Below are 72,089 nucleotides of genomic sequence, written 5' to 3'. Positions count from 1 at the left end.
TATAGATGAGGAAGCAATGACGAGCGAAGCCAGACATAGTATGTACGAGCAGTGGAACTCCGAGCGAGTATACGAGGATTATAGGCGACGCCAACATGATAGCTGGTTAGTTCATCAGCACCAAATCATGAGCCAGCTATCATATCAGGTACCAAATAATTACGTGCCTACTCGTCCTGCTCATTTTCCGCCACACAACCCCGACATCTGACCCCCCTTTAACCGGTATGACTATAATCAAGCCTATCAGAACACCTATAACCAACAATGGAACCCACCTGACGAGATGAACTGGAACCCCTATCCAGACTAATTTAGTTCCATTGGTTATTTTTATGTTTTTATCTTTTTAATTATTCATGTTTAAACTTATGTTATTGGATATATTTATGTAATTTTTATCATTTTTATTATTATTGTGTACTGATATTTCACATTTAGGATTTGAAAGTGGGATATTAAGTCCCATTTCAAATTGCCATGCATGTTTATATTTGTATGTATGTATATTTTCAATTGTATAAAACAGGGTAAAACAGCAAATTTTCAAAGACTGGCATTAAGTTCAGCAAAAGCTAGTTTTGACGACAAAACGAAAAATAAATGTGATGTAACAACAAGACGGAATGAACAAATGATGTGCACCATTTATCATTCAGCAAACAAACGCCAATATGTTTGGAAACTTTGGTAAAATTTAATCATTTTTCTACGCTAATCACCCTCAATAATTTAAATTGTTACTGATTTCTTGCAAATGAGGGCATTGCAAGATCTTAAGTGTGGGAAGGGGTTAAATTCTTTCGGATTTTTAAAATTTTTAACTTATACACTTGGTTACCATTAAAAATACTAGTAACGCAGTAGTTGTATTAGAATCTAGTGCTCTCTGATAATAAAGAACAGCCCTAGTCTTATATACTGACTACCCAATTCTAGTTAAATTTTTCAAAATTTTCAATTAAATGAACTCAAAATCATGTTTATACATATTTATGAACGATAAAACTAGGTGTTAACACCGAAATTATTGTTACCTCGGAAAGGACATAAATTGAGAAACAAACCAAAATGTTAGAATTCATTTAAAATGGAATAGAGGACAGTAAAAAGGCAAATAAAAGAAAATAAAAGACAAGTGTGGGAAAATTTACCAAGTTATTTAAAACATAAGTCACATATTTTTGTAACAAATAATTGAAGATACTTTTGATTTGGACTAAACTAAACAGTTTTACCCAATTTACTGTAAGAAAGATGGATCTACACGATGAATCAATTCCATCATTAAAAGGAAGTAAAGTCTTCCGAAAAAGAAACGCGCTTCTTGATTTAGGTCATGAAGTTGTCGTCCAGACCAGCTGTAGGTTGACGAAAAACCTAGAAAAGTCATCTCTAAAATCAGCAGGAAATCCACGGACCTCAGCATAAAACAGGGTCGCCAAGTGGTCAGACTTATCCTAACCATGAGAGGATTTGTCTTGTAAAATGGGGAGGACGCCGTGAAAATTAGCTGGATAAGACTAATGAATCAGATCCCCAGAAAGGATAATCTCTTTTAAAGATCAAAAATCAGCTTTTATGACTGATATTACTCAATCCTTGAGATTGACCTTAAAGATTGAGAATTACAAACTCATGGAATTCAATGATATCTAAACTCGAGCTTGAACGAGAAAATATTTTGATCAAAATTTCAAACCGATTTGTTTTCTGAAAACCCATTTTTCAATGCGTTCATTACCATTGAACGTAAAATCCTAGGAATTCACCTGGAATTCATTAGGTCACCTGAACCAAATCGGGTGTTAACCGTAAGAACGGTGGTTGCATAGCATGGTCAAAGACATGACCTTGTGCCAGACCGAAAAATTATAAGGGTGAGCTTTACTATTGCTCCTACAAAGGATAGTAATTGCATCCGACACGTTATAGACCATAATTAAAAGCATGTCAGGGGACATTGCCTTAACAGTTGCTTGTTCAACACTTTCCTTTACAACCGGACGGTAGTTTACCGAAAGGTAATATACGGAACAAGTATACTGGACGTGTTGCTTTCCCAATACAAGGTTAGCAAGTGGGTGACACAAAACCGCAAGTTTTGAACTAAAATTTTCAAATCTAAAACCCACCAAACCCACAAAAACAATTTGCAAACACCGGTGAAGGGTTATCCCGGAAAACTTATCTAGGGTAAAAGCTAGATTTAATTTTCAAAAAATCAAATATTTTCATAAAGATCCAATTTTCTTAAAGGATCTAAATTTTATAGTCATGTGGGACTGTAAACCACATCGTTACTACCATTGTTTATACCGCCGTATAGAAATCACTGATGTACAAAGTGTGAAGAATAAAGAAGTGATTCTAGTATATTTCATGACTATATTGCTTGAGGACAAGCAACGCTCAAGTGTGAGAATATTTGATAATGCTAAAAACGAACATATATTTCATCGCATTATCCCTCAAGAAAGACAAGCTTTTAGTTGCAATTGTCCTATTTACAAGTGATATTCGTTTAAATAATAAAAGGTGAAGACAAAAGACAGATTCGACGATATTATAATTTTAATTTTAATTTTAATTTCTAATAATAAGGGTATGTTAGCGAATATTGTAAGGGTGTAAGTCGAAATTCTGTCCGTGTAACGCTACGCTATTTTTAATCATTGTAAGTTATGTTCAACCTTTTTAATTTAATTTCTCGTAGCTAAGTTATTATTATGCTTATTTAATACCGAAGTAATCACGATGTTGGGCTAAATACTAAAATTGAGTAATTGGGCTTTGTACCATAATTGGGGTTTGGACAAAAGAACGACACTTGTGGAAATTAGACTATAGGCTATTAATGAGCTTTATATTTGTTTAACTAAATGATAGTTTGTTAATTTTAATATAAAGATTTACAATTAGACGTACCTATAAATAACCATATACACTCGATCAGACACGATGGGCGGGATATTTATATGTACGAATAATCGTTCATTTAACTGGATACGGGAATGGATTAATAGTCTATGGAATTATTAAAACATGGGTGAAATTATGTACAAGGACACTTGGCATAATTGATAACAAAGTATTAAAACCTTGTTACAGTTTAAGTCCCCAATTAGTTGGAATATTTAACTTCGGATATAAGGATAATTTGACGAGGACACTCGCACTTTAAATTTATGACCGATGGACTGCTATGGACAAAAACCAGACGGACATATTAAATAATCCAGGACAAAGGACAATTAACCCATAGGAATAAACTAAAATCAACACGTCAAACATCATGATTATGGAAGTTTAAATAAGCATAATTCATTTATTTTCAAATTTAATTGCACTTCTAATTATCACATTTTTATTTATTGTCATTGTATTTAATTGCACTTTTAATTATCGCACTTTTTAATTATCGCAAGTTTATTTTATCGCACTTTTATTTATCGCAATTTCATTATCGTTATTTACTTTACGCTTTAAATTAAGTTTTTTATTTATTTAATATTTTACATTAGGTTTTAACTGCGACTAAAGTTTTAGAAATCGACAAACCGGTCATTAAACGGTAAAAACCCCCCTTTATAATAATAATAATATTACTTATATATATTTGTATTTTTATAAATTAAAACTAATATAGCGTTAAGCTTTGTTTAAAAGATTTCCCTGTGGAACGAACTGGACTTACTAGAAACTACACTACTGTACGATTAGGTACACTGCCTATAAGTGTTGTAGCAAGGTTTAGGTATATCTATTCTATAAATAAATAAATATCTTGTGTAAAATTGTATCATATTTAATAGTATTTCCTAGTAAAATATAAGCTATTTCATATACACCTCGCATAACATCACTCATGAATGGGTGATTTAGACTAGTGTCGGGTGTGGTTGACCCTCGTTGGTGGAATTCGGGTTGGTTAATGATTTAAACTAGATTAGGGTTTGTAATTGTTGTTTAATCACTAGTTTAGGTGATTATGGAAGTTGGAAACTAGCTGGAAGTGTTGATTTGACTAATTTTTAAACGGGTCAAAATAAGGGTTTGTAGGTGATTTTGAGAAAGACAAGTGTTTAACACTTATGATTTGGTTTATTTGGTGTATTAGCACCACTTTCACTAGTGTTAGTGATTATTGGTTAGTTTGGGGCACGGTGTGTACTTAGAAGTGCAATTGGGCCAAAATTTGCACTAAGCGTCAATTTGGGTTGGTTTGTAATCCCCCTAATTTTGTTGTTTGTTATGTGATAAATGGAATAGGTACTTTTGAAAGACCCAAATATTTCATTGTACATATGTGTAATTAAGTTATTCAAGTTGTGGGGTTTTCTTTGTATATTTTAAAAAGAGAAAAGAATTCTGCCCAGGCTAGCTGCGCGCCGCGCCATGCCATTTCGGGCTGACAGCTCATCTCTTGCTTTTAAATGAGATATTTTAAGGGCTTTTTGGTAAATTCACATGGGACCCGACTTTATGGCTTGGGATCAGTTGTTGGAGTCTCATTTACTCCATTTCCATCTACCTTATCACTTTCCATTAAATCCTAGAGAGAGAGAGGAAGTTCTAGAGTGAGAGAGCTCCATTAAAGGAAGAAGGAGGTTGAATTGGGTCTTAATGCGAGTTCTAAAGTCATTCATCTTCCCTCTAGCTACGTTTTGGTGGTAGTGGTATGCTCTAATCTTGATTTCTTGATTTTATTTTGATTAAGGGTTAGGGTTTGGGGTAGATGATGAACTTAAAACCCATTTGTGGGTGAATTGGGGGTTTTGGGTGAAATTGGGTTGAGTAGACTCAAGGATGACTAACTAGGGTTTTCAAAGTGTTAAATTGATGTTTATGAACTTAAATTAGTTAGTAAATTGCTAGCACACCTATATATATATATATATGTAAATGGGCGTTGTGTGGGTTAGTGGATGACCCGAAATGGGTGTGTTGACTTTAATTGGTCAAATGGGTCAAAATGGACCTAAGTTAGTTAATGTTTGTGATTAATGCATAAACCTAGTGTTGAAATGTGTTTTAAACCTATCTTGGCTAATGTTAGAGTTTTGGGTGTGAGTTGACCCAATTTTAGGATTAAGTGTCCAAATGGGTCAAAACGACCTAGTGATGGTGAGTGTTGCGAGTTTGACCAACTTGAATGGATGTTGATTATGTGTACATTGTAATAGGTGTGTTACCTTGAAGTTTCAAGCTTGGTTTATCGATTCACCGAAGGCGTAAGGTGAGTGGAATGATTATACATGTGTACATATAATGTATCTATTTGTAGGGCGGGGGATGGGGCCGGGTATACGTGTCTATACCACCAAGAGTTAGTGATATATTTCGTTGTACACTAACGATGAATATTTCGTTGTCCAAATCGCCCAAGAGTTAGTGATATATTTCATTGTACACTAACGATTACTCTGAACGGATATTTCGTTGTCCGTGTCGCCTAGGAGTTAGTGATATATTTCGTTGTACACTAACGATTGTTACAAACAGAGATGGGAAATTCGAAGTACCATTCCCTTGTGTTATTAGTTAACCATAATTACGCGTTGTATTGTAGTACATTTTATTATTCGGGTTATATATATGATATTGTTGTGCTAGCTTATGATCTTGAAGGGTTTAGAGTTATACTTGCGATGGTATGCTATGTAAATTGCTAGCGTGTATGTGGTATTTGTATAAGTGCTTGCAAGTAGGTATATTATATATGTATATGTATAATTATTGCATTCACTAAGCGTTAGCTTACCCTCTTGTTGTTTACCTTTTTAGGATCCGGCTTGGATAAGGGCAAAGGTATTCGCTTGGATTAGTGGCTCGGGGATTTTAGCTTTTGGAAGTTCGATCGAGACTTGGATAGTTTAACCCCAAACACCATGCTCGATGTGTAGTTTGGCATTTAAAATTTTTGTGGTCGAAACTCGCGTTATGTATTAAACTTGTAATTTGGGTCGTGCGGGCCTCGCTTTGTAAAACTAATTTTATTAATGGAACGTGTTAGTTTTACATGTATGAGTATGTGATTGAAAGCGTTTTGTCTAATTATTTCGGGAAAGGGTCAAACATTTTCGTGTAATTGACTTCCGGAGACAGCGGGCTGTCCAGGTGATTCTGCGCGCTAGGCGAATACCTGGCGCGCCGCGCCACCAACTGAACAGCGTAATTTTTTTTATTTCACATTTTACGCAGGTTGTTCGTGGTTTGGTTTGGGTTGTTACAAGTGGTATCAGAGCATGGTCTAAGGGATTTATGTGACTTGAGATAGGCGCCTAGACTTAGACTTTTGTGTTGTTGTATTATATGTGGGACTTGTAGGATTACGGGTCAGTGCGGGTTTTGATTAGTTCTTTTATGCATAGGTGGACTAACTATGCTATATATATTGATGTTACTAATCATGTGTTATTGTTTTGAACATCGAGCGAGATGGTTGTGATACGTTTGAGCGTGGCATGGCATGTGAGCGTAATAGTGAGTTGCGACCACTATCACGGTTGCAAGTCAAGTCAAGCAAGGACATGCGACAAGCATTGAGCTAGGTGTGGGGTGTGTACGGTCATATGCATAGGTATTTATGTGTATTAATTCGTTGGTGATGTCTAATCCATTCTTTAATCTTTAGAATGAAGATGAGAAACGGAACGGATACGAATGGCAACGGTGGTCCTTCTCATGTGGAGGAAACGGATGAGATGACCACTAAAATAGAGGCCGCTCTAGAAAACTATGTTTCGGTTTTCTCTCGAAAGGTTAAGCAAATTCTCGAAGAGTCGGTTTCGGAACAAATTATCGATATGATTCAAGAACGAATGACCAATGCCGTTAAAGAAGAAGTTGAAAGGAGGTTTCCTAGACCTCAAATTATGGGCGAGTTGGAGTTTAGCTATAAGAACTTCTTGGCGACTAAGCCTCCTCACTTTCACGGGGATCCCGACCCCATGAAAAGTGAGGCTTGGATTTCCGATGTTGAAGGTTATTTTCGCACGACCGAGTGCCCTCCCGAGAAAAAGACAAGGCTTGCTACTAGTTTTCTAAGGGGCCATGCTAAAGATTGGCTCGATGGTAAGATTGATATGGTGGGTGATGCGGCTTTCGTAGGGTTATCTTGGGCGGAGTTCAAGAAGGAGTTTTTCCTTGAATATCGTACGCAAGCGGATCTTTCCAAATTGCGCAACGAGTTAAGGAACATGCGTCAAGGGTCTATGGACCTAAACACTCTCAAAACCAATTTTCTCGCCAAGGCGCGTTTTTGCCCCGAGTATGTGGGGAATGATCAATTATTAATAGAAGACTTTCATGCGACCCTTAGAGATGATTTGAAGGGTAAAATTAGTATTGGTCATGTTGAGACTTTTGATAAGCTCTTGGCGGTGGCGAAGGGGTTTGAAGCGCAAGCTCCGAGTCTGGTTAGTTATGCGCCAAGTAAAAGGAAGTTCGAAGCTTCTAATTTTTCGAACAAGAAAAGTAAGGGAGTATCCGAAAGTGTTGGTAGTGTAAAGAAGGGTGCTCCTAGTGTTCACGTGACCACATGTTACAATTGTGGGCAAAAAGGTGACTACTCTCGTGATTGCCCAAAACCGCGTACTAATGTGATCACATGTTTCAATTGTCAACAAGAAGGGCTCCGAAAGTCGGAGTGCCCCGAGCTCCGAAATGATCAAGTTAAGGGAATAGAGAAGGCGGCGGGGTCGGCTAGGGGGCGTAATTATTTGATGACCAACGATGAAGCCAAACAATCCAATGAAGTCGTTTCAGGTACTTTCATGGTTAACTCTAATCCGGCGAGGATTCTATTTGATAGCGGTGCAAATTTATCGTTTGTGTCTCCAAAATTTGTGCCTAAACTTAATAAACCGTTATCTAAGTTAAGTCGTCCGGTAGAAGTCGAAATAGTGGATGGCAAGACAGTGCTAGTTGTTGATGTGTGTAAGGATTGTAATGTTGTGTTTGGTTCCGAGAACTTTAAAATTGATCTCATCCCGATGACTTTGGGTGATTTTGATATCGTGGTTGGTATGGATTGGCTCGATCGTAACAGAGCCGATATTGCGTGCCGTGAAAGGTCTATTCATGTGAAGACCTCAAGTGGGGGAGAGTTAATTATTCATGGTGATAAACGTAGAAGACCTGTACCGGTATGCACTTTTGCACGGGCATGTCGTTTCCTTGTTAGTGGTGGCATGGCTTTCCTTGCCCATGTTGTCGATACTCGTCATGAGCCACCACCTATTCGTGAAATTTCGATGGTAAGTGAATTTCAAGACGTCTTTCCGGATGAGTTACCGGGTGTTCCGGCGGAAAGACAAGTTGAATTTCGCATTGAGTTGGTTCCGGGAGCTACTCCCATTGCTAAAACTCCTTATCGTTTAGCACCGACGGAAATGCAGGAATTGTTAAATCAAACCCAAGAGTTACTTGAGAAGGGTTTTATTCGACCGAGTGCTTCGCCTTAGGGCGCTTCGGTTTTATTCGTGAAAAAGAAAGACGGAAGTATGCGTATGTGCATTGATTATCGGGAGTTGAACAAAGTGACAATCAAGAACCGTTATCCATTGCCTAGTATTGATGATTTATTTGATCAACTCCAAGGTGCGACGTATTTCTCTAAAATTGACCTACGGTCCGGCTATCACCAAATGCGGGTCCGTGAGGAAGATATTGAGAAAATGGCTTTTCGTACGCGTTACAGGCATTTTGAGTTTGTAGTTATGCCTTTTGGTCTTACGAATGCACTGGCGGCATTCATGGATCTTATGAACCGAGTGTGCCAACCTATGTTGGACAAGTCGGTAATTGTGTTCATTGACGGTATTCTTGTCTACTCTAAGGTTATGAAGGAACACGAACATCATTTACACGAGGTGTTGAAGACTTTGAGAAAAGAGAAGTTATATGCTAAGTTCTCGAAATGTGAATTTTGGCTAAGGGAAGTTCAATTCCTTGGCCATATTGTGAACAAGGATGGTATTCAAGTAGATCCGGGGAAGATCGAGACGGTAAAGAGTTGGGGACAACCGACTACGCCTACGGAAATCCGAAGTTTTCTCGGATTGGCCGGTTATTATCGTCGATTTATCCAAGACTTTTCAAAGATTTCTTCTCCATTAACTAAGATGACATGGAAGAATACGAGGTTTAATTGGGAGAACGAGCAAGAAATCGCTTTTTAATTGTTGAAAGAGAAATTGTGTCAAGCGCCGGTCTTAGTGTTGCCGGAAGGTGTAGATGATATGACGGTTTTTTGTGATGCTTCTTTGAATGGGCTCAGGTGTGTTCTAATGCAACGAGGTAAAGTCATTGCTTACGCCTCTCGTCAATTAAAGGAACATGAAAAGAGATACCCGACTCATGATCTTGAATTAGCGGCGGTGGTTCATGCTTTGAAAATTTGGCGCCACTACTTGTATGGTGTCAAGTGTACGATTTATTCGGATCACAAGAGTTTGAAACATCTTTTTGATCAACGGGATTTGAATTATCGTCAACGTAGGTGGATGGACGTGGTGAAAGATTATGATTGTGAAATACTTTACCATCCGGGCAAGGCGAATGTAGTCACGGATGTGTTAAGTCGAAAGAGTCAACATCTGGCGTTACGATTGGGATTGTTACGTATGATTATTACTAACGATTTTCTTGATAAACTTGGTGTGATTCAAATAGAGGCTTACGTTCACAACAAGCATGCGGAACGAATTGTGGGACAATCGGAATTCATTACGATGGGTTCGCGTGGTTTGTTGTCTTTTCAAGAAAGAGTGTGGGTGCCTAAGATGGGTGATTTTCGAAAAGTGCTTCTTGATGAGGCGCACAAGTCTAAGTATTCCATACATCCGGGTGCGACGAAGATGTACCATGATTTGAGGAAAGATTATTGGTGGCTGGGCATGAAACGCAACGTTGTTAAGTATGTTGAGCAATGCGTCACGTGTTTGCAAGTTAAAGCCGAACACCAAAAGCTGTATGGTAATTTGCAACCGTTAGAAATTCTGATGTGGAAGTGGGAGCATATTACCATGGATTTTATTACCAAGTTGCCGAAAACGGCAAGAACCCAATTTGACACTATTTGGGTGATTGTCGATAGATTGATGAAGAGTGCATTGTTTCTTCCGATTAAAGAAGCAATTACATCGGAGGCACTCGCGAAGATGTTCATTAAGGAGGTGATATCGAGACACGGCGTTCCCGCGTCTATTGTTTCGGATCGGGACACGCGTTTTACTTCTCGATTTTGGAAGAAGTTTCATGAAGATATGGGTACGAGGGTGAATATGAGCATGGCGTACCATCCTCAAACGGACGGTCAAACCGAATGTACGAATCAAACGTTGGAAGATATGTTACGTGTGTGTATTATTGATTCCGGTGGTAGTTGGGATGAACATTTGCCTTTGGTGGAATTCTCGTACAATAATAGTTTTCACACTAGTATTGGAATGCCACCATATGAGATGTTATATGGTAGAAGGTGTCGGACCCCGATTTATTGGGGCGAAGTGGGCCAAAGGGAAGTCGGGAGCACCGACTTGGTATTGGAGACAAGTAGTAAAATCGATATGATTCGGGCTCGTTTAAAGGCGGCGCAAGATAGACAAAAATCTTATGTCGATAAACGTAGGCGACCGATCGAGTTTCAAGAAGGTGATATGGTGATGCTTAAGGTTTCGCCATGGAAGGGTATTATTCGATTTCGAAAATGGGGAAAGTTAGCTCCTCGGTTTATTGGGCCATTTAAGGTTTTAGCTCGTGTTGGTGAAGTTGCATATCGATTGGAATTGCCTGAAGAACTTGCGGGGATCCATAACACATTTCATGTTTCCCATCTCTGTAAGTGTCTTGCGGATGATTCCTCATGGATGCCATTAGACGAAATTGAACTAAACAACAAGTTAGAATATGTTGAAGAGCCGATTGCTATACTTGATGAGAAAGTGAAAATATTGCGTAACAAGGACCTTTAAGGTTCAATGGCGTCGTAGTAAGGGTTTCGAGTTTACTTGGGAGCCCGAAGAGTTCGTGTTGGTTTATCTTCCTTCTTGTCATGCGGCTTGGATTGCGAGGACGCAATCCGAATAAGTGGGGGAGAGTTGTAAGACCCAAATATTTCATTGTACATATGTGTAATTAAGTTATTCAAGTTGTGGGGTTTTTTTTGTATATTTTAAAAAGAGAAAAGAATTCTGCCCAGGCTATCTGCGCGCCGTGCCGAATTATGGCGCGCCGCGCCATTTCGGGCTGACAGCTCATCTCTTGCTTTTAAATGAGATATTTTAAGGGCTTTTTGGTAAATTCACATGGGACCCGACTTTAAGGCTTGGGATCAGTTGTTCGAGTCTCATTTACTCCATTTCCATCTACCTTATCACTTTCCATTAAATCCTAGAGAGAGAGAGGAAGTTCTAGAGTGAGAGAGCTCCATTAAAGGAAGAAGGAGGTTGAATCGGGTCTTAGTGAGATTTCTAAAGTCGTTCATCTTCCCTTTAGCTACGTTTTGGTGGTAGTGGTATGCTCTAATCTTGATTTCTTGATTTTATTTTGATTAAGGGTTAGGGTTTGGGGTAGATGATGAACTTAAAACCCATTTGTGGGTGAATTGGGGGTTTTGGGTGAAATTAGGTTGAGTAGACTCAAGGATGACTAACTAGGGTTTTCAAAGTATTAAATTGATGTTTATGAACTTAAATTAGTTAGTAAATTGCTAGCACACCTATATATATATGTAAATGGGCGTTGTGTGGGTTAGTGAATGACCCGAAATGGGTGTGTTGACTTTAATTGGTCAAATGGGTCAAAATGGACCTAAGTTAGTTAATGTTTGTGATTAATGCATAAACCTAGTGTTGAAATGTGTTTTAAACCTATCTTGGCTAATGTTAGAGTTTTGGGTGTGAGTTGACCCAATTTTAGGATTAAGTGTCCAAATGGGTCAAAACGACCTAGTGATGGTGAGTGTTGCGAGTTTGACCAACTTGAATGGATGTTGATTATGTGTACATTGTAATAGGTGTGTTACCTTGAAGTTTCAAGCTTGGTTTATCGATTCACCGAAGGCGTAAGGTGAGTGGAATGATTATACATGTGTACATATAATGTATCTATTTGTAGGGCGGGGGATGGGGCCGGGTATACGTGTCCATACCACCAAGAGTTAGTGATATATTTCATTGTACACTAACGATGGATATTTAGTTGTCCAAATCGCCCAAGAGTTAGTGATATATTTCGTTGTACACTAACGATTACTCTGAACGGATATTTCGTTGTCCGTGTCGCCTAGGGGTTAGTGATATATTTTGTTGTACACTAACGGTTATTACGAACACCGATGGGAAATTCGAAGTACCATTCCCTTGTGTTATTGGTTAATCATAATTACGCGTTGTATTGTAGTACATTTTATTATTCGGGTTATATATATGATATTGCAGTGCTAGCTTGTGATCATGAAGGGTTTAGAGTTATACTTGCAATGGTATGCTATGTAAATTGCTAGCGTGTATGAGGTATTTGTATAAGTGCTTGCAAGTAGGTGTATTATATATGTATATGTATAATTATTGCATTCACTAAGTGTTAGCTTACCCTCTCGTTGTTTACCTTTTTAGGATCCGGCTTGGATAAGGGCAAAGGTATTCGCTTGGATTAGTGGCTCGGGGATTTTAACTTTTGGAAGTTCGACCGAGACTTGGGTAGTTTAACCCCAAACACCATGCTCGATGTGTCGTTTGGCATTTAAACTTTTTGTGTTCGAAACTCGCGTTATGTATTAAACTTGTAATTTGGGTCGTGCGGGCCCCGCTTCGTAAAACTAATTTTATTAATGGAACGTGTTAGTTTTACATGTATGAGTATGTGGTTGAAAGAGTTTTGTCTAATTATGTCGGGAAAGGGTCAAACATTTTCGTGTAATTGACTTCCGGAGACAGCGGGCTGTCCAGGTGATTCTGCGCGCCGTGCTACCAACTGAACAGCATAATTTTTTTTTTTCACATTTTACGCGGGTTGTTCGTGGTTTGGTTTCGGTTGTTACAACTTTCTATTGACGTGTTGCAGATTTGACTTTGCATTCATCAAGGCGTTAAGTTGAATGTAAATATATATTATATGTGTATGTATGCATAAGATGGGTAAGTGATCCTTATTCTTTCGAGTTCACTTTACATGTGTGTGAGATGATGGACTCTATGAGTTTGGGGTCCTTAAGGCACGTTTGTGTGTTTTGGGTTACCACCCTTGGGGTAGTGAATTTCGGATGATATGAATTCACGTTGACGAGTAGGTCAACCCCGTGAAGTTGTTGAGGTGATGTGGGTAGTGATTCACGTGTAGTTCGGCTTCACTAGTGAATCTCGTGTAGTTCGGATTCACGATGTCACGTGTAGTTCGGGCATTCCCATTGTTGTTTTGTTGCGGCCTAGGGTAGTGATTCTAGTGTAGTTCGGCTTCACTAGTGAATCTTGAGCAGTTCTGATTCACAATGTAGCGTGTAGTTCGGGCATCCCTATTGTCGTTGAGGTGAAGGTAGTGAATCGTGTGTAGTTTCGGATTCACTTAGGCACTTGTAGTTCGGCCAACCTGATGTGTTTAAGGTTAAGGGGTTAACCTTGTTGTATCGGTTATTTATTGTATATGCGTATATATACATTTTGTATGTTATAGCTAATCTTGTGGATTTGGCTTGGTGGTACGTTACGTATAGCCTTGCTTAGTTATACTTGGACTGCAGTATGTGTTTACTAATTGTGTTGGTGATACGTATTCATCTTATGCATATGTATGTATATAGCATGTTTATCCTCACTAAGCTTTCATAGCTTACCCTCTCGTTGATATTATTTTTTATAGGTTTGCAAGGTGGCGGCTCGGGTAAGCGAGGGAACTAGTAGACTTTTGTAGGTTGCTTTAGAAGACTTTGCTTTTGGATCGATTTAGGATTGGGTAGTGTTTTCCCAATCACCATGCTCGGTTTTGTTGGAGGTTTAACTAGTCGAGTCGAAACTATCTTTTGATGATGTAAACGGGTTATGTGAATGCCCGTTTGGATATTTAAACTTTTGTATTAAACGTTTAAAAGTTGTCTAAACTTAACATTGTATCAGAAGTGTTTTGGAAACATAATTGGGACCTAAATGTAATAATATTAATGTATTAAAAAGAAAAAAATTTTATGGGCCGAAATACGACCGGTTGGGTCGTTTCAAGTGGTATCAGAGCATGGTCTAAGGGATTTAGGCGACTTGTGATAGGTGCCTAGACTTAGATTTTTGTGTGTGCTTATTTGTTGCGGGACTTGTAGGTGAACGGGTCGGACGAGATTTTGGTTAGTGCCATAGCGTGTAGGTGAACTAACTAGGATTGTAGCTTGTATCGTGATATTATTCTTGCGTGTGTTTATATCGCGTAGAATTTTTGTTTGTGTTGGTTTATATCATCGAGCGAGGCGGTCGTTGTACTAACAAGTTGATACGGCGTGTGCGCATAATAATGACTAGCTACCATTATTACGGGTGCAAATCGTGTTTATCAAGCGAAGTACAACGAGTGTTGAGCAAGATGGGGCGGTGTTGTGTGTGTAGTTTTATAAGTTCATGGTCTAATCGTTTTGCATTCTTTAGAATGACGACGAGAAACGGGATCGAGGCGAGCAATGACGAGTTTAACGCTAGAGTTACGACTGCCGTTGCAGAGCAGTTGGGAGCGTTACGAGAAGAAATGGACATGAAGTATTCTGAATTTCAAAGTAGTGGTGAAATTGAGCGTTGCCATAAGATCTTCATGAGGACTAAACCTCCGATGTATGACGGGAAACCGGATCCTTTGGTAAGCACAACATGGATCTCGGATGTCGAAGGGTGTTTTCGTACTATTGAATGCCCTCCTGAGAAGAGGACGAGACTCGCTACTAGCTTGTTGCGGGGTTGGGTGAAGGATTGGTTGGATGGTAAAATTGATATTGTTGGTGGTGAATCGTTCATGAGGTTATCGTGGGACGATTTTAAGAAGAAGTTCTTCGAGGAGTTCCGAACGCAAGCCGATTTGGCGGAGTTGCGTGACGAGTTGCGAAATTTGCAACAGGGTTCTATGGATTTGAATAATCTCAAGACGACCTTTATGGCGAAGGCTCGTTTTTACCTAGAGTATAACGAAAGAGATAGTATGTTGATGGGAGATTTCTATCGAACTTTGAATGATGACTTGCGGAACAAAATTAGCCTTAGTCAAGTGAACTCGTTATCAAAGTTATTCGCCGTGGCTAGGGGTTTCAAATTGCATTCGCGATCAATGGTTAGTGAACCTTCAAGTAAGAGAAGGGTTGATTCTTATGGTGCTCCAAGTAAGAAGACTAAGGGCGCAAGTGCGAGCACAAGTAGTATGAGGAAAGGGGCATCGGGTTCTTGTATGTCTAGATGTTTTAATTGTGGTGAAAGGGGACACAAGTTCTGGGAGTGTCTGGTATCGAGGAGTGGCGACGTTGTGTGTTTCTATTGCCGGGAAGAAGGACATCACAAGGCGGAGTGTCCTGAGCTAGCGGTGGTGGGCATCGCGAGAAGACGTTCAGGTAATTTTAGTGTAATATTTGTATGTTATTCGTTTGTAATAACATGCGGTGTGTATGTAAGCCTTAACTAAACCTTATTCTCCATTGGAGATAATTCGTGGCGAGCGATCAATTTACGTTTGCTGTTTCAAGTTGCACTCGGTAGAATGTGCGGTTAATGTGTCGTGCCTTGACTCTATTGTGTGAGTCTTTTGGTTGTTTATGCATTCGAGGGTACTAGGGTCGTTAAGCTCGTTTGAGTGAGACCCGTAGGACATTGGAGGCGATAGTGTCCTGGTGAGTGGAACGATTATGCGTATATGTATAAGATTTAATTGTTCGCGGTGGTATGGTTAATGTAACGACCCGACTTTTTCGACTTATATTTTTGTGCTCTATACTTTCACGAAACTGCGTATTTGTGCGTACTGAGCTAGTTTATGCTCTGGGATATTTATTCATGATTAATTACTTTCGTTAATGTCTTAAAACCTGCTATTAAGTGTTTAATCACTTAACTTGATCCTCGAATGCTTTCGTGACCGTTAGTGTCACTGGATGTTTAGAACGAGCTATGTACTCTATACACGATTAATTTTGGTCATAATTGGAATATTATGACTACGTAAAACTAATTGTTATTTTCTAATGACAATTACTTGACTTATTGGTTCCTTAATTACGCTTAGTAATTTACTAATGCACACTAGTTAGTCTTAATGGACTTTCTACCTTATTGGACTTAAGCCCACCCTACTCTAGCTAATGGACTCTTAAATTAGCCCAACTTCAATAAGTTTATGACCCATTAAAATGTAAGACAAAAACTCATTAATATGAGCCAACATACTAGCATTTTTGTTAACCATTACTACACATGTTGCATGGAATCCCAACAACAAGCACCACCTTTAGACCACCACCATGCAAAAAGCAAAAAGTTGTCCCCCTTGTCCCCCATGATACCTACGCCATCTAGCACCCTCCACCACTATAAATATAAAGCCTCATTCACCCATTTCACACTTGATCTCATTCTCATTTTACACACACTTGCTCTCTAATTTTCTCTCTAGTCTTTCTCACACTAAAAATTGTATGTTTTAAATTTTCTCCTTCTTCTTCTTCTCTTCATCATCATGACATCATCATCTTCTTAAGATCAAGCTTTTTAGATTTTTGAACTTGTTATATCTTGTAGATTCAAACTTTGATTTGAATCCTTCAAGAACATGAAAGATTCAAGCTTTCTAGCTTTGAATCTTCATTACTTTGTTGGATCTAAGTTTTGAAGCTTAAGATCACTTTATTTTGTTAAAAGATCAAAACTTGTGTTTATGATCTTCATGTAACTTGTAGATCTAACTTTTTGCTTTAAGGATCTTCAAGAACATTAAAGATCCAAGATTTCTAGCTTAGGGTTTCAATATTTTGTTTAAGATCTAAGCTTTTTAGCTTATGGTCTCATTACTTTTACTAGATCTTAACTTTCTAGCTTATGGTCTCATTAATCTTGTAAAGATCCAAGCTTTCTAGCTTAGGGTTTCTTAACACTTGAGATCTAAGTTATTATTGTAGATCTCACTTACTTGGAACCTTTTTATGATTTTTGTGGTGATAAAGATCAAGTCTTCATCATCTCATATGATGAAGATGCATAAACTTGTATCAAAAGTACAAAGGTTGAAGCTTTATTGTGTTTATACAATAAAGAGACAACCTTGATGTTCAAAACTTGTAAAAAGTTAGCTTTTACTCTTAGTTGTGTGTTGATGGTTGAAACATAGTCAAAGTGATGCTAAAACATCAAAGAGTTGTACACTTGAAGCTTACACGCATCAAGGATAAGAACCGTGATGAGCATCAAGCACCAAGAAACCCATTTTCGAGGTCTATCAGACACCTGGGACTTCTGGAAAGTTAATTTTCAGATATTTCGGTTCGAGTAGATGACTTTTCGGTTAAGACTCGCCTAAATCCGATATACGGTTTAGGATTTATAGCCTTCCGAAAATCACTACGCCTTCGTAACGACGTGCTGAAATTTCTAACCTATTCGCGCTTGAATCGTCGCCACGGTCAAACGACATCGATTTAAGATCTGAAAATTCGATAGCGGTAAGAGGACTCACAAACGGAGCCTTGGCCACTGGCCGCGCGTCATATCAGTTTGTATAGAGGTCGTAGCGGCTGTCCGAAGTCAGCCTTTGTTTCGATCTCTATTCTTGTTGAAAACTTACTTTATCTTTTACGAATGATGATGATTATGATGATACTTAAACTTAATTTATTCACTTTTAAACTTTTGGGGACAATTTACTGACCTAGTAACCTTTGACTTAGGTTGAGGACCTCTCGGACCGACTAACTACTTGCATACTTTTCATAGCGACTTTTACCGCACATTCACTATGAGTTATAACTCCCTTTTTACTTATACTATTTTTTGGACTGAGAATACATGCACTTTTTATGTTTTACATACTAGACACGAGTACTTAAACTTTATATATGTGTGGGTGACATAACGGCACAAATATTCCCCTTAGCTCGGTAACGTTTAACTATTGGTTTATGAACCGGTAGACGCGAATCTTAGATATAGATCCATAGGGTTTGACATCCCCACTCGGGCTAGTCGCGCTAGCATTCAACGGGTGTTTAATACTTCGTAAACTTACACACTTGCCAGGTGTACTTTTAAGGGGTGATATTACTTGTTAAGTTACTTACCGGGTGCCCACGGATAAGCATATACTTTATCATACGGATTTGAGATACTGTTTTGAAAATGAAATCTCGTGGTCTACATTACATTACTGATTACAAACAAACTATAGCTCAACAACATTCATGTTGACTTTTAAGCGTGTATTTCTCAGGTGCTTAGACGTTGTTGCTTCTGCTGTTAGACTTACTGTTATAGTCTTGGTGTTATAGACTTGTTGTTACAGACTCGCTGTGTTAGACTTCCGCTGCATTACTTAGAGGTGTCTCAATCATGGAACTTTTACTTTGCATTCACAACTTATGTTACATTTGAACAATGGCTTTGTAATGACCTTTGTGTTACGTACTTATGTTAATGCTTTCTATTCATAGAAGCATATTATCTTGGTAAAACATTTGACGTTGGTAAAGACGTCACCTTTTCATGAATGCAAAACTTGTTTTAAAACAGCATGTAGTATTGTACGGTGTAATGGACCTGTTGTTGATGATCCGTACACGTTAATTTTGTACGGGGCGTCACATTTGGTATCAGAGCATTGGTTGTAGGGAATTAGGTTGCATTAGTGTGTCTTGACCGAGTCTAGTAGGATTCACTAATATGAATAATCTACAACTTGCTCGTTCACTTGTTTCTGCGGAACTGTTGCATGCTACTGCTTACTTTTACTGCTATATGAACTTGCTGCATGCTACTGCTTATTTTACTGCTATGGGAACTTGCTGTATGCTACTGCTTACTTTTACTGCTATGTGAACTTGCTGTATGCTACTGCTTATTCTCGCTACTGCATGCTACTATCAGCTTTTTGCATGATACTTCTGTTTGATACTGTTATTATTGCCATGCTATGTACTGCTGTAGACGATCTAGGCTGCTGTAGTTATTATGCCTGGTTACGTTCTTGCTACATGTCTGCTATCCGCTGTACCGACTTGGAAAATTTATCTTTCCTAGTTCAGATATTTTTCTGAACCCTTTTCCCACTCGTCTAACTAGTAATGTAATCCACCTGTTACTACCGTTCCACCGTTTCAGAGATCGAAACATTACTTCACGTAATCTAGGAAGAGTACCCCTCGGATTACATGCCCACTAAAGTTGATCCTCGGAGGAGGAAATATGTGAGGACTTGTCGGAGTAACCGCACCTCGACCCCCGAGCTCACCATAATTAGCCACGTACAACATATGAACATTATAAGGTTGTTCAGTTTCCGCAAGTTGACCCGTATCCCATACTCTTTCATGATCGTCAGTTATCTCTTTCATCCTTCACCACTGTTCGACGATCTAACGACACTTCTGGACTTAGGTCCCTAACACTCTTAGGCATTGGAGAAGTCGGGAAGGCATCTCCTTTCTCAAGGTCAGAGTGTCTCCTACTGATGCTCAGCCATACCCAAAGACTTAGGAGTCGCCTCAAGACATATCGTATTACTACTTGCTACACGTACAACTCGACACGAGAGCCAGATTGAATTTCTAGAAAGGAACCTAACGACATTACCTGAACCTGAACATTTTGAAGAAAATTTCGGGACATTTAAGCATTGATGCATGACCTACGGAACCTACGCACCCACATCGAGAACTGTGAGATTAATTCTAATGACCCGTCCTAATCCATTGGGACGAATACATTACATTTGGTTACATCGCGAGGTACTTGACCTCTATATGATACATTTTACAAACATTCCATTCATTTTTAAAAGACAAACTTTCATTACATCAAAAGTTGACGGTATGCATACCATTTCATAATATATTCAACTATAATTGACTTAGTAATAATCTTGATGAACTCGACGACTCGAATGCAACGTCTTTTGAAATATGCCATGAATGACTTCAAGTAATATCTCTAAAATGAGCAAATGCACAGCGGAAGAATTTTTTCACATCTGAGAATAAACATGCTTTCAAGTGTCAACCAAAAGGTTGGTGAGTTCATAGGTTTATCTTAAAACAATAAAATTCATCATTTTGATAGACCACAAGATTTAAATGCTGCATGGTACAAATGGGCCCGAATCCTATACCCACCTGTAATGTACATGCGATATCTTTTAAATACAGTACACCTTTCTCGTGTACGAAACTATTTTCACAAATCTTAGTAACCGTACACATATCTCGTGCACAAAAACTAATACACATAACCTGTGTATAAAAAATCATTCTCTCGATACATAACATTCACATAATTTGGTGGCAATTATCATGTCCACATAATTCAATGGTGGCAATTATCATGTCCACATAATTCAATGGTGGCAATTATAATGTCCACATAATTCAATGGTGGTGATATGCCACTAACGGACGGTTTTATTTCTGCGGTGTCGTTAGGTCGCAGGGTGTCCGATTCGGTAGAACACAGTGTCTTCGTTTATTTATATTTTGCGGGGCCTATATTTACTTTTACTTTCTAAGGTGTAGAAGGTGTAAGTTAACCTAGTGTCGAATTTTATGCTGATTAACGAATTGAAGATCAAGTGGATAATTGTCTTTTAGTTAAATTACCTAGATAAAGATAGTAGTTGATTTTAGCTAAAGGTCCTAAATGCAGAAAAGTAAATAAAGTGGAAGGATATCCGGAGTATGCAGATCAGGGAAATGTTGACCAAGATATCAGTATTGGGTTACGGAAAGGTAATTATGCTTATGTTAAGACTATGCTTGGATTGATGTTGATCTGGTTGGATGAGCCAATTACACAAACCTACTTATCTCTGAACTCTCGGAGTTCTCTTTGAGCAGTGAGAAGTATGTCACTTGGTCTTATAACTGAAGTGTAACAATACCTCCGAGGTTATCCTCAGTAAAGTACTAGGTTTATTAGTGAGTTAAGCTCTAATCCTAACCCTCGTTATCAGTTTAGATAACTGAATAACAACGTGCCGTGTTGATTGAACACTGATCACAAATGGAAGGAGTCCGTCGGTTTAAGTTGGCAAAACCTTAAGTGGAAACTAACAACCATTACATCATACTAGTGAGATCACAACAAATTAAACATTATACAACATTACAGTTAATATACTGATAGTAAAGCAGATAGAAACCTAATAAGTACCTAAATAGTTGATATGACTAAGACCTAGAGCAACAATCAGACAAGAACATGCAATAGGCTTGGGTCATACAGTAAAGGCACTAACTAGATCTTAAGAGATCCTAAGAGGTCTCTTCGGAATAGTCAATAAGCATACTATGTAATTCATGTCTCAATTCCTAGGTTCCGTGTCCTAAAACTACATTAAATGCCTCTCGGGAATTCCGGCCATACCGAGTTCATAGAATCTTCAGATACAGTATAACCAGGGGTCTTAATCCTATGAAGTAGCTAATTTCATATAGGTGGACAAGTCCTGATCACAACCTAAGTTGGTCAATCCTTAAGATGCTAGCATACAAATCTGTCAGACTTCCTAGTTCAGCATTATAACAGTAACCGTACTATATTAACATAATTACGCTAACCCAAACTTCTATCATGGCAACATACAGATAAATTAAGCTATCATGGCAATATCAGAATGCATTATTAAACATAAAAGATAAGAATACATGTTTAATACAAAAGACAAGCGTTTCGGATAAAAACCTGAAAAGGCCGAACTAATCTGCCCGGGATCGCAGGGACTCGCCGGGATATCCTCCGAAAAATAAAAGCTAAGCTAACTACTAACTAAAAACTAACTAAAAATTAAAAATATAAATTGAATTGTATGTTGAGTGTGTCTTGGAATGAATGGAGAAAGGCCCTTAAATAGACCAGAATTTGGCCAAATACGCCTGGCAGGCCGTATGGCATGGCGTATTTGGCAGGTCATATGCAAGGTAGGCCGTATGGTGAAGGAACTTGGTGGGGCATATCTGGCAGGGTGTATCCATACAGGCAGGCCGTATGGCAGGGCGTATGGCAAGCCGTATGGTGTGCTGGTCGTGCCTTGATTCACTGGATCGTAACTTGATTTCTTGTCTTTCACCGTTTTCGCTCTAGAATCTTCGTTTTAGCTCTGTTTTACTTGATTCTTTTTGAATCGCCTTTGTAATTACTTAATCTACAAAATCAACCAAAAAAGAGATAATTTTGCCGACAAAGTTTTAATCTTTATTGTTTTAGGGCCTGATTTAGGGGGTAAAAACGTGACTTTTTGCCCGATATCAAATACCCCACACTTAGCTTTGCTTGTCCTCAAGCAAGAAAGCGGGAATATCAGGATCTTTTTACTAGATTCTTCTCTGCCCTACCCGTAGATCTTTTTGTTATGCCTTCATCATAAGTCGGTACATCTTTCAAAAGTATTAGAAAAAGTTTCGAGCTTCGATGATTTGGCCGCTAGATTTCAATTGCGTCCATAGTGAAAAAGGTGTACTTTCCAACTCTTGGATGTAGAGTAAACATGATCAGGCTCCTCAATGACGGATCACTCAAGTGTTTAGGGTGTCCTATTCTAGTTGTATTGTCGCTCAGAAACCAGTCGTGTAACAGTTCTCATCATAGGCTTGGTAAAGCATCGATATCTCCACCGGTTAAGTAAGGACGACACTGATCTTCTTTCTAAGCATTCTTTCTAGAGGAAGATGGGTTATAGGGTTTGGTTGGAAATTTGTGAATTTGGTGAAAGGTATCCAGATCTTTTGATTTGAGAGAATTGATAGACTTTGATTCTTCAGAGTATCCATTTTGGATAGATTATGGCTGAGAATTCCGTAAAGGTTTTCTTCAGAAGAGGCAGATTTTGCTAAGACTTTGTCTAGAATTTTCTTTTGCTCTTCCAGCATTCTTCTTCAGGGCATCTTCTCGGGTTTCTTTTTGCCTTATTAGAGACTTTGCTCTTTCATAAACACATTTTTTTTTAATAATACCCTTTCTTCATAACTTTTGTCTTTTGTTCCTGGTGCCAAGAGAGGAAGTAATAATCTACTAAAAATAGGTCTTTGACCTATTAAAAACAATCAGGGGTTCGGAATCTTTCGACTAGGGCTTTTGAAGCGAATTAGATCGATCTATCTCTTCATTAACCTCTGGATCTTTGGATGAATGGAAAGAGGAATGAATGGTGTATTTTGGGAGTGAATTTGGGGTGAATATTTCTGATTCATCAACTCTTTATGTGAGTTGGTCGGTTTAAAATTGCGTGGAGTGGAAACAGAAACGGATGGCTTGTTGTCTTTTCTATTCAGAATGATTTCGGAAGGAGTATCGCACCTGCACCACGTATGGCGCTTACTAACCATTGGCCTTGAAACGTATGTCTGAACCAAGTTCTAATTTGAACCGCACACCGGCACACTCATCAATTGAAATAACAAAGTACTGTAGATTTGATAGGTCATACAGATACTTTGGGTCCAAGATTCTTCACTTTTTAGAGTAGGGGTCGTGCTTGATCATGCGTAGCCTTTAACATATTTTCCTAAAAGAAATCTTTTGACACAAAACATTAGTTTCAGCTTGATCGTTCCGTTCTAATAAATGTTCCGAAAACTGATTTCTAGCAATTTTATTAGATCTTTTGGGCAAAAACAAAGTAAGAATTTTTCAAAATCACTCAATATCCATTGCTTAATTACTTTTGAACAAAAGAATTTTTCAAAACTTGGCATTTTTGGTTACTTGACTATAAAACTTTGACCTTTAAAAACCTTACCCATTACCCCACACTTAGAAGAACATTGTCCCTAATGTTCTCTAGAAAGAATATTTTGATACTTTATAAATTAAGGACATGACTTCTAAAATTCTAAGTTAGTTGCGGGGGTTACCCCACACTTAGAGATTTTAGTGCGTTATAATTGAAAATAGGTTTGAGGAAGGATTACTTCCCTATGGTCATGTTACTTTCCTAGTGCTGGGCCTTCCTACGTTCAATCTCCTACATACCAGTCTCTTTTAATAATATTTCTGCATGAAGAACAAAAAAAAGAAAGGCAGCATTTTCACTATATATAATTTTTAGTACAATGATTCAAAAAGATAAAAACTAAAACATAAAATAAATATAAAGTAGTCTATAGGATACTATCCTTGTCAGTGCTGTGTCGGCTCTGCAAAGTATCTTAGGACGTCATCATCCTCCAGGATCGGCAAGTGCTCGAAAGGCTGCCCTATATCCATCTCAGGGCCGAGTAGAGAATCTAGACATAAGTCTTTCGGTATTTCCAAGTGGGATAAGTCTGGGAAGAGCTCCTCGTCAGGTATGCTCCCAGTAATCTCAAATGCCTGGGCCGTTGGTAGCTCCACTGAAATAGGAATAGTGACTAGATGATAACCCTCTGGAAACTCAGTAACTGGAACTGGCGGCGTGATAGGGATAGGGATAGCGTGTGTAGGCATAGCAGTGGAGGCAACGGAGTGAACTGAAGCTGGTGTGGAATGCCCGGGCATAGACTGTCGTGTCGGTGGAACACGGCATGCTAGCCTAAATGAAGATGGGCCCAGAGTGCTGCGTGGCATCCCCTCACGCTGGAGGTATGCTCTCAGAGCCTTGTAAAGTCTCCACTGATCTCTGAGTAGTGCCCATGCTACATCAGGGTCACTCAACGTAGCTCCGTAATGGATCACCATCTGTGGCTCATACGTATCTGGAAACTGTGTTTGCTCGGCCGGTCTCCTGGCTAGACTTCTAGATCGTCGGATGGGAGGAGCTGGCGGTGCTGTGCCGATATCTTCCTCAACGCTCTCTAATACTAATCTCCTTGGGCCTAATTGCCCTGTTGATGGCCTGTTCTGATCAGCACTGCTTTCGGATGAGTAAACTATAGGAGTCCTCCTCCTGCGAACGGGAATGTAAGCTGATGCTCCTGAACTTGGCATTGCGCCTAAACACATTCAACAATCTTGTAAGCACTAAGCGCAAGTATGGCGCTTAGTTGTTAGTACAGAAATAATATCTTAAGACAGAAAATAATTGAAATGAAAATAATAAGAAATAAAAAGGATAAGCAAGGGGTGCCTCCCAAGAGCGCTTTATTTATCAAGTCGTTACAGCTCGACTCTTCCTTGTTAGATCTTCAGAATGGATCAAAGGAGAAGAGGTGCTCCTCCTTATCGTGGTCTTCTAAATAGGCTTTCAACCGGTGGCCATTGACCTTGAAATTACCAGCAGGTCCCTCCAATTCCACGGCTCCATGTGGAAAAGCGTGTACAACTTTGTATGGGCCACTCCATCTTGATCTAAATTTTCCCGCGAACTTCTTGAACCGAGAATTGAAGAGAAGAACTTTATCTCCAGGGGCGAACTTTGTAGGGATTAATTTTGCATCATGCGTAAGCTTCGTTCATTCCTTGTAGATGTATGACGTTTCATATGCTTGGTCTCTCAATTCGGTGAGTTCGTTCAATTGCATTTTCCTATGTCTTCTGGTAACTGAGGGATCGAGGTTGCAGGTCTTCAGCGCCCAGAGAGCTTTATATTCGAGTTCTAGCGGAAGGTGACAAGCTTTTCCATAGACCATTCGGTAGGGTGTAGTTCCTAGAGGATTATTGTAAGCAGTCCAGAATGCCCACAGAGCATCATCTAGCTTTTTGGCCCATTTATTTCCATGATGGCCGACAGTGCATTCTAAGAGTCTTTTGAGTGCTCTGTTCGTGACCTCTGCTTGTCCGTTGGTCTGCGGATGATAGGCGGTGGACATCTTGTGGGTAACTCCGTATTGTTGCATCACCTTCATAAACCGAGTCTTACAGAAGTGTGTGCCTCTATCACTTATTATCGCACGGGGAGCTCCAAATCTGCAAAATAGTCTCTTCAGGAAATTTGTGACAACTTTGGCATCATTAGTTGGAAATGCTTGAGCTTCGACCCATCTAGAGACGTAATCTACTACTACGAGGACATATTCTTTCCCGTTAGACTTTGGAAATGGGCCCATGAAGTCTAATCCCCATATATCGAAGATCTCGCAAGCTTGGATATTAGTCAAAGGCATCTCGTTCTTCATAGAGATATTGCCTTGCCTTTGGCATGCGTCGCAACGCTTTACAAGCTCTTGCGCATCTCGAAATATAGATGGCCAGTAGAATCCTGATTCGTAGACTTTCATCGCGGTTAAGTTTGCTCCATGATGACCTCCAGTTGGTCCATGGTGACATTGGTGAAGAATCCCTGCTGCTTGCTTTTCATCTACGCACCTCCTGATTATCTGATCAGGGCAAATTCTAAACAGGTAAGGATCTTCCCAGTAGTAGTACTTAGCGTCCCTGAAGAACTTCCTTCTTCGGGAGGTACTCATACCCTTTTGTATTACTCTGGCAACTAGGTAGTTAGCCATTTCGGCATACCAAGGAGTGTCAGTAAATTGTGATCCTATGTGAGTTTATCCTAAACTCATAAGCTGTTCTTCCGGAAATTTATCTCTGATATCTTGTTCTGCAAGTTTTTCCATCGCTGGGTTCTCCAAACGACTAAATGATCTGCTGCGACGTTCTCTGCTCCTTTCTTGTCCTTAATCTCGATGTCGAATTCTTGAAGGAGTAAGATCCATCGTAGGAGTCTTGATTTTGCGTCTTGCTTTGTGAATAGATATTTGAGGGCTGAATGATCCGTATAGACTGTAGTCTTGGACAGAATAAGATAGGAACGAAATTTGTTGAAGACGAATACTACGGCTAGCAGCTCCTTCTCTGTGGTAGTGTAATTCTCTTGAGCTCCGGTTAAGGTTTTGCTTGCGTAATAGATTGGATGAAAGTGTTTATCTACCCGTTGTCCAAGCACTGATCCAACTGCGAAATCGCTCGAATCACACATGATCTCAAATGGTAGACTCTAGTCAGGAGCTATCACGATCGGTGCATGTGTTAGCTGCTCTTTCAGATAGTTGAATGCTTTTTGACATTCTTCATTGAAGACAAACGGGACTTCCTTTCCTAGGAGATGAGTGAGAGGTCGTGTGACTTTTGAAAAATCCTTAATGAAACGTCGATAGAAACTGGCGTGTCCTAGGAAACTCCTTACCGCTCTTACCGTGGTAGGCTCTGGAAGTTTAGTGATGGTCTCAATCTTAGCCTTATCAACTTCTATTCCTGCTTAAGAGATCTTATGTCCTAAAACTATCCCTTCTTTTACCATGAAGTGACATTTTTCCCAATTTAGAACTAAATTTGACTCTTCACACCGTGTGAGCATCTTGTCAAGGTTTGAAAGGAATGAATCAAAGGTACTACCAAAGACTGAGAAGTCGTCCATGAAGACTTCCATACAACGTTCAATCATGTCGTGGAATATTGCTACAATGCATCGCTGAAATGTAGCTGGTGCATTACATAACCCAAAGGGCATGCGTCGATAGGCAAATGTTCTATAAGGACAGGTAAAGGTTGTTTTCTCTTGGTCCTTTGGATTGAGGGGAATTTGAAAGTAGCCAGAAAAACCGTCTAGGAAACAGTAGTACTCATTTCCTGATAGACGTTCCAACATTTGATCAATGAAAGGTAATGGAAAATGATCCTTCTGTGTTGCATCGTTTAATTTACGATAGTCTATGCAAACCCTCCAACCGGTGACTTTTCGAGTTGGAATGAGCTCATTATTCTCATTTTGAATTACGGTCGTCCCTCCTTTTTTGGGTACCACTTGAACAGGACTGACCCATGGTGAATCAGAGATTGGATAGATCAGACTGGCGTTCAGAAGTTTGATTACTTCTTTCTTGACAACTTCTTGAATCATAGGGTTGACCCTTTTTTGCCTCTGAACTGATGGTTTAAAATCTTCTTCCAAGAAGATCTTGTGGGTGCAATAGTTGGGGCTGATCCCTTTGATGTCGGAGATCTTCCAAGCAATTGCCTTCTTATGTGATTTCAAAACTTGAATCAATTTCGCCTTCTCTTGTGGCGTGAGGTCTTTCGATATGATCACAGGGAGTTGCGATTCTCCTTCTAAGAATGCATACTCCAGATTGTCGGGTAACTTCTTCAATTCCAATTCCGAAGGCTCCTCGATAGATGGCTTCATCCTAGCTATCTCCTTTCGGTCTAACGAGTCGTACTTCTCCTGGAATTCTGATTCTTCAGTAGCGGTCACTGATGCTATCTGTTCTTCATTTTTGGAAATTGTCCTTCTTAATGCTTCTTCTTTAGAAACTTCTTCTTTCGTTTCGAAGGTAGGTTCGGGAAACTCCTCATAGTCTTCCCTTAACTGGGGTTCCTGATATACCGGAATGAAATCTGTTTCTTCATTCGGTCTTCTCCTTAATAGAGGTAAAGGAATGCCTTGTCCTAGCGGTGCTATTTGAATAGTATTACCAAGAAAGTTACTTTCATAGAGGGGAAATATGAATTGACTAAGGTCTATGGTGGAATGGTTATCAAGATTTCCTTCAGGAGGTGTAAAGAACAGATCCTTAGAAATTTGATTTTGACTGCAAATAGCCATAGTCTCTTCCAGGTATTCGTTGACAAGCTCTTGAAAAGAATCAGAGAGATTCACATCTTCTTCCGCAGGATGGTTCATGAGGCGATCAACATTGAATGTGATTTCTTCCCCTCCAACCCTTAACTTTAGAGATTTCTCGTGAACGTCAATTACGGCCTTGGTAGTATTCAAGAATGGTTTGCCAAGAATGAGTGGGACCTTCGTGTCTTCCACAATATCCATAATGACGAAATCAACAGGAAACGCGAACTTATCTACTCTAACTAGGACATCTTCAGCTATTCCCCTAGGAATTTTAACTGATCTGTCCGCGAGTTGGATAGTCATTCTGGTTAGCCTTAAGTCATTTAATCCTAGCTTATTGAATAATGAATAGGGCATTAGGTTTACACTGGCTCCTAAGTCTGCTAACGCATTGCTAATTTGGACATCTTGCAGGTAGCAAGGTACCATAAATCTTCCTGTATTTCCTAACTTAGGGGGAATTTCATGCTGTAACACTAACGAGCATTCTTCACTTAAGGGTAAGCTAACTATCTCTATTAATCTCTCTTTGTTTGAAAGCAGTTCTTTGAAAAATTTAGCGCAGTTTGGCATTTCTACTAAAGCATCTACTAGACGTACATTCAAATGCAAATTCTTAATAATATCCCAATACTTAGCAAATTTTGCTTTTTGTTTTTCCTTCCTAAGCCTACCTGGGTAAGGTATGCGGGCGCGCGGAATAATTTCCGGGGCCTTAGGAGAGATAGGTTCCGGTGGATTGACGACTGGGTCAATTGGCACAGGTTCCTTATCGGAAAAATTTTGTATGGGTATATTAACAGTTGTTTCTTTTCCTCCTCTAGTAATTACTAGGGCTTCAAACTCACTCCACTCTATATCAATTTTAGTGGTTAAACGTTTAATCGTAAGCTGAAAATTTGTGATTAATTCTTCAAAAGTCTTTATCAAAGTGTCGAACTTGTTCTGGCATTCTATGACTTGAAGGTTTATCATATATTGTTTTTTCATAAATTCAGCTAAAACTTCCTTAGAGTGGAGAGTAGGGTTGTGCAATGGAAAAATTATATTATAATCCATGCTATTTTGCTGTTTGTGTGCCCATCTAGGGTAAGGATACCTTAGATTGGTTCTAGTAGCATCGGAGTTCTTAGGAATTTGTAAACTTTGAAGAGTGAGGGTGAGATCTTCTAACCTGGTTTCCAGCATTTTTACCGTATGAGCGTAGACGTCATCCTTCTCAGCAGCTTCATTGTTCTAATCTTCCTGTTGTGCAGCTATCGTGTCCAAGAGATCCCATGCTTCATCTGCTGTTCGAGACATGAAGTTGCCTTGCGAAGCCATGTCTAGGAGAGACTTATCATCCTTGGTCAAACCATTGTAAGGCGTGCAGATTATGTCTGCCCGACTTAACGAATGATTCGGACATCTTTTAAGCATCATCTTTACTCTATTCCATGCTAGACACAATGACTCATTTTCTTTTTGAGAAAAGTTTGTGATGTCATTTCTTAAACAGGTTTGTAGGGAGGGTGGATAAAATTTGTTTAGAAATTTAGTGGCTAAATCCTCCCATGTATGAATTGAATTCAGATTAAGTGCGTCAAACCATGCTGAAGCGTGTTTAGAAAGTGAATATTGAAAAAGATGAAGTTTTAAAATGTTTTTCTCATGTGATTCCTCCTTAAAAGAGTCAACCAGACTGATAAATTTGTTTATATGAAAGTTAGGATCGTAAGTCGGTAATCCTTGAAATTTATAGATCACACTGACTAGTTTAATCATGTGCGAACTGATTTCAGGAGTTTCTGCGGTTCCTAAGGTGATTGGTCATCCTCTTTCCTCTAAGCATGACTTATGCATAGAAGCAAGGGTGTCTTATTGTTCCATTTTTTTTTTATTTTTCTGTTTAAAAAAACTTAAAAGTAACTTTAAAAAAATATTAATTTACTAAAAGGATCGATAATTTAATAAAAATAATTATTCTTGAAATTCGGTCGCTAACCAGATCGGATATCTTAACTGATAGGACTTCTTACAGATTACTTGTATCTAGGTGGCCAGGCCGACTACAGAGAGGCAGGATCCTTTTGGTTCTAATATAATTGGAGACTGTTCGGAAAATCCAATAACCAAGTTCGTGTATAATTGGGTTTCTTAGACACCACCAAACAATACTTTGTCTGTTTAAAATCTTTCTCGATCAAAATATTCGATTCGTTCCCCGGCAGCAGCACCAAGAGAAACAGTTCTGATATGTCACTAACGGACGGTTTTGTTTCTGCGGTGTCGTTAGGTCGCAGGGTGTCCGATTCGGTAACACACGGTGTCTTCATTTATTTTTATTTTGCGGGGCCTAAATTTACTTTTACTTTCTAAGGTGTAGAAGGTGTAAGTTAACCTAGTGTCGAATTTTATGCTGATTAACGAATTGAAGATCAAGTGGATAATTGTCTTTTAGTTAAATTACCTAGATAAAGATAGTAGTTGATTTTAGCTAAAGGTCCTAAATGCAGAAAAGTAAATAAAGTGGAAGGATATCCGGAGTATGCAGATCAGGGAAATGTTGACCAAGATATCAGTATTGGGTTAGGGAAAGGTAATTATGCTTATGTTAAGACTATGCTTGGATTGATGTTGATCTGGTTAGATGAGCCAATTACACAGACCTACTTATCTCTGAACTCTTGGAGTTCTCTTTGAGCAGTGAGAAGTATGTCACTTGGTCTTATAACTGAAGTGTAACAATACCTTGGAGGTTATCCTCAGTAAAGTACTAGGTTTATTAGTGAGTTAAGCTCTAATCCTAACCCTCGTTATTAGTTTAGATAACTGAATAACAACGTGCCGTGTTAATTGAACACTGATCACAAACGGAAGGAGTCCGTCGGTTTAAGTTGGCAAAGCCTTAAGTGGAAACTAACAACCATTACATCATACTAGTGAGATCACAACAAATCAAACATTATACAGCATTACAGTTAATATACTGATAGTAAAGCAGATAGAAACCTAATAAGTACCTAAACAGTTGATATGACTAAGACCTAGAGCAACAATCAGACAAGAACATGCAATTGGCTTGGATCATACAGTAAAGGCACTAACTAGATCTTAACAGCTCCTAAGAGGTCTCTTCGGAACAGTCAATAAGCATACTAGGTCATTCATGTCTCAATTCCTAGGTTCCATGTCCTAAAAGTACATTAAATGCCTCTCAGGAACTCCGTCCATACCGAGTTCATAGAATCTTCAGATATAGTATAACCAGGGGTCTTAATCCTATGAAGTAGCTAATTTCATATAGGTGGACAACTCCTGATCACAACCTAAGTTGGTCAATCCTTAAGATGCTAGCATACAAATATGTCAGACTTCCTAGTTCAGCATTATAACAGTAACCGTACTATATTAACATAAATTACGCTAACCCAAACTTCTATCATGGCAACATACAGATAACTTAAGCTATCATGGAAATATCAGAACGCATTATTAAACATAAAAGATCAGAATACATGTTTAATACAAAAGACAAGCATTTCGGATAAAAACCTGAAAAGGCCGAACTAATCTGCCCGGGATCGCAGGGACTCGCCGGAATATCCTCCGGAAAATAAAAGCTAAGCTAACTACTAACTAAAAACTAACTAAAAATTCAAAATATAAATTGAATTGTATGTTGAGTGTGTCTTGGAATGAATGGAGAAAGGCCCTTAAATAGACCAGAATTTGGCCAAATACGCCTGGCAGGCCGTATGGCAGGGCGTATTTGGCAGGTCATATGCAAGGCATGCCATATGGTGAAGGCACTTGGTGGGGCGTATCTGGCAGGGCGTATCCATACAGGCAGGCCATATGGCAGGGCGTATGGCAAGCCATATGGTGTGCTGGTCGTTCCTTGATTCACTGGATCGTAACTTGATTTCTTGTCTTTCACCGTTTTCGCTCTAGAATCTTCGTTTTAGCTCCGTTTTACTTGATTCTTTTTGCATCGCCTTTGTAATTACTTAATCTACAAAATCAACCAAAAAACCGATAATTTTTCTGAAAAAGTTTTAATCTTTATTGTTTTAGGGCCTGATTTAGGGGGTAAAAACGTGACTTTTTGCCCGATATCAGGTGGCAATTATCATGTCCACATAATTCAATAATAATCAACAGAACTTCTGTCTGCATAATAATTCATTCGAGGAATGTTTTACTTGTGTCTATCTCGTCAAACATTTATAAAAGCATCTCAGTCCAAAAATATAGATTTCAAAGGCATTTAATAAAGCAGTTGTAAAACAGTTATAAAGAAGCGCATGTATTCTCAGTCCCAAAAATGTAAAGAGTAAAAGGGAATCAAATGAACTCATAATACGATATTTTGCAGTAAAAATTTGCATACGACGATACTGAACAATGCAGGTTTGGCCTCGGATTCACGAACCTATATCATTTATATATACATTAACACATATACTCGTAATCGAACGAATTTATATATTATTAGTGATATACTTGTTATTTAAATGATTTATGTATTCCTTTAATAACTTACATATATTTATTTTATATATCTTACTTATTATAAAAATAATAATAGAGTTAAGTTGTATGTATTTAGATATATATATTTTTTATGTAACTAATATTTATTTGGTTAAAATAATACTAATAAATAAAAAGTCGTAATATCTTTATAATAATAATATCAGTAGTTATAATAATAATACTCATTTTTTTAAAATAATGATAATAATAATAATAATAATAACAATAATAATAATAATAATAATAATAATAATAATAATAATAATAATAATAATAATAATAATAATAATAATAATAATAATAATAATAAGACTCATGTTAATGATAAATATAATAATAATAATAATGATAAAACTAATAGTAATAATAAAAATAATAATAATAATAATAATAATAATAATAATAATAATAATAGTATTAGTAATAATAATAATGGTAATAATAATAATGATAATAATAATAATAATAATAATAATAATAATAATAATAATAATAATAATAATAATAATAATAATAAATGTAATGATAATAATAAAAATATATGTACCACCTTTGAAAGAAAGGCTTAAAAAAATAAAACTGTTTCTGCCAGGACTCGAACCCACGACCTCTTGTAAACCCAACACATTCGCCTAACCACTCCTCTGCTAGTTACTTATTTGAATTATCTCCTTCACTTAATTAATTTAAACCGAATCTCGCCCCAACTCAAGTAAATGGATTCGACCCAACTCATCAAATCCCACTTACTCAATCCGAAAATGGCCCAACATAAATACTTGTAATCCACGGCCCAATACAAAAATAGTCCAACATGTGAAATTCGTGGACTTTGGTTAGCTGGTATCCTGAATCGCAATGGTATCAATTATAAGGGGAAAAAAATTTTACGCATGCATGTCGCCCATGAATTTGAAGATTGTCCCACCAGCGCATGTCTCGGATCCCTTCTTTATTATTTTTTATTATTTTTTTATTAAGCTTTTCATAAAGCAACTTTAATGCACAAACTTTAAATTATATATATATATATATATATATATATATATATATATATATATATATATATATATATATATATATCACACCCGTTTCGTACATTTAAAGAGTGCTCGACCCATGTTTCTAATACCACAACTTCATTCTTAATATCATTGTTAAAACAAATTAGAACCCAAAAAAATGTGGCAGTGGGATTTATAATGCAGCGATGAGAAAAAAAATAAGTAAAAGTATAGTGGTTGTTTTGTTTTGATTGCTTTACAATCGTAAGAAGAAACGGCAAAGTAGCAGCGAATAAAATAGCGAGTGGTGGTGTTTAAATGGTGATGGAGACGTCGGTTAGCAGGGAAAGAAAAAGTTGTGGTATTCACGATTGAAGTGGGTTGGAGATGGCCGAAGGTTACGGGTTCTAGAGAGTGGTATGATCGAGCTTCTTATTTTTAAGTATATGTAAATATGTATATATAAAAGATAGGTGTGAGATCGAGTGGTCTTACGAGGTGAAGGTGGTTCTTGTTTAACAAAAAAAAGTGGTGTTCTCGAGTGGTGGGTTGTGATGGGGTGATCCTGGTTGTGAATGGTTTATGGCTACAACCGAAAACAGTGGCAATTAACATACGGTTTATGATAGTACCAATAGCAGGTTAGCAACCAAATGATTTGGGTTTAAAGCTTGACAATCGAAGGCAAGAGTGGTGTTCGGGTATTGGTATCATTTTTGCAGGTGGATTCTTGTGTGATATTCGACCATGAACATCGTAGTAGTAGCAGTTACAAGAACACAGAATGCAGATAGCAATTCGAGCCTTCTAAAAATCATAGTGACGATTTACATGGGGATAAGGTGATGGTTGTGGTTGACGGATGTGGTAGTGAAGATGGTGATACTGTGATGGGGTTTTTGGGGTTTCATTAGAAATAGAAAAATGAAACTAACTATGATGATGGTGGTCACGATAGGTGTCGATATGGGATGGGTTTTGGGTCACGAAAGGAGGCATTCAAGTGGTGGTTTTAAGTGATGAAGGTGGAGAGGGTTGTGAACCGAAGATAGTAACAACAAATAATGGTGTTCCGGTGGTTAAAGAGGTGATCGAAGTAAGATGGGAGAAGTTATCTGATGTGTGGTTATTTATGTGTGTATGTAGTCTATCTTAGTGCTTAGTGCAGGTGTTTTATATATATATTTATATATATACACCTAATTCAAATGAGCATAAACAAACAATCAAGAAACAGTGAATCACAATTATGAATTCATAATCACGGGTGTGATAATCTAAGACCAGCCGACACTTTTAATACGAAGAGTATATCGTGCTCCTTTGTTAATCAGTGGCGGATAAAAGTCTTCGAAAAAATCCCAAATTTTTAAATTAACCATATTTATTTATTTTGGTCATTATGGTATAAAATTCGATCATTAACTATTTAAATAAAAATTACATCAACTTTCTCTCTCGATTCTGGATAAAATATAAAAAGTGTTAAAATTTAATTACTAGATCCTAAATACATTTTTAGTAAGCCAAAAATTTATAGAACTCATTTTCGGATCACCGTTCATTTTAAAATTATATATGTTTGAATTTAACTTGCTTAATATCAATCGGAACATCAATGAATATCACAATCGTTTAATATTTATTTTTAATATACTTTTTTTATATATAAATATATTTTAAATAATAATTATTATAATATTCTATTTTTATTTTATTAATTTTAATAACAACATCATATAATACTTCAAGTTATATTCTAAATTATTATTTACATATATACAAGTTATATTCTAAGTTATATTCTAAAGTTATATTCTAAGTTATATTCTAAATTAATTGTTCGTGAATCGTCAAAAATGGTCGGAGGTCAAATGAATGCAAGAAAACAGTTCAAAAATTTTGAGACTCAATATTACAGACTTTGCTTATCGAGTCGAAATATTAAATCATATAAAGATTAAGTTTAAATTTGGTCAGAAATTTCCGGGTCGTCATAGTACCTACCAGTTAAAGAAATTTCATCCCGAAATTTGAGTGTGGTCGTCATGGCTAACAAAAAAAAATGTTTTCATGATGAATATGAGTTGATAAATAGAGTTTTATCATTATTGATCAATATAGATAAGACGATTTGATTATGTGAAGCGTACGAGTGAAGCTGTTACAAAAGAGTGAAATAAGTAAATGCAAGTTCATCTTAATCGGTGACGTAGTCACGGTTGATTTCCGAAGTTCAAGGGATTTAAAGAAAATCTTCGTATTAAGATTTGGTTCTTCGGTAATTAAGGAAATTAGGATCCGCTTTAAATACGATCATCTGTTTTGATTGTTCTGTCGGATATTATACTATAAATCCACTCTCTTCGTCTCCTTAATATTTTAGAGTTCCATCCTTTTGTTTTCTCTTCCCGACTTTAAGTCAAGTGAATAATGGTCCAAAATTCATAAGTATGGAGTTTCTAATGAACATGATGAATGTCCTAAGAGAGAAATTGTAATAGCATGATCTTGATTGGTTAAATTACCAGAATTCAAGGGAAAATATAGGACAATCAAGAAAGTATGTTTTTGATATGTTTATAGATTAGATAGAATGTAAGAGTCATGTAACATGGCACATGATGACGTTATGATCTGTGAATCATCACATTCCATTAGAAACTCAGCGTGACTTACTGTAATATAATCACGTTGATCAAGTGTCATTATATACTAACTCATGCTTCAGTTCCCAACACTACTTCAATAACATTCATATTTTAAGTTCGAACTTTTCAAAATTTTAGAAACTAAAACAGTTTCCTTTCTGATGTAACACTGATATCGCGAAGAGATAAATGATTTCAGATAAGAATAGTTATGAAAATATCTTTAGAAATATCGAGGATATTTATAATAAAAGATACGATGATATCTTAAAATTTCTAATATCGATGGATGATGAAGAAGATTTGCCCGTAAAGGTTTTGAGTCAGGAGCAAGGTAGATTCTTTGGAGGTAGATTTTGTCTTTGTGATTTGTCCACAGCCTCCTTCATGGTTTGCTCAATCCGTTTTCCAGTTTCAACTCTTCTAAGCTTTGCCAACATACTATTCTTTATCACCAAACTTTCGACGGTTAGGTTGTTTACGGTTGTCTACAGTTTTTGTTGCTTCATTCAGTTTTCTCAAAATTTGGAGTATTGATTCGTAGACTAGGTGCTTTTCAGAATTTCAGAATGAAAGATCATAATTCTAAGAGATAACTGTTATATGTATACATATAACTGTTGATGTAAACATGCTGCGATATTTCAAAATGTTGATTGTTGATTCTCTGTAATTGGTATGACAATTCTCGTTATAAGATATGGATGAATATTTGCTAAGGTTTTAATGAACAAATATAATGGTTTTTCGGAGATACTTAAATCAATGAGTAATGAAGTTGCTGGTAAGTTTACTGCTAATGTAGCGAGATATAAAAAAGTTCTCTGGTAACGATGACGAAAGGTAAACTTATATATCAAAGTTATAGTAGAGTTTATTCGAATGAAAAGTCAAAATTGATTTGCTGAAGCTGTGAAAAAATTGGCTACTTTGGAAGGGATTGCAAAGTGATTTTCGGTAATAACAACGTCAAAGGAGCTAGCACAGATATGTGTTAAACGTTTACTCAGGTTCCGAGTGTTTTCAAGTGCATAACTATATGCATCAATCTTTTCTTCCGTAGATGAAGTGTGGTTTGTTCATCCTCTTGATTGAGGTGTTTTCAAGAATCATGAAAGGTTTGAACGCAGGTTGTAATCGTCAAGATACAAATGAGGTTTAGAATGAAATCAAGTGGCAAACTTGATAAATATTTAGTTTCATATGTTACAATCAATATTTTAATTCATTTTAATTGTCCAATGTTAGTAGTCCACAGTTAACAGTTCAATAATTCATATATAGTTTAATATATTATATTTTTGAATTAATTAATATGTATTCGTGACCCATTGTATACATGTCTCAGACTCGATCACAACTCAAAGTATATATATTATTATAGAATCAACCTCAACCCTGTATAGCTAACTCGATCATTACCGCATATAGAGTGTCTATGGTCATTCCAAATAATATATATAGATGCGTGGATATAATATGTCAAAACATCGTATACGTGTCCCGATATTTAAAATGCGTAAAATAAATAACATAAATTAAATGACGATAAATAAAATTGCGAGAATTAAAATTGCGATAAATAAAATGTAATAATGAATTTACAGTTAGCTAGGAACGGTTAGCTAGGATTTTGTTAGCGTGGATTCTTAACAAAATTTCTCATAGTTAATTTGTTTGTTTCTAAGAAATTTTATTTTGTCCAATGTTTTCTTCATTATGCCGCTTGTTGGATTCTGATAGGTCAAAATCCAAATATGAAATTGAATGAAAATGGTTATTCTGCAGTGAACGGATACATATATCTGTGGATGTAAGTAGGATAGTAAATGACTGTTGAATCAGATTCGAAGAATGTACAGTGTAACTTATTAATGTGAAATCTAAATATTCCTCGGGTATTACCTACCCGTTAAAATATTTTCACCATTAACAGTTTGTACGAAAGAATTTTTAATTACAATCTTTGTGAAAATATACTTACATATATATTTTCTTCAGATGTAATCATGGATTTAATGAGTTAATATAGTATTAAACTCATTTGGTTTACCGTCGAAACTAGAATAATCTCTATAACATTAGAGATTACATAATCGCCATGAAGAACGAAGATAATTGACGTAGAACGATACGTTGAACGATGATTATACTCGAGGTACAGAATGAGATGTTGAGGCATGGATTGTTGATGGTACTGGTGCTGTTACTGATGTTACTGTTGGTGCCGATGATGTTGTTGAAGCTGGTAAATTTTGCACCATATTCTCCAAAAATCATTACTCAGGCGCGAAGCTCGTTGACTTCTTCGATTACTCCGGGATGATTGTCGGTAAGAACGAGCGAATGAATAAGGTTAGAATCTGAGATATTATGTAACCATGACGAGATATTCGGGAAATGAGGGTGAAAATGATATTTTGGACTGGTTCACCGGTAAGTGCTTCAGGTTCTTCGCCAAGAGGTGAATTTGTTTGATGGAAAGGATCACCTTCTTTTTGTCTCCAATGATTAAGTAGGCTACGAACCCATCAGATGAATTGGTTGATTCATTCTGGTGACACTGCTTTTGAAGCTTAGGTGAAACTCCATATCGGAATAGCTGTCGGAATCCGAGGAATTCGAACTGGTTGAGGGATTCATCTCGTACGAACAGATGAAGGATTTTTGATAAGAAATAGATTATAGGATATAGATTAGTACCCTGCAATACATAATTTACATATGCATATATAATACTAAAATCCCATAAGTTACGGAGGAATCTACGGAAGCTGTCAGGCAAAGGTAACAATAACAGATACGCTAAGATATGAATTTATCTATACACTGTATATGCAATAGAGGCAATAAGACGTGTCTAGACTTTAAGGATGATAAGCAAATAATTTTCGACACTAAATGATAAGCAAAACTTTTGACATGCAGACACGGTCGAAGTCCAGACCCACTAATGCATCTAAACAACTATCAGTTAGACACACTAATGCAAGACCTGGTTCGCTAAGACCACTGCTCTAATACCAACTCTAATGACCCGTCCTAATCCATCTGGACGAATACACTACATTTGGTTACATCGCGAGGTACTTGACCTCTATATGATACATTATACAAACATTGCATTCGTTTTTAAAAGACAAACTTTCATTACATCGAAAGTTGACGGTATACATACCATTTCATAATATATTTAACTATAATTTACTTAGTAATAATCTTGATGAACTCGACGACTCGAATGCAACGTCTTTTGAAATATGCCATGAATGACTTCAAGTAATATCTCTAAAATGAGCAAATACACAGCGAAAGATTTCTTTCATACATGAGAATAAACATGCTTTCAAGTGTCAACCAAAAGGTTGGTGAGTTCATAGGTTTATCTTAAAACAATAAAATTCATCATTTTGATAGACCATAAGATTTAAATGCTGCATGGTACAAATGGGCCCGAATCCTATACCCACCTGTAATGTACATGCGATATCTTTTAAAATACAGTACACCTTTCTCGTGTACGAAACCATTTTCACAAATCTTAGTAACCGTACACATATCTCGTGCACAAAAACTAATACACATAACCTGTGTATAAAAAATCATTCTCTCGATACATAACATTCACATCAATTGGTGGAAATTATCATGTCTACATAATTCAATGGTGTTAATTTTCATGTCCACATAATTCAATGGTGGCAATTATCATGTCCGCATAATTTAATGGTGGCAATTATCATGTCCACATAATTCAATAATAATCAACAGAACTTCTGTCTGCATAATAATTCATTCGAGAAATGTTTTGCTTGTGTGTATCTCGTCAAACATTTATAAAAGCATCTCAGTCCAAATATATAGATTTTAAAAGCATTTAATAAAGCAGTTGTAAAACAGTTATAAAGCAGCGCATGTATTCTCAGTCCCAAAAATGTAAAGAGTAAACAGTAGTAAAAATATGCATACGACGATACTGAACAATGCAGGTTTGGCCTCGGATTCATGAACCTATATCATTTATATATACATTAACACATATACTCGTAATCGAACGAATTTATATATTATTAGTGATATACTTGTTATTTAAATGATTTATGTATTCCTTTAATAACTTACATATATTTATTTTATATATCTTACTTATTATAAAAATAATAATAGAGTTAAGTTGTATGTATTTAGATATATATATTTTTTATGTAACTAATATTTATTTGGTTAAAATAATACTAATAAATAAAAAGTCGTAATATCTTTATAATAATAATATCAGTAGCTATAATAATAATACTCATTTTTTAAAATAATGATAATAATAATAATAATAATAATAATAATAATAATAATAATAATAATAATAATAATAATAATAATCATGTTAATGATAAAAATAATAATAATAATGATAAAACTAATAGTAATAATAATAATAATAATAATAATAATAATAATAATAATAATAATAATAATAATAATAATAATAATAATAGTAGTAGTATTAGTAATAATAATAATGGTAATAATAATAATGATAATAATAATAATAATAATAATAAATGTAATGATAATAATAAAAATATATGTACTACCTTTGAAAGAAAGACTTAAAAAATAAAACTGTTTCTGCCAGGACTCGAACCCACGACCTCTTGTAAACCCAACACATTCGCCCAACCACTCCTCTTCTAGTTACTTATTTGAATTATCTCCTTCACTTAATTAATTTAAACCGAATCTCGGCCCAACTCAAGTAAATGGATTCGACCCAACTAATCAGATCCCACTTACTCAATCTGAAAATGGCCCAACATAAATACTTGTAATCCACGACCCAATACAAAAATAGTCCAACATGCAAAATTCGTGGACTTTGGTTAGCTGGTATCCTGAATCGCAATGGTATGAATTATAAGGGGAAAATTTGTTTACGCATGCATGTCGGCCATGAATTTGAAGATTGTCCCACCAGCGCATGACTTGGATCCCTTCTTTATTATTTTTTATTATTTTTTTATTAAGCTTTTCATAAAGCAACTTTAATGCACAAACTTTAAATTGTATACATATGTATATATATATATATATATACATACATATATATATATATATATATATAATATATATATATATATATATATATATATATATATATATATATATATATATATATATATATATATATATATATATATATATATATATATATATATATATATATATATATATATATATATATATATATCACACCCGTTTCGTACATTTAAAGAGTGCTCGACCCATGTTTCTAATACCACAACTTCATTCTTAATATCATTGTTAAAACAAATTAAAACCCAAAAAAAATGCGGCAGCGGGATTTATAATGCAGCGATGAGAAAAAAATAAGGAAAAAGTATAGTGGTGGTTTTGTTTTGATTGCTTTACAATCGTAAGAAGAAAAAGCGAAGTAGCATCGAATAATATAGCGAGTGGTGGTGTTTAAATGGTGATGGAGACGTTGGTTAGCAGGGAAAGAAAAACTTGTGGTATTCACGATTGAAGTGGGTTGGAGATGGCCGACGGTTACGGGTTCTTGAGAGTGGTATGATCGAGCTTCTTATTTTTAAGTATATGTTCATATGTATATATAAAAGATAGGTGTGAGATCGAGTGGTTTTACGAGGTGAAGGTGGTTCTTGATTAACAAAAAAAAAGTGGTGTTCTCGAGTGGTCGGTTGTGATGGGGTGATCCTGGTTGTGAATGGTTTATGGCTACAATCGAAAACAGTGGCAATTAACATAAGGTTTATGATAGTAGCAATAGCAAGTTAGCAACCAAATGATTTGGTTGTAAAGCTTGATAACCGAAGGTAAGAGTGATGTTCGGGTATTGGTATCATTTTTGCAGGTGGGTTCTTGTGTGATATTCGACCATGAACATCGCAGTAGTAGCAGTTACAAGAACACAGAATGCAGACAGCAATTCGAGCCTTCTAACAATCATAGTGACGATTTACATGGTGATAAGTTGATGGTTGTGGTTGACGGATGTGGTAGTGAAGATGGTGATACTGTGATGGCGGTTTTTGGGGTTTCATTAGAAATAGAAAAATGAAACTAACTATGATGATGGTGGTCACGATGGGTGTCGATATGGGAAGGGTTTTGGGTCACGAAAGGAGGCATTCAAGTGGTGGTTTTAAGTGATGAAGGTGGAGAGGGTTGTGAACCGACGACAGTAACAACAAATAATTATGTTTCGGTGGTTAAAGAGGTGATGGAAGCAAGACGGGAGAAGTTATCTAATGCATGGTTATTTATGTGTGTATGTAGTCTATCTTAGTGCTTAGTGCAGGCGTTTTATATATATATTTATATATATACACCTAATTCAAATGAGCATAAACAAACAATCAAGAAACAGCGAATCACAATTATGAATTCATAATCACGGGTGTAATAATCTAAGACATGCCGACACTTTTAATACGAAGAGTATATCGTGCTCCTTTGTTAATCAGTGGCGGATAAAAGTCTTTGGAAAAATCTAAATTTTAAATTAACTATATTTATTTATTTTGGTCATTATGGTATAAAATTCGATCATTAACTATTTAAATAAAAATTACATCAACTGTCCCTCTCGATTCTGGGTAAAATATAAAAAGTGTTAAAATTTAATTACTAGATCCTAAATAAATTTTTAGTAAGCTAAAAATTTATATAACTCATTTTCGGATCACCGTTTATTTTAAAATTATATATGTTTGAATTTAACTTGCTTAATATCAATCGAAACATCAACGAATATTACAATCGTTTAATATTTATTTTTAATATACTTTTTTATATATAAACATATTTTAAATAATAATTATTATAATATTCTATTTTTATTTTATTAATTTTAATAACAACATCATATAATACTTCAAGTTATATTCCAAATTATTATTTACATATATACATACATATCTTATTTACAATTAATTGTTCGTGAATCGTCAAAAATGGTCGGAGGTCAAATGAATGCAAGAAAACAGTTCAAAAATTTTGAGACCCAACATTACAGACTTTGCTTATCGAGTCGAAATATTAAATCATATAAAGATTAAGTTTAAATTTGGTCAGAAATTTCCGGTTCGTCACATTAATTATGCAGATTTTGTTTTGAGATAACATAGATAAAGCACCGTTAGATGAAATTGAGTAGAACTTGAAGTGATCACGTTACATTGACCATATAGAGTGATATTGGAATGAACGTACGATTTAGTACAATATAATGAGGCCAGGCCAGCGTGATTATATTGAAGTAAATCATGCAGAAGTTCCAATGTTACTGCATAAGGAATATGAAGTGATTCAAAGAAAATTTTGGTAGGAACCACTTGAGTATACGCATTATGGTCTGTTAGAGGTAGGGAAAGAATAACCACATAGCCCAGACATCGTACAAGAAGGGACTTGATTGTAGAATTGATAACTCGAAAATTTGTTATAGATATAGACACCATGGACACTTAAGGAAAAAGTTCTCAATTAGGAAAAACTTTAGAGTTACTGGCGGTAGAGCAATCATTATCTCAGCTATGGAGACTCGCATGGATCCTGATTATAGTTAGGGTACGATTCGTCACAACGTTTTATTGTCTCGAAGTTGTTTAATACTAGAGTGATAGAAACCTTATATCTAAGGACCCTAGTGTTATGACTAATAAGCCATTAACAACCATGAGAGTTAAGTATTCTATATGACAAGCTAATGGTAAGCTGGCAGAAATAGAGGAATAATTTAAGGTAGTACCTTAAAATTAACAGGTGGGTCATTTGGAGATGACCTCATGTCAACAAAACTTGGAAGTTTAAAGTAGTAGTGGAAAGGATTAGTTACCTACGCACAAGCAGATGTTATTTGAGAAGATTGATAAAAATTTTCACTGTAGTATAATAATATTTGGTTGGAATGAACCATAAGATTAACCTAACACCCATCAATTTGGGAAGCTTGATGCAATAGTTGGAATGGACTTTAGGATTAACCTAATACTCATCAAGTTAGGAAGCTTTGATGAAATAGTTGGAACAGACTGGCTTACAAGGATGAAAGTGAAAGTTATTTATAGTGAGAAGATTATTCGTATACCTCGCGAGAATGGTGAGCCAAAAGCCATCTGGGTTACTTCAACAACCCGAAATCCCACAATGGAAATGGGAAGGAATAACAATGGATTTCATCACGAAGCTACCGAAAACTGTAGGCGGTTATAACACTATCTGGGTTATCATTGACCGCCTCACCAAATCTGCTCACTTTCTAGCCATGAAGGAAACCGATATAATGGACAAACTTGCACAATGATACATGAAGGAAATTGTATCTCGTCACTTCAACGATTCAAATTCTATATTAAAGACTACCCAAGAATCTTATTTGATACTCATTCTTACGCGACTCTAAATCCTAACTTATTCCGAGAGATTTCTTATTTGATGATAATCACACCATCATCCTCCTTACTTCGATATTAGTCATACCAGTTCAAAATTTTCCAAAATCAATGGGTGGTTAATTCTCATCCTCATACTCTTCCATTCGTATCTTACTTATAAGCAACAGCTTCACACTTAAGCATTTTTAGTCAAAATACTTATGCCCTACTAATAGTCATCAACCACATTTAAATTCAATAGTTTTCATTACCTCGTGACATTGTTGCTCAAATATCACCCAAAATTTAAAAAAAAAAAAAAAATATTTTACTCGATCCTCATCAATTTTTTTTTTCCAACTTGTAACCTCCGAAATATGAAAATTTTGTTTGCCAAAATTTTACACACACTATTTTACTGTGCGATCCTCTCAAAGTTTTATAAAAATAAATTTATTTTATTGCCATTCGTACAAATTTTAGAAATCGTATATGTTATATATAATAAAGTAAATAATTACTTATTTTTGACTAGTACATATGAAATTTTACTTTCACTTTCACTTTTACAAATCAATTCTTTTATTCAAAAGGTATTTTACTTAGAATAGTACATGTTTACTAAGAACTTCGTTTCTTTTCTTACATTGTCACCTTAAACGATTTCTATAAAATTTTCGTTGCTTGTTATATAAAATTTTTTGTGTTATTTGTATCCCAGTCATCATGAAGACTTCACAACCATCGAAACTGAGAGATTCATGTGTGTGATAAAGGCACTTACTTCCACGTCATGTAGAGCCTTTGGGCATCCACTAACACTTAAACCATTCAAAACTATTGCGTTACCCCAAGGATCGTATTTGCCACACCTGTTAGAACGATGCTATTTCTTACATAACTCTAAGTCCTGATTTATTCCAGGGGAATTCTCATTTAGTGATATTAACACCATCAGTATTCCGACTTTATTATTAGTCATAACCTGTTTGGCATTTTGCAAAGTCAAGAAGCGATTAACTTCTCGTCTTCATGCTTTATCCTTCATACATCACTTTTAGCAACGGCTTCACACGTGAACATTTTTGGCCCAAAGACTTATGTCCTGATAATTATCAAAACTACATTTAATTCATTAGTTTTCATTTACCTAGTAACATGTCACCCGATGATTCAAAGATTTTTCATTCGAACTTTTTCAACTCGTAACCTCTGAAATACGAAAAACTATGTTATCGAAAATTTTTACACGTTGTTTATTTGTGTGGTCCTCACGAGATTTATGGACAAATGAAATTAATAAAAAAATTTCTTTCGCTTATGCGATTTATAAAATCATATGTGTATGTATATAATTAAGTTAATAAATTTACCTTTACTTATTTTGGTTAGTACATACTAAGTTATTCCTTCAAATTATTTAAAAATCGCTCCTTTATTGAGTTGTTTAACTTAAGTCAAATAATTTTGTGCAAAATGGTACACATTGTACATACTTCTAAATTTACTAAGAACTTCGTTCCGTTTAGGTTGTCACATCAAACGTTTAAAGGTTTTTTTTTCAAAACTTCCTTGGTTGATTTTTTAAAGGTTTACGTATTAGTCTACACCATGTATGGATCACACTTCTTCTCGTCCTCAATTTAGGGATAAAGCTTACCATTAAGATTTTTGTTAAAACCTCTTGAGCCACTTTGGATGGCAGTTTTATAAAATTTGTTAGGAAGTCTTTGCGCTCATAAAATGTTCCTTTTAAGGTTAGACATGGCAAAAATGCGGGGCGATAAATCAGTTTTCTGAGGTACACTCAGTGGTCACCCTATTGTAGGAAAGGCACTAGGTGGGTTTCTACTCTTAATATTTCACGGCTAATCGCAACCCCCTCGTAAACATCATCTCTATGAATCAATATGTTGAGGTACAAGAAATCATTTTTGGGATTCTTTTCACTTGGAGTAAACCATTCTTTATGACCAAGGGTTCACATATCTTCACATCCGCGCACCCCCTTAAGTATAAGGATAAATTCAGATCAACTCACTCATTGTACGAAGAGTTCACTCACGTTCAAAGATCACACCTTTCGTGCGATTTTCTTTCAGAAATGTAATGTAAAATACTTTAAAAATATATGAATCATACTATCCTCTTAGAAGGGACTGCTTAAAACATATATTACACGGATGTGGTTACTCTATATATTTCTTCCTTCGTTGGTTGCAACTATATGTTGTTCTAGTCGATATTAACCATAACTTCAGCATGTAACTGAAAGCATATAGTTACATCATGGAACTGTGTTTTCATTTCATCCAAGGATAAGTTCACATGTGGGACGACCCGTCCTAATCCATAAGGACGAATACAATAACATATGGTTACAAACGAGGTATTTAACCTCTATATGATACATTTTACAAACATTGCATTCGTTTTTAAAAGACAAACTTTACATCGAAAATTGACAGTATGCATACCATTTCATAATATATCCAAACTGTAAATGACTTAATCTGTTATTTACTTAATAATATTCTTTATTGAACTCAACGACTTGAATGCAACGTCTTTTAAAATATTCCATGAATGACTTCAAGTAATATCTTTAAAATGAGCAAATGCACAGCGAAAGATTTCTTTCAAACCTGAGAATAAACATGCTTAAAAGTGTCAATCAAAAGGTTGGTGAGTTCATTAGTTTATCATAAACAATCATTTCCATTATTTTAATAGACCACAAGATTTTCATTTTCATTTCTCATATACATCCATCTCATATCAGGCATTTTTACAAACTGCATAGAGATAAAAATCATTCATATGGTGAACACCTTGTAACCGACCTTAACAAGATGCATATAGAATATCCCCATTATTGCGGGACTCTCATCGGACATGATAAATTCGAAGTACTAAAGCATCTGTAACCCGAATGGGGCTTGTTGGGCCCGATAGATCTATCTTTAGGATTCGCGTCAATTAGGGGTACTGTTCCCTAATTCTTAGGCTACCAACTAAAAAGGGGCATATTCGGTTCGATAATCCAACCATAGAATGTAGTTTCGATTACTTGTGTCTATTTCGTAAAGCATTTATAAAAGCAGCGCATGTATTCACAGTCCCAAAAATATATATTGCAAAAGCATTTAAAAAGGGAGCAAATGAAACTCACAATACAATATTTTGTAGTAAAAATATTCATACGACGATACTGAACAATGCAGGGTTGGCGTTGGATTCACGAACCTATATCATTTGTATATATATTAACACACATAATTGTAATCGAACAAATATATATATATTAATTCATTTAGTTATATTATTTTTATGTTAATAATATATATATATATATATATATATATATATATATATATATATATATATATATCATTTATTTGTTAAAAATAGTATTTATAATAATACTAAAATAATATTAATAATGATAAAAATGCTTATAATACTCTAATATTACTAATAAAGATAACAATGTTAGTAATCCTATTAGTGATAATAGTAATAATATTAATAATAATAACCGTAGAAATATTAATTTTACTGTTAATGATAGTTACAATAATGATTTTAGTAATTACATAATAATAATACTCATTATAATATAATTAATAATATATATAATGATAATAATAATAATGACTATCATACTTATAATGATAATGATAATACTAGTAATAATAATAATAATAATTCTATTAATTATAAAATGATACAAGTATCAATATTAATGAAACTAATAATAAATTTTATTATTTTCATAAACATAATAATAATATAATAATAATCATAATAATAATAATAACAATACTTAAATGGTAAAAGTAACAATAATAAATATATTAATAATACTTATATGAATAATAATAATATTAATAATAATAATAATAATAATAATAATAATAATAATAATAATAATAATAATAATAATAATAATGGTTATAATACTTATAATTATGATAATAATAATAATAATTACAATACTTAGTAATAATAGCAATAACTAATAATAACAATAATAATAATAACAATAATAATAATAATAATAATAATAATAATAATAATAATAATAATAATAATAATAATAATAATAATAATAATAATAATAATAATAATAATAATAATAATAATAATAATATTAATTTTGGTATTGAAAAACTACCTCAAAATGCTTTTAAAAAAATAGTTGCTACCCGCCGAGCTCGAACCCGAGACTACTCGCTAACCCGAATCAACACCCAGCCACTCCTCTACCTCCTATTTTTTTGATTTATATCTATTTTATTTCTATATGTAAAGGCACGTCCTTATCTATCTAGACGAACGCTTTAACATTTGGTCCCATTGCGAGGTACTGTCCTAAATATGCCATGAACGACTCCAAGTAACTCTTTAAAATGAGCAAATGCACAGCGGAAGATTTCTTTCATACCTGAGAATAAATATGCTTAAAAGTGTCAACCAAAAGGTTGGTGAGTTCATAGGTTTATCATAAACAATCATTTTCATAATTTTAATAGACCACAAGATTTCATTTTTCCATAAACATCCATCTCATATCAGGCATTTCGCAAAAACTGCATAGAGATAAAAATCATTCATATAGTGAACACCTGGTAATTGACATTAAAAAAACGCGTCTAGAATATCCCCATCATTCCGGGACTCTCATCGGACATGATAAAATCGAAGTACTAAAGCATCCGTAACCCGGATGGGGTTTGTTAGGCCCAATAGATCTATCTTTAGGATTCGCGTCAATTAGGGTTTCTGTTCCCTAATTCTTAGATTACCAGACTAAAAAGGGTGATATTCGATTCGATAATCCAACCATAGAATGTAGATTCGATTACTTGTGTCTATTTCGTAAAACCTTTATAAAAGCAGCGCATGTAATCGCAGTCCCAAAAATATATATTGCAAATGCATTTAAAAAGGGAGCAAATGAAACTCACAATACGATATTTTGTAGTAAAAATATGCATACGACGGAACTGAACAATGCAGGGTTGGCCTCGGATTCACGAACCTATATCATTTATATATATATATTAACACATATAATTGTAATTGAACAAGTTTATGTATTATTATTATTATTATTATTAATTGTTATTTTAGTACCTTGTATGTTCCATTAATAACTAAATTAACTATATTTATTTTATAAACTTTAGATAAATAATTAGTATTTATTATGAAAATATTAATGTTGTTATGTGATATGTATTAAATACATTCTTATATAGCTATTTATTTGGTAAAATAATATCAATAATAATAAATAAAAATTTGTATCTTTTTATGATAGTAAATAATGCTAAAAGTAATTAGATTTAGTAATTATACTTATTTTAATAGTTTCATTAATAATACCAATAATAAAAGTAATGTTAGTAATAATAATAATTTTAATAAAAATGATACTAATGATAAGATAAAAATGTTAGTTTTCATATAAATAATATTCTTAATAATAATGGAAATTTTAATAATAATAATGGTTTTAATAAAAATGATAATAAAATGATAGTTTTACAAATAATAATAATAATACTAATATTTATATTAATAACTATAATGATAATAATACTACTAGTAATAATAACTATAAAAATAATGATATTAATGATAATAATAATAATAATAATAATAATAACTATTAATCATAATAATTATAATGATAATATTAATAATAATACTTATATTAATAATAACCTAATAACATTAATAATAATAATGATAATCATAATAATATTATTATTAATAATAATAATAATAATAATAATAATAATAATAATAATAATAATAATAAATAAATAAATAAATAAATAAATAAATAAATAAATAGCTACCTCAAATAAGTAAGCCTTTAAAAAAAGAATGCATCAGCTCGGGTTCGAACCCAAGACCTCTCGTTCCAATGCAAACACCCTTAACCATGCTTCTTTTTTTATGTTTCTATTTTAATTACCCCGTATTTAAAATATAACCTATATCTATTATTCTTCATCTTCTACCACTCAATCATCATCATCATTAATCGAGTTTTATTGTTCCCATTTGTCCAGCCCAACCAGAAACGGCCCAAGCTAATAATTACGGCCCAGCAGAGAAATAGGAGTTGGCTCACGGCCTAACATAATCATAAATCGAACCTTGGCCTAATCATAAAACATAAATGGACTCCTTGGCCCAACTTGTATTTTCGTTAAAAAGAATTTCGATCTGTTTATATGTATTACGAAACAGGTGAATTTTAATATAATGTCAATTAGGATTGTGGGCCATGAATCAAATGATCACTATAAGTGCATCTTTATTCATCATTATCATGCATTTAATATTCTTTTACATCAACATCTTTACAGCTCATGAACATAAAGTATTCCTTTTATATTCACCAAAATTCATTGTTTAATACCTTCTTCATTTCCATTTATATTTAGTAATAGAAGTAAAGGAACATCAGTAACAGGAAGTTGCTTCCTGTTCGGGACAGAAATAAACAAAAGCGTTGTGTTTTACGGTTGTATTGGTGACCATGGTGACGGATGGCAGTGAAGGTGGCGGTTGTGGTGTGGAAATGGGTTTGTGGAAGATGTGATCAAAGAGGATGGTGATTGTATCGAAACAAAATAATAGAGAATAACAGCAGCTTCGAATGAAGCTGAAACATAATAGAGTAAACGTTGCAACTAATTAGTCTTACCGAGAAAAAAAATAAAATGCTGCAGTAGTAGCAATATTTCTGGTTTTGTGGGTTTTGTTCGAACAAAAAGAAAAAAAATATCAGATACCAAAAATATATGTAGCAGTTCATAAATATTTAGCTTGCTTTTGGGTTGGGGTTTGGTTCTTAATGAGAATACAGAGAGTAAAGCGGCAGTCTTGGTGTGTTTACAAGTAATAGTAAATGGGTTTTGTTTGAAGGGTTTCGAAGGTGGGTTTGGTTACACATATACGGGTTGAAGATGGTGATGGGGTTTCACGGTATTCGATTCAACAGAATCCATGGCAAGGATGGTGATGATTTTTAAATGGCGGTTTTAATGGTGGTGATCAAATTGGTGGTGAGTGACAAGGGTGGTGATTGTGGTGGGTCATGTTGATAAATCATAGTTAAATGATGAACTGGGTGGTGGTCGGTTCAAATGGAAAGATACGCATAGTAACAACAAAATAAAAGATGGTTTACCATGGTTGAAGGTGGTGGTTTGGAAACGTACCCAGAAATAGTAAGTAGTAGTGTAGCCATAGCAGCAAGGTAAACAGATCGAATTGGTGGTGTCTGGGTGGTGTTTGATAGTAGTCGTAATAATTGAGAACTGCAGGTGGGTTTGTGCGGTTCATGGGTTTGTCTATAGTGGTGTGGCCTTCTGTGATAGCAATAAAGATGTGTAGCAGTAAACAATCACGATGATGGTGTGATGTTTTTGGTTCAAAACAAAAACATTTGTCAATAGCTTACAGCAGTAGTTTGATGTGAGTTTGGGTTTGGTTCTCGAATTAAATAGCAGAAGGAAAAGAATAATAATGAAGATGGTTCATGGTGGAATCATGGTTGTTCATACTTGATGGCGAGATTCGGTAAGGATGAGGGTTTGATGTGAGTGAAGTCGGACGTAAGAGAGAATAAGGGAGTTATTGGAGATATTTAAGATGTCTCAAATGTGTATGTTCATTTATAGATATATTAATATATGGCCACACAGTATTCCTCAATCATGAATCAAATTATCACGGACGCATCGTACATATTTAATATATATATATATATATATATATATATATATATATATATATATATATAATTCAATTGAATGAAACGTGCAAGGATTTTTAGCCGCCTGAATTATTGTTGTAACTATTACTTCACGGACTGGATTTCGTGCTCCTTTGATAATCAATGGTGGATAAAAGTCTTCAGAAAAGATCCCAAAATTTTATATTAAGTTTCTTTAATTATTTCAGTCATTAATGTGTTAAAATTGTTACTTAACTAATTAAAATTTATTAAATAAAATTTAAATCACTATCCGCGCTCTATCTTAGGTAAAATATAAAAAGTGTTAAAAATTAATAATTAGATCCTAAATACATTTTTAATAAGTCTATAATTTATATTACTCATTTTTGGATCACTGTTTATTTTTAAAATCATATAAGTTTGAATTTAACTTGCTTAATATCAATCGAAACGTCAAACGAGTATTACAATCATTTAATATTTATTTTTAATATTCATTATATATATATATATACATAAATTTAAATATATATGTATCTATTTACAAATAGTTGTTTGTGAATTATCGGGAATGGTCGAATGTCAATTGAATATATGAAACAGTTCAAAATTTTTGAGACTCACCCTAACAGACTTTGCTTATCGTGTCAAAAATAGTAAATCGTATCGAGAGTTTGATTTAAAATTAGTCGAAATTTTCCGAGTCCTCATAGTACCTACCCGTTAAAGAAATTTCGTCCCGAAATTTGATCGAGATCGTCATGGCTAACAATAAAATTTTTTTCATAACGAATATGAGTTGATAAATAGAGTTTTATCATTATTGATTAATATAGATAAAACGATTCGATTATGTGAAGCATACGACTGAAGCTATCACAAAAGAGTGAAGTGAAGAATAAAGATTTACCTTAACTTTTGACGTAGTCGCGGTGGATTTCCGAAATTCAAGAAATTTAAAGAAAATCTTCTAATCGGAAGGAAAACGTAATAGCACGATTTATTAGTGAACTGTTGAAATTACGGAAAATCAGAAATGTAAAGGAAATATTTCCCTGATATGCTTGGAGTTTAAGTAGAATGAAAGAGTTATGTAACATGGTTCATGATGAGGGTATGATCTGTGAACCATCATCACGTTCCACTAGAAATTCAGCATGAATTACTATAATATAATCACGTTGGCCGAGCGTCATTATATTATACTAACTCATACTTCAACTCCCAACACTTTTCCAGAATTCATTCATAATTTATACTTAAATTTTTACAGAATATTGGAAACTAAAACAGTTTCCAGTATGATGTAGTACAGATACCACGAAGTGATATATAATTTCGGACGAGAATATTTATGAAGATATCTTCAGAAATATCGAGGATATTTATGATAATATTTTGGAATTTCTAAGTTCGAAGGTCGATGAAGAAAATTTTTTCGCAAGATTTTAACATGGGTACGGAGTAAGATATTCTCTAAAGATTTCATCGGATACAGAATTATCTGGATTCTTTGAATACAGAGTTTGGTCCTTGTATTTATCCGCAATCTCCTTCGTGGTTTGCTCAATCCATTTTTCAGTACCAAATTTTCTCTTTTTCTGAGCTTTTCCAACACGCTAATCTTTATCGTCAAACTTTTGACTGATAAGGTCGTTTACAGTTTTTGTTGCTTCATTCAACTTTTTCAACATTCCGAGTATCGCTTCGCAGACTGGGTGCTTTTCAGAATTTCAGAATGGAAGATCATAATTCTAAGAGGTAAATGTTATATGTATACATATAACTGTTGATGTATAAACGCTGCGAGATTCGAAATACTGATTGCTGATTCTCGGTAATTGGTATGGCAATTATCGTTACAAGATGCAGATGAGTTCATGATAAGACTTCAATAGATAAATATAGTGATTTGTCAGAGAGTTTTAAGCCAAGGAGCAACGAAGTTGATGGTATGTCTGCTGGTAATATGGTGGAATACAAAAGGTTCCCTGGTAACAATAAAAGAGCACACATATATATCAAGATTATAATAAGGTTGTTTCGAACGAAAATTTGAAGCTGACTTGCTGGAGCTGTGATAAAACTGGCTATCTCGAACAGGAGTTGCAAAGTTATTTTTGGTAATAATAACGCTAAAGGAATTAGCACAGCTACGTGTTAAACATTTACTCAGTTTCCGAGAGTTTTTCAGGTGCATAACTATATGCATAAATTTTTCCTTCCGTAGATGAAGTGCGGTTGGTTCATCCTCTCGATTGAGGTGTTTTCAAGAATCATGAAAGGTTTAAACGCAGATTGTAATCGTCAAGATACAAATGAGGTTTAAGATGAAATCAAGTGGAAAACTTGAAGAAATGTTTAGTTTCATATGTTATAATCTATATTTTATTTCATTTTAATTGTCAAATGTTAGTAGTCCACAGTTTGTATTTCAATAATTCATATATAGTTTAATATATAATATTCGAATTAATTATTACCTATCATGACCCATTGTATACATGTCTCAGACTCGATCACAACTCAAAGTATATATATTATTTTAGAATCAACCTCGACCCTTTATATGCTAACTCGAGCATTACTGCAATATAGGATGACTTACGGTTATTCCAAATAATATATATAGATGACGTCGATATGATATGTCAAAACATTGTATATGTGACCCGATTTATCCGACGATATTTAAAGTGCGTAAAATAAATAACAGAATTTAAATAACGATAAATAAAATTTTGAGAATTAAAATTGCGATAAATAAATTGCGATAAATAAATGTAATAAGGAATTAACAGTTAGCTAGGAACAGTTAACTAGGATTTTGTTAGCGTGGATTCTTAACAGAATTTCTCATAGTTAATTTGTTTGTTTCTAACAAATTTTATTTTGTCCAATGTTTTCTTCATTATGCCACTTGTTGGATTCTGATAGGTCAAAATCCAAATATGAAATTGAATGAAAATGCTTATTCTGCGGTGAACGGATACATATATCTGTGGATGTAAGTAGGATAGTAAATGACTGTTGAATCAGATTGGAAGAATGTACAGTGTAACTTATTAATGTGAAATCTAAATATTCCTCGGGTATTACCTACCCGTTAAAATATTTTCACCATTAACAGTTTGTACAAAAGAATTTTTAATTACAATTTTTATGAAAATATACTTATATATATTTTTTCTTCAGATGTAATCATGGATTTAATGAGTTAATATGATATTAAACTCATATGATTTACGGTTAAAACTAGAGTACATAATCTATAAAACATTAGAGATTACATAATTGCCATGTCGAACGAAGATAAATGAGGTAGAACGATACGTAGAACGAAGATAATCGATGTAGAATGATATGTAGAACGAAGATCATACTCGAAGTATAGATGGTGATATTGAGGCGTGTGATGTTGAGGCTTGTGTTATTGGTGGTACTGGTGCCGATGCTGGTGCTACTGTTGGTGCCGGTGATGCTGCTGGTGCTTGTAAGTTTTGCACCATATTCTCCAAAGCCACTACTCGAACGCGAAGCTCGTTGACTTCTTCTGTTACTCCGTGATGATTGGCGGTTGGAACGAGGAGATGAATAAGATTTAGAATTCGAGATATTATATAATTGTTGCGAGACATTCTGGAAATGAGAGTGAAAATAGTGTTTCAGACTGGTTCGCCGGTAAGTGCTTCAGGTTCATCGCCAAGAGGTGAATTCGGTTGGTGGAAGGGATCGCCTTCTTCTTGTCTCCATTGATTAAGTCAACTACGAACCCATCCCCAATTCATCCAGAATTGATGATGGCTGATTGATTGATTCATTTCGGTTACACTTCCTTCGGAGCTCGAGTGGAAATCCATATCGGAATAGTTATCGAAATCCGAGGAATTTGAACTAGTTACGAGTTTCATCTTTCACGGTCAGATAAAGTATTTTCGATAAGAAATAGATTATAGGATTTAGTTTGGTGTGCTTCAATACATAACTTACATATGTATATACCATACCAAAATCTCATGAGTCACGGAGGAATCTTCGAAAGCTGTCAGACAAAGTTTATAGTAACAAATATTCTAAGATATGAATCTGTCTATACACTATCTATGCAATAAATGCAGTAAGATATGTCTAGACTTAGGAATGACAGCAGGTAATTTTTCACTAGGAATGATAAACAGAACTTATAATATGCAGCTATGGTCGAAGTCCAGACTCACTAATGCATCCTAACAACTATTAGTTAGACACACTAATGCAAGACCTGGTTCGCTAAGACCACCGCTCTGATACCACCTGTAAATACCCGTCCTAATCCATCTAGACGAATGCTTCAACATTTGGTCCCATTGCGAGGTACTGTCCTAAATATGCCATGAACGACTCCAAGTAACTCTTTAAAATGAGCAAATGCACAGCGGAAGATTTCTTTCATACCTGAGAATAAACATGCTTAAAAGTGTCAACCAAAAGGTTGGTGAGTTCATAGGTTTATCATAAACAATCATTTTCATAATTTTAATAGTCCACAAGATTTCATTTTTCTATAAACATCCATCTCATATCAGGCATTTCGCAAAAACTGCATAGAGATAAAAATCATTCATATGGTGAACACCTAGTAATCAATATTAATAAAACGCATCTAGAATATCCCCATCATTCCTGGACTCCCATCGAACATGATAAAATCGAAGTACTAAAGCATCCGTAACCCGAATGGGGTTTGTTAGGCCCAATAGATCTATCTTTAGGATTCGCGTCAATTAGGGTTTCTGTTCCCTAATTATTAGATTACCAGACCAAAAAGGGTGATATTCGATTCGATAATCCAACCATAGAATGTAATTTAGATTACTTGTGTCTATTTCGTAAAACCTTTATAAAAGCAGCGCATGTATTCTCAGTCCTAAAAATATATATTGCAAAAGCATTTAAAAAGGGAGCAAATGAAACTCACAATACGATACTTTGTAGTAAAAATATGCATACAACGGAACTGAACAATGCAGGGTTGGCCTCGAATTCAAGAACCTATATCATGTATATATATATATATATATATATATATATATATATATATATATATATATATATATATATATATATATATATATATATATATATATATATATATATATATTATATGTGTTATATATATATATATATATATATATATATATTAACACATATAATTGTAATCGGATAAGTTTATGTATTATTATTATTATTAATTTTTATTTTAGTACCTTGTATGTTTCATTAATAACTAAATTAACTATATTTATTTTATAGACTTTAGATAAATAATTAGTATTTATTATGAAAATATTAACGTTGTTATGTGATATGTATTAAATACATTCTTATATAGCTATTTATTTGGTAAAATAATATCAATAATAATAAATAAAAATTTGTATCTTTTTATGATAGTAATAATAATGCTAAAAGTAATTAGATTTGGTAATTATACTTATTTTAATAGTTTTGATAATAATACCAATAATAAAAGTAATGTTAGTAATAATAATAATTTTAATAAAAATGATACTAATGATAAGATAAAAATGTTAGTTTTCATATAAATAATATTCTTAATAATAATGGAAATTTTAATAATAATAATGGTTTTAATAAAAATGATAAAATGATAGTTTTACAAATAATAATAATACTAATATTTATATTAATAACTATAATGATAATAATACTACTAGTAATAATAACTATAAAAATAATGATATTAATGATAATAATAATATTAATACAATAACAACTATTAATCATAATAATTATAATGATAATATTAATAATAATACTTATATTAATACCTGATAACATTAATAATAATATTGATAATCATAATAATAATAATAATAATAATAATAATAATAATAATAATAATAATAATAATAATAATAATAATAATAATAACAATAATAATAATAAATAAATAAATAGCTACCTCAAATAAGTAAGCCTTTAAAAAAATAAATGCCTCAGCTCGGGTTCGAACCCAAGACCTCTCGTACCAACGCAAATACCCTTAACCATGCTTCCGTTTTTATGTTTCTGTTTTAATTACCCCGTATTTAAAATATAACCTATATCTATTATTCTTCATCTTCTACCACTCAATCATCATCATCATCATTAATCGAGTTTTATTGTTCCCATTTGTCCAGCCCAACCAGAAACAGCCCAAGCTAACAATTATGGCTCAGTAGAGAAATAGGAGTTGGCTCACGGTCCAACATAATCATAAACCGAGCCTTGGCCTAATCATAAAACATAAATGGACTCCTCGGCCCAACTTGTATTTTCGTTAAAAAGGATTTTGATCTGTGTATATATATTACGAAACAGGTGAGTTTTAATATAATGTCAATTGGGATTGTGGACCATGAATCAAGTGATCACTATAAGTGCATCTTTATTCATCATTATCGTGCGTTTAATATTCTTTTACATCAGCATCTTTACAGCTCATGAACATAAAGTATTCCTTTTATATTCACCGAAATTCATTGTTTAATACCTTCTTCATTGCCATTTATATTTAGTAATAGAAGTAAAGGAACATCAGTAACAGGAAGTTTCTTCCTGTTCGAGATAGAAAGAAACAAAAGCGTTGTGTTTTACGGTTGTATTGGTGACCATGGTGACGGATGGAGATGAAGGTGGCGGTTGTGGTGTGGAAATGGGTTTGTTGAAGGTGTGAACATAGAGGATGGTGATTGTATCAAAATAGAAAAATAGAGAATAACAGCTGCTTCGAATGAAGCTGAAACAGAATAGAGTAAACGTTGAAGCTGATCAGTCTTACCGAGAAAAAAAATAAAACGCTGCAGTAGTAGCAATATTTCTGGTTTTGCGGTTTTTGTTCGAACAAAAAGAAAAAAAATATCGGATACCGAAAACAGATGTAGCAGTTCATAAATATTTGGCTTTCTTTTGGGTTGGGGTTTGGTTCTTAATGAGAATACATAGAGTAAAGCCGCCGACTTGGTGTGTTTACAAGTAATAGTAAATGGGTTTTGTTTAAAGGGTTTCGAAGGTAGGTTTAATTAAACATATACTAGTTGAAGATGGTGATGGGGTTTCAAGGTATTCGATTAAACAGAATCCATGGAAAGTATGGTGATGATTTTTAAATGGCGGTTTTAATGGTGGTGATCGAATTGGTGGCGAGTGACAAGGGTGGTGATTGTGATGGGTCATGTTGAAAAATCACGGTTAAATGATGAATTGGGTGGTGGTCGGTTCAAATGGAAAGATGCGCATAGTAACAATAAAATAAAAGATGGTTTACCATGGTTGAAGGTGGTGGTTTGGAAATGTACCCAGAAACAGTAAGTAGTAGCGTAGCCATAGCAGCAAGGTAAACAGATCGAATTGGTGGTGTCTGGGTGGTGTTTCATAGTGGTCGTAATAATTGAGAACCGCAGGTGGGTTTGTGTGGTTCATGGGTTTGTGTATAGTGGTGTGGCCTTCTGTGATAGCAACAAAGATGTGTAGCAGTAAACAATCACGATCATGGTGTGATGTTTTTGGTTCAAAACAGAAACATATGTCAATAGCTTACAGCAGCAGTTTGACGTGAGTTTGGGTTTGGTTCTCGAATTAAATAGCAGAAGCAAAAGAATAATAATGAAGGTGGTTCATGGTGTTATCATGGTTGTTCATACTTGATGGCGAGATTCGGTAAGGATGAGGGTTTGATGTGAGTGAAGTCGGACGTAAGAGAGAATGAGGGAGTTATTGGAGATATTTAAGATGTCTCAAATGTGTATGTTCATTTATAGATATATTAATATATGGCCACACAGTATTCCTCAATCATGAATCAAATTATCACGGACGCATCGTACATATATATATATATATATATATATATATATATATATATATATATATATATATATATATATATATATATATATATATATATATATATATATATATATATATATATATATATATATATATATATATATATATATATATATATATATATATAATTCAATTGAATGAAACGTGCAAGGATTTTTAGCCGCCTGAATTATTGTTGTAACTATTCCTTCACGGACTGGATTTCGTGCTCCTTTGATAATCAATGGTGGATAAAAGTCTTTGGAAAAGATCCAAAAATTTTATATTAAGTTTCTTTAATTATTTCAGTCATTAATGTGTTAAAATTGTTACTTAACTAATTAAAGTTTATTAAATAAAATTTAAATCACTATCCGCCCTCGATCTTAGGTAAAATATAAAAAGTGTTAAAATTTAATAATTAGATCCTAAATGCATTTCTAATAAGTCTATAATTTATATCACTCATTTTTTAATCACCGTTTATTTTTAAAATCATATAAGTTTGAATTTAACTTGCTTAATATCAATCGAAATATCAAATGAGTATTACAATCATTTAATATTTATTTTTAATATTCATTATATTATATATATATATATATATATATATATATATATATATATATATATATATATATATATATATATATATATATATATATATACATACATACATACATACATACATACATACATACATTTAAATATATATGTATCTATTTACAAATTGTTGCTCGTGAATCGTCGGGAATGGTCGAATGTCAATTGAATATATGAAACAGTTCAAAATTTTTGAGACTAACCCTAACAGACTTTCCTTATCGTGTCAAAAATAGTAAATCGTATCGAGAGTTTGATTTAAAATTAGTCAAAATTTTCCGGGTCGACACACTATATATCTTATTTCTGATTTATCCAATGATCTTCTTCTTCAACCAATTTCAATCAACCAAAAATGAATTAATCAAAACAATCAATTTGGTTCTATATGTGAAACAGAAAACGATTTGAAGTTGTGAATTACTAGACTCAACGAAAGAAAAAAATAAAAAATATAAAAAAAGACTGCTGTTCATCGCAGCTAAAAAAAAAATATTGACTATGAATTTGAGAACGTTATAGACTATGATTACAACACAAAATACATTTTAATTCATTCTTAGAAACTATTGGAATCGTCAATTGAACTTGAAACATCAAAATGAGTTCGAATTTCCTCAAGAATGATTCGGTTGACTTTTTGAAAATTATCTTTGACTCCAAAATTCGTACTTGATACAAAGAATTGGGTTTTGAAACTTTTCGGATAGTTTTAGTAGAAGATTCCTAACACTTCTGCATTTAAGGATTTTGAAATTAAATAAGAAATCGAGATTTAGCTAAAATGATGAAGAACATAGTAGTTCGAGCTTATATTCAGAATTTAGATTTAATTTTTCTGTTATAGTTCGAATTGTATTAGAGGAAGATTATATAGATGTTAACAGATATAATTACAAATAAATTAACTCAATTAACGCTTGTTATGTAGTTTGATTGACTCGAAAAGGAAAATTCGTCCAAGAAAAATAGAAAGAAAACATATTACGAATTCAACTTGATTTGTACGATTGATTTTGATGTTTCACAACTTAGGAGACAGAAAACAAAATTAGATATAGTATGATGGTAACATGGAACTGATTCTGTAATTTTCTGTATTTTCTATGTATATAACTTTGTTTATAATGTATATATATTTGTATATGTATATATATATTTATATAACTGTATTTTGTATAAGTAAAGGTATTTATATATACTTGTATTTATATATTTGTTTATATATCTGTATATATATATATAACTCATAAATTTTGATAATTAAAAAGTATAAATATATTAATACTATTAATAATACTAATAATAATATTACTAATAATAATAATATTATTGATAAAGAGACTAGTAAACGATAAATAATAATATGATAATATAAATACTAACCAAAATGATAATTTTAATAAATTAAATTACTAATAATGATAATAATATCATAAATTCTAATAATAATAATAAATATATTAATAATAATAATAATTATAATAATAATAATGATACTAATAATAATAATAATAAAAATGATAATTTTAATAAGTTGAATAATAATAATCATAATAAAAATGATAACAATAATATTATTAATAATGCTAATAATAACACCACTTCTAATAATATTAATATTATTAATGATAATAATAATATTAATTATAATAATAATATAACAACTTATACATATCAAATTTATATATATATATATATATATATATATATATATATATATATATATATATATATATATATATATATATATATATATATATATATATATATATAAATTTTATTAGATATAATGATATTAATAATACATATATTAATATTAATATTATCATTGATAATAATAATGAAAGTAATGATCACAATACTAATATAATATTTATACTTTAACTTGTAATTACATATAATATATTCACCTTACCTTTCATTGTTTATGTAATATCTATTTTTATATAGTAACATATTTAAATATTTAACATTTATATATTTTATATATATTACAATATTCATATAATATTAATTATGTATAGAAATCATATATATATATATATATATATATATATATATATATATATATATATATATATATATATATATATATTCATAAACACGTTTTAAATACATATTGCGAGTTACTTATATATTTAATTCTAATAATTAATATCATATTGTATATATTCAAATTATGTTATTTGAACAAAAACATTTTAATAATCAGATTCTATTGAATTGAAAAACGTTTTCCGCACGTTTGAAAATAGATCAATCGAATATTATGAAATTTAGTTCTCCACTAACTTTTGTCTAGCTTTCGTTATTTGACACTTTGTTCCTACATGCAGATCACTTTACCAATTATTCCGAATACCGTTAAAAGGAAAAGATTTCTCAAATCAATGTGGACCTCACAACCGAGACCCCTAATCATAACACAATGTATCTGATAATTCAATCATTTGATATTATCTTTTAATTCTGTCGGTAAATATATTAAACATATATCGAAACAAATACGTTCATGTAAAGTATTATACATTTAATACTTTTTAACGTCTTTAATTAATATTTATATATAATTATATATGCACATCAAGTTAAATATAATTGTTCGTGAATCGTTGGGAATAGTCGAAGGGTAATTGAATATATGAACACAGTTCAAAATTTTTGAGACTTCAACATTACAGACTTTACTTATCGTGTTGGAAACATATAAAGATTAAGTTTAAATTTGATCGAAAATTTTCGGGTCGTCACAGTACCTACCCGTTAAATAAATTTCATCCCGAAATTTGATTGGAATCCTCATGGTTGACAATAAATATGTTTTCATGGCTCATACAAGCTGAAAATTAGAGTTTTATCATCATCGAGTAATATAGATAAAACAATTTGATTTTGTGAAGAGTACGAGTGAAGTTATCACAAAAGAGTGAAATCAGTAAATGCAGGTTCGACTTAACAGGTGACGTAGTCACGGTTGATTTTCGGAACTCAAGGAATTTAGAGGGAATCTTCGTAATAAGATTTGGTTCTTCAGTAATTAAGGAAATTAGGATCTTCTTTGGTTAAATGCAATAACCTGTTTCGATTGCTCTGTCTGATATTTCACTATAAATCCACCCCCTTCATTTCCTTATTTACACAACTCCCATTCTCTATACTTTCTTCATCAATTCATATTTCCAAATGATTGTGGAAATGCTTCATCCAGTTTTGATCCTTAATCTTATTCTGACTATCACAATAATCACCCTTCTATTCCAACTCCCACCGGAGGAAGCTGTTTACTTCTACTTCGCTTTTGGGGTAGTGGTTTTCATAATCCTTCCGTGCATCTATCTTTACATAATTATTGACATCTATGGTTAATGATCTCTTCTATTTGCTACGATTTATACTCCTATTTATATTTCGAAGCTTTGTGCTTTTTGTAGTGACCCGAACTTTTCCATGATTATTCCATGATTATCTATTAAATTAAAACTATATTTGCATGATTAAATGTTTCCAACATGTTAACCAATCAAACTTGTTAAGATTTGATTGTTTGAAATGAGTTTCATGTAGACAATTGACCACCCAAGTTGACCGGCGATTCACGAACGTTAAAACTTGTAAAAACGACATGATGATGATGATATATATATATATATATATATATATATATATATATATATATATATATATATATATATATATATATATATATATATATATATATATATATATATATATATATATATATATATATATATATATATATATGGACATATATATGGTTAACATGAGATTATGATAAGTAAGTATCTCACTAAGTATATTAACAATGTGTGATATACATAAAAAATGAGAATATTGAATTATGAAGCTCGAAACGATATACATAACGATTATCGTTATAACAACGTCTTACTAAATACATATGTATTGTATTAACATATTGATATACTATATTTAACATGATAAAATGATAATTAAGTATATCATTGAGTGTATTAGCAATGAACTATAAAAGTAAGATGAGACTACTAACTTAAGGATTTCGAAACAATATATATATGTAACGATTATCGTTGTAATAGTATTTTAACATATATATATGATGGTAAGATATATTTATACACCATGTTATCATGTTAACATAACAATTTAACATCTCATTTAAGTATAATAACAATGAATTAATTACATTTAACAAGATCATTAACTTAAGGTTTCAAAACAACACTTACATGTAACGACTAACGATGACTTAATGACTCAGTTAAAATGTATATACATGTAGTGTATTTAGATGTATTAGTACACTTTTTAAAGACTTCAAGACACATATCAAAGTACTTCTACTTAACAAAAATGCTTACAATTACATCCTCATTCATTTTCATCAACAATTCTACTCATATGCAACCGTATTCGTACTCGTACAATACACAGCTCCTAGATGTACACACTATTGGTATATACACATAAAAATCTGCTCCTTAGTAGCCTTAAATGATTAAGGAACATGTTGAACCAACCATTTGTCAACTAGCATGAATTATTTAGCAAGAAAACAAACTTAAGAATCTTTTCTTTCTTTATAATGAGTAAAAACATTTTTATGATTTCACCTCATTTTTTCATTCCATTTTCTCATACTTACACTCCAAATTCTCTCTCCAAATACTCCTAACATCATACTTGATCATCTCCAAGCATTTTCACCATCTTTTATCTTCAATTACAAGCTTTAATCATCATAAAAACAACCATTCAAGAACACTTCAATAAATCTTTCAAACTTGCTAGATTACTTCCAAGCTTTCAAATCCATTCCAAGTAATCATCCAAGATCAAGAAACTTTTGTTAATATCAGTAGTTTTTTATTCTAAATCAAAGGTAAGAATCATATTAAAGCTTTGGTTCAATTTCTATAAACATAACTATCTTAATTCAAGTAGTAATCTTACTTGAACTTGTTTTCGTGTCATGATTCTACTTCAAGAACTTCCAAGCCATCGAAGATACTTTGAAGCTCAAGTTTATTTTTCATCATTTCCAGTAGGTTTACCTACTACACTTGAGGTAGTAATGATGTTCATAACATCATTCGATTCATATATATATAAGTATCATATTCGAAGATTTAAACTTGTAATCACTAGAACATAGTTTAGTTAATTCTAAACTTGTTTGCAAACAAAGTTAATCCTTCTAACTTAACTTTTAAAATAAACTAAATACATTTTCTATATCTATATGATATGCTAACTTAATGATTTAAAACCTGGAAACACGAAAAACACCGTAAAACCGGACATACACCGTCGTAGTGAAACCGGGGGCTGTTTTGGGTTAGAAAAATATAAACTATCTTAATCTTTGAATTGGAATTTTGTTTTCTGGAAAAATAATATTTCATATGAATATGATACTATATCCAAAAATCATGGTTAAAAACAAAGTTGAAGTATGTTTTTCAAAATGGTCATCAAGATGTCGTTTTTTCGACGGAAATGACTACCTCATTAAAAAATGACTTGTAACCTGTATTTCCAACTATAAACTTATACTTTTTCTGTTCAGTTTCACAAATTTCAGTTCATTATGAAACCATATCAACTTGAATCACTTAAAACATATTTGAAACGAAGAAATGATGGGTAAAACAAATTTGGATAAATTTGCTAGTTTTAGCTACGAAAATTTTGTAACAAATCTAGACTAACCATAACTTAACTAACTTATATTTTATTATACATGTATTCTAACATATATTATGTAATCTTTGGATACCATAGACACGTATACAATGTTTTGACATATCATATCGACCCATCTATATTTATTATTTGGAACAACCATAGACACTCTATATGCAGTAATGCTTGAGTTAGCTATACAGGGTTGAGGTTGATTCCAAAATAATATATATACTTTGAGTTGTGATCTAGCCTGAGACTTGTATACACTGGGTCGGGGATTGATTCGAGATAATATATATTGATTTATTTCTGTACATCTAATTGTGGACAACTAGTTGTAGATTAGTAACATTGGACCGCTAACTTAATAAACTTAAATCATTAAAACGTAATAAAAAATGTTGTGAATATATTTTGATCATACTTTGATATATATGTATATATTTGTTATAGGTTCGTGAATTGACCAGTGGCCAAGTCTTTTTTCCAACGATGGAAATCTGTGAAAGTGAGTTATAGTCCCATTTTTTAAATCTGATATTTTTGGGATGAGAATAGATGCAGTTTTATAAATGTTTTACAAAATAGACACAAGTACGTGAAACTACATTCTATGGTTGAATTATTAAACCGAATATGCCCCTTTTTTAGTCTGGTAATCTAAGAATTAGGGAACAGATACCCTAATTAACGCGAATCCTAAAGATAGATCTATTGGGATCCACAAACCCCATCCAAAGTACCGGATGCTTTAGTACTTCGAATTTATCATGTCCGAAGGGAGTCCCGGAATGATGGGGGATATTCTATATGCATCTTGTTAAGGTCGATTACCAGGTGTTCACCATATGAATGATTTTTATCTCAATGCAGTTTGTGAAATGCCTGATACGAGATGTGTATTTATGAGAAATAAAATCTTGTGGTCTATTATTACAATTTGATAAATATATAGGTTAAACCTATAACTCACCAACGTTTTTGTTGACGTTTTAAGCATGTTTATTCTCAGGTGATTGTTAAGAGATTCCGCTGTTGCATACTAAATTAACGACAAGATTTGGAGTCCATGCTTGTATAATATTGTTTAAAAACTGCATTCGAAGGCATATATTGATGTGTAATATTGTTGTAAACCATTATGTAATGGTCGTGTGAAAACACTATATTTTAGATTATCATTATTTGATAATCGTCGTAATATTTTAAAAGTTATGGTTTGTTTTAAAATCGAATGCAGCCTTTTGAAAAACATCTCATATAGAGGTCAAACCTCGCAACGAAATCAATTAATATGGAACGTTTATAATCAATATGAACGGGTCATTTCACTTTTGTTTTCTCTTCTCGCCTTAAAGTACAACAAGTAATGGTCCAGAATTCGTAGGTATGAAATTCGGAATGAACATAGCTAATGTTCTAAGAAAGAAATTGTGATAACTCGATCTGACTTGTCAAATTACCAGAAGTCACGAGAAAAGATAGAACTATCAGGAAGATATATTCTTGATATGTTTGGAGATTAGGTAGAATGTAAGAGTCGTGTAACATGCAACATGTGTGACGACCCAAAAATTTCTGATCAAATTTAAACTTAATCTTTATATGGTTTTGACACGATAAGCAAAGTCTGTTAAACTAAATCTCAAAAATTTTGAACTGTTTCAGATATCTATTTCACCTTCGACTATTTCTGACGATTCACGAACCACTATCTGTATATATATATATATATATATATATATATATATATATATATATATATATATATATATATATATATATATATATATATATATATATATATTAATTTGAAATAGAAACTTATATGAGTTAGTTTATTTGTGTAAATAAAATAATACATGACATTACTATAAATCTATCTATATATGAAAAGTACATTGAATATATATAATTTAGAATTTATTTAATAAACGCTCGTAGCACTCGTTTATCATCTTGATGGTTATTAATCAAGTTAAAAATGGATTTATATGATTTTTAAAATAAAAGGTGATCCGAAAATGAGTTATATAAGTTATAGGCTTATTAAAAGTATATTAGGGATCTAATTATTAAATTTTAACGCTTTTTATATTTTACCCATAAATGAGAGGGACAGTTGATGTAATTTTTATTTATTAAATTAATGACTGAATTTTATACCATAATGACCAAAATAAATAAATATAGTTAATTTAAAAATATGGGATTTTTCTGAACACTTTTATCCGCCATTGATTTCGCACGATACATAGTCCGTGAAAACTTTTGGTAGGTTGCATACAAATATAATTCACGAAAGTTAAATTATTAAAGTGATGCACTCTGCTTAATTGATACTATGCCTAATTGGTAATTAAAGATTGGTGTGCTTATTGACTTTTCATTACATTTACAAGAATATATATACATATATTGATAACCCACTCAATAATAAACATACTGTAATTATTAATCTCCTCTTGCAATATCAATCAATTGTTTTCCTGTGTCTTTTGTTGACATCGACCAAAAACCACCAAGCATGTATCTCCTTGTGTACTCAACGGTTAAACCATCACCACTCCCATCCTTCACCTTCACCTCACCTCCCATCACCACTTGTTTCTCCGGCAATCATCACCACCACATCGCCACCCTATCCACTATTTTGCACCTAAAACCACCACGCAAAAACCCTCACAACTCCACTGTTTTCACAATGTTTATACTACTTTTATTCTTACTATTCGATCTATAAAACAAAACTAAGCTACCATCACAAACCCACATTGGTTTCTATCTTTTTTTTTCATGAACTTTGAAACCCACTTTCCATCAACAATATTGTTTTACTATTGATTCACGATTACCTCACCCTTTCAGTCCTCACTCTCAAACAACCCACCATCATCATAATCTCCATCAGGGTAGCTATATTGTCTGTATTCTGTCCAAGAACCCCATCGGCTATTATACAAACAATCTCCATCAATCCTTATTATACTTCTACTATACTTGGTTGCTTTTGTTTTGTTTGAACCTTTCACCACCACCTCACCACCCTCATCAACCTTACAACTATCACCATGTTACCACCTTCTTCTTCATTCATAAGTCACCACACCTCTCTTTCTCTCATCTATCTCTTAACTGTGTACAAAGAAACCATCGCTACCACCACCCTGTCGCCATCTTCAATCACCACACCACCACCTCCATGAACACCACCTTGAGATAACCACTATCGAATCTAGACTGCTCCAGTTTCTGTTTCAATCGCCAACGAGCCATCACATATATCGAAAAAAATTCCTTGAAAGAAAAGATTATCATGGAAGCTTAAAATAATATGAGGGGCAACTAGAAGACATGTTGGCCGACAATTTGGGGTAACCAATCGGAATCATCTAATGTTATGATACACCTACTTTAATATATATGTTCCATTATAAAACCCCACTAAAGAATTGATACTATATTACCAAATATCTGTTTTTTACTTTAGGCCATCAAATTTTTTTTATACATTTGAGTCGTTCACTTATTTGGGCCGTGTAATAAGATGTTGGGCCGATGTTTACATTATTTTCCTTTTGGGCCGAATGATAGGATAATGATGGGAATGATAGCGTACGCGAATGAAAAATATCGATGGGTTAGTGATTATGATTAGAAAGTATTAATGAATGATGATGACTAAATAACGAGTACATTTTGATTAGGAGGATGATTAGGGTTAGAGTATGATAGTGAGAAAGATGATGATACATGATAATGGTGATATCATGAAGAAGATGAAGGCAGGTTTATACGGGTTAAAAATATTTAGTGTAATAATAATTTCAGAAAGTATCAGACAGTTCAATGGTTTGGTGGGTGTTGGTTAGATAAGAGGTCCTGAGTTCGAACCTAGGTTGCTGCAGGTTACTGTTTTATTTTTTTAAACTGCGAAGAAGGAGGACATACCAATAGAAGGGTTATATAAATTTCAATCCGAATTAAATCAGAAAAACAGATTAGCTCAGATGGTTTAGAGTGTTTGTGGGTAAGCGGGAGGTCGCGAGTTCAAACCCGGGCTTGGGCATTATTTTTAAGGGCTACTTCTTTGAGGTAGTTTACATATTACTCATTATTATTATTATTATTATTATTGTTGTTGTTGTTGTTGTTGTTGTTGTTGTTGTTGTTGTTGATGTTGTTATTGTTGTTGTTGTTGTTGTTGTTGTTGTTGTTGTTGTTGTTGTTGTTGTTATTGTTATTGTTACTATTACTATTATTATTTTTATTATTATTATTATTATTATTATTATTATTATTATTATTATTATTATTATTATTATTATTATTATTATTATTATTATTATTATTATTATTATTATTATTAATATCATTAACATTATTATTATCACAAATATTATTATTATTATTATTAACATATAACATTTTTATTTATTTTTAGTAGTATTATCATTATTATTAATACTAAAAGTATTTTCATTTTTTATCAACATTATTATTATTATTATTATTAGATTTATCATGATTTTAGTATAATTTTTATCATTATTATTATTAGTATTATTAATTCATCAAATAAAGATTTTTCTATATAAAAATATAATTATGACATAAAACATGACTATATTAATATTTTCGTAATAAATATTAATTATCTAGTTAAAGTATATAAAAATAAATATATCTAATGAGGTTATTAATGAAACATTAAAATAATAACTATATCACTAATAACATGTAAATTTGTTCGATTACCATTATATGTGTTAATATATATATATAAATGATATAGGTTCGTGAATTCAAGGCCAACCCGGCATTGTTCAGTATCGTCGTATGAATATTTTTACTACAAAATATTGTA

Source organism: Rutidosis leptorrhynchoides, chromosome 11 (genome assembly GCF_046630445.1).
Source record: "Rutidosis leptorrhynchoides isolate AG116_Rl617_1_P2 chromosome 11, CSIRO_AGI_Rlap_v1, whole genome shotgun sequence".
Taxonomy (NCBI): domain Eukaryota; kingdom Viridiplantae; phylum Streptophyta; class Magnoliopsida; order Asterales; family Asteraceae; genus Rutidosis; species Rutidosis leptorrhynchoides.
The sequence above is the reverse complement of the archived record's forward strand: the minus strand, read 5'-3'. Positions refer to the sequence as shown.